Genomic DNA, 72,089 nt, shown 5'->3' with positions numbered 1-72,089 from the left:
ACTTTCACTTCCATGTTTATTGCTTTTCCATGAACAGTAGCTAGGAAATGGAATCCATCTAGATTTATAAGAAAGGACAAATCAATGCTGACAATATGTGGAGTACAGACAATGAAATATTCCTCATTGTAAAAATATGAAGTGTATGTGGAAGATCCTGGAACGATGCTCAGTGAAGGTGGCCAGATCCTTAGAAACAACAGCTTCATGATTTATGTGTGGTTCCCTGAATTCAATATTTTTGTAAATTTTTAGAGGTCAAGAGACTAGAAATAGGCTATTGGTGTCTGAGGATTAAAAAGGATATGATATAGTAAAATTGAGTTAAAATTAAAGCAGAAATCTCAGATAGATGAAGCATGATATTTCAAACATGAAATGGTTCAGGGAAATGGAGACTAAGACATTGGTATAGCATAAACTATATTAAAGTGTGAAGAAAGCAGTAAGATGAAATCTGGTATCTTCAGTGTAAGTAGAAGTAAAAAATGTAGAGGATAAAAATATAGAGGATATAGAATGCATGCAGCACAAAGAAACAAATTAAGAATATTGGGAGTAAAAAATGTACATTATAGAGTAAAAAGAAACAAGACTTAAATGTTTATTTCTAAACCAATAGTCAAAAAATTATGAATGTGTACTAGTTGCCTAGTACACATTTGGGGATGTCTTTATGTTGATGGGCTAATTTCATTTTTGTAATGTAGTGTGGATTTATGGATCTTCTGATACACTATTATTGTCAAAAATAATACATGTAAGGAAAGTGTGAAACACTGATGATATAAAGACTTGAAGTGTAGTTACTGGTATTATCTCGCTGGTCTGGTTCTGGACATGCTCTATGGTTGTGTGTATTATACACTTGCAGAAAGCTGAGTAGAAAGCACAGGGGTGAGTTTTGTATTTTATTTTAATGTAGTAGTCTTTGAACAAAGGTACATATGTGGGAGGACAGTGGATCTCCCAAGGAAACTGACTTCCAGATATAAGAGGAATCATGCACATATGAACCAAGAGAGACTGTGACAGCATGCACAGAGTATGCACACACAAACTCAATCCACATGAAGACCCAGTGTTGACAGAAAGACATAGCCACAGATTCTCATGCTTAAACAAGATTTAAAAACTGGTTTTCATGTCCAAAGGAAAAATTAACTTTCTCTAATGGAGCATTATTATGTTTATAAATCAAATTTTAATGAAGGACACCAGTCTAACAGTTGAAGGCCAACACAAAATGAACTCAATAGTGTTTTTATTTTATTTTTGATTTTTGGATATTTGCTCCCACTGTTTTCTTGATTAATTTTATTGCACATGACTTTGGAATATATACCATGGTTACAGAGCTCCAGTTTATGAGTTTGTGTGTCTCTGTGTGTGTGTGTGTGTCTGTGTTTCATCTTTTTACAATTTTTATCCAATTTTATGTGTTTTATCTTTTTTTTTACTCCACTATCATGCTGTTTTTGTTCCAGGAATTTTAGACAAACAGGGATAGCTTCTCAAGAAAGGAGTAAAAAAATAACTGCACTCCATTCAGAAAGCTGAGAGTGGAGATTCAGAACAAACTAGTGATCCTTTGTTATTTGGGGAGACAGAGCACATACTAGTTTCCCAGCATGAGTATCCCAGACTCGTTCATCGTTAGATCATTACAAGCCTTAGGGGAGCTGCCACGTGCACTTTATGGCATGCTGTAATCTGTTGTTCAGAGACCATACTAGATTCTAGGCTATGGCAAAAGGACTATATTCATGGTCATGAGAAACTTATTAACGATTTTGTATATGACCATCCCATAAGCTTTACTATGCTACTTGATTTGGAAACAGTATGGAAATTATTGTTTCCGGGAGACCCTTTTCCAAATTCCACTATTAACTTGAAATATACCTACATTGAACAGTCTGTGCTCAGACTCCTCAAAGCCCAATCCAGGTTGACAAAGTCGATCTGCACCACAGTCTCAGTCTCAACTTCACATGATTTTTTCCTCTATGACACCTGCAGGGATGCCCTCAAGAAGTGAAATAATTCCTAGTAGAAATTTTTCTGTGCTCATAGTAATTAATAGTGGAAATATTCATTACTAAAAGCACACACACAAGCACACACACATACTCAAACACAAACACACACACACACAAACACACAGAAAGACAGAGAGACAGACAGACACACACACACACACACACAGAGAGAGAGAGAGAGAGAGAGAGAGAGAGAGAGAGAGAGAGGCTAAAAACCCCAGTATTTTATTTTTGTATTGTACAATACCTAAATATTACACATTTTACATATGCTTTTTAGTACTGGATTTTGAATACAAATTAAAGATTTAAAGAAAGACCTGAGACTTTTGAGCATATGGGGAATTTACACAACAGATATCTGAAATTCTTAATGTTTTACAATTCTTATTTTCTAAGCATTATTAAAAAGAGATGGCAGTGGTGGCACACGCCTGTAATCCCATTACTGGGAGGCAGAGGCAGGCAGATTTCTGAGTTCGAGGCCAACCTGGTCTACAGAGTGAGTTCCAGGACAGCCAGGGCTTTACAGAATAACCCTGTCTTGAAAAAAAACCAAATCCAAAAAACCAAAAAAAAAAAAAAAAAAAAAAAAAAAAGAACGAAAGAAAGAAAGAAATTAGATGGCTTCATGCAATATATTCTGATTACTAGTTTGCATTCCTCAATGCATTCATGATCCCAGCTCTACTCTTTTTCTTTATAAGATTATAAAACCGAATCTAAAAATAATAAAAGGAAAAGCAAACAAATAGGAATACACAATCATACTCATATCCCCAGAAAGGGGGGGGGGGGAGAAGGAGAGGGAGAGAGAGAGAGGCAGAGGCAGAGAAAATGAAAGGGGCTAAAACCTACATGTTTTAATTATGTATTTCATTAAACCTTAGAATTATGCATATGAAAAGTGTATTATCCTTAAATACTTTCAGGCTTGGCTTCTGATTATATTTTGTACAATTTAAACAAAGACATGGAACCTAAAGTATGGACACTTGAGCATATGGGATAGTTACTCAACAATGGTATTATCAGAGTTGTTTATTTATTAACTTTTTAAAGTTCTCTATTTTTCTCTATTCTTTGTTTACATTCCAAATGATCTTCCCCTTCCCAGTTCCCCCTCAACATAAGGCCCATAAGCCCTCTTCCCTAAACCCATTCTCCAATCAACCCCTTCCCTTCTCCCAGTCCTTGTATTCACTTACAATGCTGGATCAAGCCTTTTCAGGACCAGGGAACCTTCCTTCCTTCTTCTTGGGAATCATTTGATATGTGAATGGGGCCTTGGGTATTCAGAGCTTCTGGGATAATATCCACTTATCAGTTACTGCAATCCATGTGTGTTCTTTTGTGATTGTATTACTTCACTTAGGATGATATTTTCCAGTTCCAAAAATTTGCCTAAGAATTTCATAAACTCATTGTTTTTATTTGCTCAGCAGTATTCCGTTGTGTAAATATACCACATTTTCTGTATCCATTCTTCCATTGAGGGACATCTGGGTTCTTTCCAGCTTCTGGCTATTATAAATAAGGTTGCTATGAACATAGTCAAGCATGTGTCCTTATTGCATGCTGAAGAATCCTGTGGATATATGCCCAGGAGTGCTATAGCAGGGTCCTATGAAAGTGTCATGCCCAGGTTTCTGAGGAAATGCCATACTTATTTCCAGAGTGGTTATAACAACTTGCATTCCCATCAGCAGTGAAGGAGTGCTCCTCTTTCTCCACATCATCTGCAACACCTGCTGTCTCCTGAGTTTTTAAACTTAGCCATTCTGACTGGTGTGAGGTGAAATCTCAGGGTTGTTTTGATTTGCATTTCCCTAATGACTAATGATGTTGAACATTGCTTAAGGTGTTTCTCAGGAATCTGAAGTTCTTTAGGTGAAAATTCTTTGTTTAGCTCTGTACCCCTTTTTTAAATAGAGTTACTTGGCTCTCTGGAGTCTAACTTCTTGTGTTCTTTGTATATATTGGGCATTAGCCCTCTGTCAAATGTAGGGTTGGTGAAGATGTTTTCCCAATGTATTGGTTGCAGTTTTGTCCTTTTGACAGTGTCCTTTGCCTTATAGAAACTTTATAATTTTATGAGGTCCCATTTGTTAATTCTTGATCTTAGAGCATAAGCTATTAGTGCTCTGTTCAGGAACATATTCCCTGTGCCCATCTCCTCAAGGATCTTCCCCAATTTCTTTTCTATTAGTTTCAGTGTGTCTGGTTTTATGTGGAGGTCCTTGATCTACTTAGTGCAAAGTTGAGCTTAGTGCAAAGAGATAAGAATCAATCAATTTACATTCTTCTGCATGCTGACCTCTAGTTGAGACAACACCATTTGTTGAAAAGGCTATCTTTTTTCCACTGGATGGTTTTACCTCCGTTGTCAAAGATCAAGTGACCAAAGGTGTGTGTGGGTCCTTTCTGGGTCTTCAATCCTATTCCATTGATCGACCTGCCTGTCACTGTACCAATACCATGAAGTTTTTAACACTATTGCTCTGTAGTACTTCTTGAGGTTATATATATATAACATTTAATCCTAAAGCAAAAGAATATACCATTTTCTCAGCACTTCATGGTACCTTCTCCAAAACCGATATTATAATTGGTCACAAGACAGTCATCAACAAATATAAGAAAAGCAAACTAATCCCATGCCTCCTATCAGATCACTATGGAATAAGAGTGGTCTTCAATAGCAACAACAACAACTACAAAAACAAACAAACAAACAAAAAAAAAAAACAGAAAGCCGACATACACATGGGGGCTGAACAATACTCTACTCAATGATACCTTGGCCAAAGAAGAAATAAACAAAGAAATCAGAGATTTTTTAGAATTTAATGAAAATGAAGGCACAACGTATCCAAGTAAATGGGACACAATGAAAGCCATCCTAAGAGGAAAACGCATAGCTCTTCGTGCCTCCAAAAAGAAACTGGAGAAAGCATACACTAGCAGCTTAATGGCAAACCTGAAATCCCTGGAACAAAAAGAAGCTAATTCACCCATGAGGAGAAGAAGACAGGAAAACATCAAACTCAGGGCTGAAATCAATCAAGTTGAAACAAAGAGAACCATGCAAAGAATCCACAAAACAGGAGCTGTTCCTTTGAGAAACTCAAGATAGGAAAACCCTTAGCCAGACTAACCAAAGGGCAAAGAGACAGTATCCAAATTAACAAAATTAGAAATGAAAATGGAGATAAAACAAGAGAAACTGTGAAAATTCTAAAAATCATCAGATCCTACTACAAAAGCCTATATGCAACACAACTGGAAGATTTGGAGAAAATGGACAATTTCCTAGACACATACCCATCTAAATAGTTCCATAACCCCTAAAGAAATAGACAGGGTCATAGAAAGTCTTGCAACCAAAAATGCACAGAACAAGATGGGTTTAGCACATTATTCTATCAGAACTTCAAAGAAGACCTAGTACCAATACTCTTCAAATTATTCCACAAAATAGAAACAGAAGGAATACTACCCAACTCGTTCTACAAAGCCACAATTACACTGATACCAAAACCACACAAAGAACTACAGGCCAATGTCCCTTATGAATATTGATGCAAAAATACTCAATAAAATTCTTGCCAATCTAATCCAAGAACACATCAAAATGGCCATTCACCATGATCAAGGAGGCTTCATCCAAGGAATGCAGGGATGGTTCAATATACTGAAATTCATCAATGCAATCTACGTAAACAAACTCAAAGACAAAAACCACATGGTCATTTCATTAGATGCTGAAAAGCATTTGACAAAATTCAGCATCCTTTCATGCAAAAAGTCTTGGAAAGAACAGGAATTCTAGGCCCATACCTAAACATAGTAAAAGCAATATAGAGCAAATCTGTAGCCAACATCAAACTAAATGGAGAGAAACTTGAAGCAATCACACTAAAATCAGGGACTAGCCAAGGTTGCCCCCTCTCTCCATATCTTTTCAGTATAGTACTTGAAGTTCTACCTAGAGAGCAACTAGACAAGATAAGGAGATCAAAGGGATACAAATTGGAAAGAAACGAGTCAAACTATAATTATTTGCAGATGATAATACAGTATAATTAAGTGACCCAAAAACTCCACCAGAGAACTCCTACAGCTGATAAACAACTTCAGCAAAGTGGCCGAATATAAAATCAACTCAAGCAAATTAGTAGCCTTCCTATACTCAAAGGATAAACAGGCTGAGAAAGAAATTAGAGAAATGTCACCCTTCACAATATCCACAAACAATATAAAGTATCTTGGTGTGAGTCTAACCAAACAAGTGAAAGATCTGTATGGCAAGAATTTCAGGTCTCTGAAGAAGGGAATCGAAGAAGACCTCAGAAAATGGAAAAAATCTTTCATGCTCATGGATTGGCAGGATTAATATGGTAAAAATGTTCATCTTGCCTAAAGCAATATACAGTTTCAAAGCAATCCCCATCAAAATCACAACTCAGTTCTTCATAGAGTTAGAAAGAGCAATTCTCAAATTCATCTGCCATAACAAAAAACTCAAGAGAGCTAAAACTATTTTCAACAACAAATGATCTTTAGGAAGCATATATGTGTGTGTGTGTGTGTGTGTGTGTGTGTGTGTGTGTGTGTGTGTGTGTGTATGTTAAATACAATTGGCCCAATGCTTTATTTAGTTTCGCTATGTCCCTGTTGAGTTTCTGTTTTCCTGATCTGTCCATTGAGGAGAGTAGAGTGTTGAAATCACCCACAATTATTCTATTATTGTGTTAGGTGCAATGTGTGCTTTGAGATTTTGGAAAGTTTATTTTATGAATGAGGGTGCCCTTGATTTTGGTGCATAGATGTTCAGAATGGAGAGTTCTTCTTGGTGGATTTTTGATGACTTTAGGTTGAAAGTCAATTTTATCTGATATTAGAATGGCTACTTCTGCTTGTTTCCTAAGACCATTTGCTTGTAAAATTGTTTTCCAGCCTTTTACTCTGAGGTAGTGTTTTTCTTTGTCCCTGAGGTGTATTTCCTGTAAGCAGCAAAATGTAAGGTCCTGTTTATGAATTCAGTCTGTTAGTCTATGTCTTTTTATTGAGGAATTGAATCCATCGATGTTATGAGATATTAAGGAATAATGATTATTACTTCCTGTCATTTTTAGGTTATTTTTATATTTGAGTGGTTATCTTCTTTTGGGTTTGATGAAAGAAGTTTAATATCTTGCTTTTTCCAGGGTGTAGTTTCCCTCCTTGTAATGGTGTTTTCCACCTGTTATCCTTCATAGGGCTGGGTTTGTCGAAAGATATTGTGTAAATTTGGCTTTGTCATGAACTATCTTGCTTTCTCCATCTATGGTGATTGAGAGTTTTGCTGGGTATAGTAGTCTTGGGTGGCATTTGTGCTCTCTTAGAGTCTGTATGATATCTGTCCAGGGTCTTCTAGCTTTTATGGTCTCTGATGAGAAATCTGGTGTAATTCTATTAGGTCTTCCTTTATGTGTTACTTGGCCTTTTTCTCTTACTTTTCTTAATATTCTTTCTTTGTTTAGTACAAATGGGGTTTTGATTATTATGTGACAGGTGGTATGTCCAGTCTGTTTGGAGTTCTGGATGCTTCCTGTATATTCATGGGCAACTCTCTCTTTAGGTTAGGAAAGTTTTCTTCCATAATTTTGTTGAAGATATTTGCTAGCCTTTTAAGTTGTAAATCTTCACTCTCATCTATATTAATAATCCTTAGGTTTGGTCTTATCATTGTGTCCTGGATTTCCTGGATGTTTTGGGTTACAAGCTTTTTGCTTTTTGCATTTTCTTTCACTATTGAGTCAATGGTTTCTATGGTATCTTCGGCATCTGATATTCTTCTATTTGTAGTATTCTGTTGTTGATATTTGCATCTATGGCTACTGATTTCTTCCCAAAGTTTTCAATCTCCAAAATTGTCTCCCTTTGTGATTTCTTAGTTGTTTCTATGGCTGTCTTTAGATCCTGGATGGTCTTCCTCAGTTCCTTCACATGTTTCTGTGTTTTTTTTTTCCCCTGTATTTCTTTAATAAATTTTTGTGTTTCCTCTTTCACAACTTCTTCCTGTTGACTCAATTTCTCCTGCATTTCTTTAAGTGATTTCTGTGTTCCCTTTTTTATAGGCTTATATCTGTTGATCCATATTCTCCTGAATTTCTTTAAGTGATTTTTGTGTTTCCATTGTAAGGGCTTCTAACTTAGTCATGTTCCCCTCTATTTCTTTAAGCGATTTATTTATGTCCTTTTCATGTTCCTCTAACAGCATCATGACCAGTGGTTTTAAATCCAAATCTTGTTTTTCTGGTGTGTTGTGGTATCCAGGACTTGCTGTTGTTGGATAATTGGGTTCAGAAGCTACCATATTGCCTTGATTTCTGTTAGTAATGTTCCTGCATATTCCTTTTGCCATCTGGTTATCTTTGGTGTTAGTTGGCCCTGCTGTCACTGGCTGGTGCTTGGACATCCTGTGTGCCTGTAAGGGTATTTCCGCACCCCTGAATGTCTGGCTTTCTGCTGGCACAGATTGCTGATGGGATGCCCTACTCTTTGGTGCTGTTGGATCCCTAGTGTACCTTGTCCCAAGCAATGCTATACTTGGATTGTCTATATGTACCTGGTGTTGCCTGTCTGGTCCACCAGGTAGTGAAGATGGTGGATACAGTGAAGACCCCCTCCAAACACTGATCACTCTGTAGGGCAAACCGCCCAGGACAGGACTTGCTGATTGATAACAAATGCTCTGCTGATGCTAGTTCTTGAATATCCCACTTCTACCAAATAGCCTGCTCCTGTTCATTCTTGCGAGAGTATCAGGAAGTAGGATCTTCCCCATGTCAGATGTGGCCCAGATCCACCACATCCATGGAAAGGGGCAGTGGCAATTAACCTGCTCCTGATGGTTCTCTAGAGAGTATCAGGATGTGGGATATTCCCCATGTCATATGTGGCACAGGTCTCTGCCTGAGCTGGCTGCTTGGCCACAGGAGCCAAGATGGTGGGGACCTCAGACCATTGGGCTCTCTTTAACTGCGGGACTTCCTGCCGGTCAGATACTCCCCTCAGGATATGTACCCAGGCAGCTGTGGAACTGCCCAGCTCCCTCATAAGGTGGGAAGCCAGGCAGGCTGTGTCCTCAGCAATCCTTCACTCTGGCGTCCTCTGAGTACCTGGATGAGCTGGCTGATTTGTCACAGGATCCAAGATAGTGGCGACCTCGGACCAGGCCTTGATCTAATAGCTGTCTCCCTGCAGGTCAGAAGCTTCACTGACTGAGCTGGCCACTTTGTCACAGGATCCAAGATGGTGGTGACCTCAGACCAGAGCTCTGTCTAACAGCGGGACCCCCTGCAGGTCAGAGGCTTCCCTGAAGGATTTGTGCCCAGACAGCTGTAGATCTGCCCAACTCCCTTGCGCAGAAGGAACCCAGGCAGGCTGCCTAAAGTTCTCTTTTTTTATTTCTATGGAAAATACATTTGTTCCTGCAATATACTATGAATACTGACTTCCCTTCCCCAACACCACCCAATTTTATCCCAAATTGATTTTGTTTCCTTAATTAGAAAACAAAAAAGAATATTGATATAATAAAAGGAAAACAAAGATAAATAAATAAAAAGTAAAACAAAAATGGAATAGTACAATATGAATAAACAGAAGAAAATCACCAAAAACAAACATAAGTAACCCATGTGGATACAAACTCACATGTTCACAAATTCTCTACAGAACAAAGCAGAGTAACAGCTATGCAATGGACTGTGAGAATTGATGCTGTATCAGTATTGGTCAATGTTCTAAAAAGGCTAGTAACTGTAGAAATATCTACTGAATATCAGAGGAAATAAATATGGGACCAAACACGTATAATCTCAGAACATACATAATTTAACAGGTAGATACAATGTGATTGTAAAAGAGTTTGATAGAAAGTGATTTAGTGATATTTTGACCAACCTAGAGGTATTATACTTGCATGCCTCAGCATTCTGATATAATATTTCTCACAATATAAGAGACTGAAATTTCTGCTGGAACACATGGCCACAGATAGCAACATACCTGAGATCACTTATTACATAAGGCTATGAAGGAGCATTTGTTTGCACAGATACTGATGATTTAGTTTTTATAGGTCAAACTCATATTATATATTATTCCTAACAATTTAAAACAGTTTTGCTCACTCAGGATCCAGTGATATTTTTATCATGCATAACCATCAATTTCTAAATTTATGGTTTTATTGAATAAGAAATGTATCCATGGAGGTAATCACTGGTGAAGAGATTAACAAGGGATGGTGAACTGTAGGTTCATCCTCAGCAGCATCACTTTATAGATCGATGTTTACAAAGATGAGAAAGCCACTATAGGAATGTGAAAAGGAGTCAATAAATGGACACTCAAAATTACCATTTCTGAGCAAGTTTAAAGATTAACCTTTCAGTCATGTCATTCTTCGGGCAGCTTCCTGCTCCTCCATGGTTTCTGACACACTCAGGATGTGGTTATAACACCGTGTCTTGCACAGTAATAGTCCGCAGAGTCATCAGATGTCAGGCTGTTTAGTTGCATGTAGGCTGTGCTGGAGGATGTGTCAACAGTCAGTGTGGCCTTGCCCTTGAACTTCTCATTGTAGTTAGTTTTGCCATTTCTAGGATTAATCTCTCCAATCCATTCAAGGCTCTGTCCAGGCCTCTGCTTTATCCAGTGCATCCAGTAACTTGTGAATGTGTAACCAGAAGCCTGGCAGGACAGCTTCACTGAAGCCCCAGGCCTCACCAGCTCAGCCCCAGACTGCTGCAGTTGGACCTGCGATTGGACACCTGTGTAGAGAAAGGCAGAGTAGATTTCATTGTCACCTCAAGTCCTGTCTCCTTTTCAGATTTGTAACTGCTGAGCCCCTTACCTGCGGTGACTTACAGGAGAAAGAGAATGTCCCAGGTCCATGCCATGGTTAGAGCCAGTGTTTTCATTGACTGTGGAGAGGACACTGATCATAGGTTGTTTTCAGGGTGTGGATGTCCCTGTATTTACTCACATGGACTGTGGTAATTTGCATATTCATGAGCAGGGTACTTCTTAGGTAAGAATCTAGTCTACCTGGAGAAGTCACAGAAAGACTGAAAAGGCACATAGGTCAGGTAGCAGAATGTTCAGGTCCAAGACCTAATACTTGAGGAAGTGTATCCAATATACTATCCCTGAGCCCTGGAAACATGTGGTGACTGTAACTTCAGGGGTTAATCTCTCAATAAATTTTTGCCCTGAATCTGTGGTTCCACTTGTCACAATGTTAACACATGGATTTACAGATAGTGCTTTGTGATGATGATGAAGATGAAGATGATGATGATGATGATGATGATGATTTTGATGGTAAATTCCAAAAATAGCTAACTTTTGATTATTAGATACTTCTGTCAGAAAAATGTAGAAAAATATGTTAAAATTGAAGATTATCACAGGAAATTTTATATAGGTATAATAATGGAAATGATAAAAGTATTCCTAAGTTGATTGAAAGTGGAATTATCAACATTTTCTGATAAAGCTGATGATTTACATGGAAAATATTTCTGATAAAACTAAAGAAATATATAGAAATACATGTTAAAATTGAAGATTATAATGGAAATTATACACATAATATGGTAGGCATAAAAATAATTCTAGACGACTTCCGGCGGCGGCGGCGGCGGCGGCAGCAGTGCAGCAGTGGCTGGTCCAACTGAAGGGCCATCAGCAGTGGAACCAAGGTGACACAGGGTCCAGTTAGGCCCTGCGCCCACGACCACTGACCTTCGCTGACCAGCCGGGCAGCAAGCAGCTGCAATTGTGCGGCGCCTTTCCTGCACAGAAGCCACTTCAGAACTCGGCCTCCCACCAGTCAGGAGAGGTGCATCCATCTTGGCTTCCGACTCCAGGGATCGGACAGACTGAGGTACACAAACATAATCCGAGGCCAACACCGTGGTGGTCTGAGCCTGACGGGCGATGGCCTGCACCCAGGCCCTGGGCTGGTCGGGGGGCCATTGGGGTGCCAACCCAGCCAGGAGGTTTTTTGCCCAGGCCTGAGCGCGCGCCCCCATTTTGCCTACAGGACGACAGAGAGCTCTGGCGGGCAGACCTGTAACAGGTATAGCCTGAGGCTAACAAAGCGGGGGTCTAGGCCCCAAAAGGCACAGGACTGACCCCAAGACCTGGGCGGCTTGGTGGGCCATCTGTGAGTCAACCCGCCCAGGAGGTTGTTAGCACAGCAGACTCTCCCGGCGCTTTCTGGGAGCGCAGGCGTGCACGCCCACCATCCTAGTCACCTGGTGGACCCAAATAACAGTCATAGCCCTAGGGGAACTTTGCTCAGACCTTGGCCTCCCAGGCTTTTGCCTGGACTCAGGGAATGGGCGGCCAGGCTAACCTTGTGTGCGCCAGCCCGGTTGGCGGATCGGCTGCCCAGCGGAGTGAGCGGAACACAGGGGAGGTCACAGCAGCATACACCGTTGGCACTCCCTGGGGGTGCACACAGGCTCTATCTGGTCCACAGACACAATCTGGGGCAAGGCCTCAGGCGGAAGCCCTCAGCTCTACTCTCTCTGCTTCCGGATCCAGATCAGCCTGGGAGGCAGCACCACAGCTCCAAATCCTGCAAGAGGCTAGCTGGGCTTCCGGGCAGCCAGCTGGGAGAAGTCAGTGTGCTCCAGAGCCTTCGGGTACCTGCTTTGGGATCTGAACAGCCGGGGCAGCAGCACCCTGTCTACAAGCAGTGCAGGAGGTAAGCTGTGCACCAGAGGCCAACTCGGAAGGGGCAGCTTGCACTGGTGAGTCCAGCACTGACAAGACAAACTAACACCAGTGAGAACTAGATGGCAAAAGGCAAATGCAGGAACATCACTAACAGAAATCAAGGCAATATGGCAACATCTGAACCCAATTCTCCTCTACCAACATATCCTGGATACCCCATCACACCAGTAAAACAAGATTTGGATTTAAAATCACTGGTCATGATGCTGGTACAGGAACATATGAAGGACATACTTAAAGAAATTCAGGAGAAAATGGATCAAAAGTTAGAAGCCCTTGCAAGGGAAACACAAAAATCATTGAAAGAAATCCAGGAGAATACAAAAGCCAACAAGGAGGAAATGCAAAAAACACTTAAAGAAAGACAGGAGAACTTTGGTCAACAGGCTGAGGTCATGAAAGACGAAACACAAAAATCTCTTAAAGAAATACAGGAGAACTTTGGTCAACAGGCTGAGCTCATGAAAGAGGAAACACAAAAATCTCTTAAAGAATTACAGGAAAGAACAAACAAGCAAGTGAAGGAGCTAAGCAAAACCATCCAGGATATAAAATCAGAAGTAGAAACAACTAAGAAAACTCAAAGGGAGACAACTTTGGAGATAGAAAGCCTTGGGAAGAAATCAGGGGACAGAGATGCAAATATCAACAACAGAATACAAGACATAGAAGAAAGAATCTCAGATGCTGAAGATTCCATAGAAACCATGGATTCAACAGTTAAAGAAACTAAAAAATGCAAAAAGCTTGTAACCCAAAACATCCAGGAAATCCAGAACACAATGAGAAGACCAAACCTAAGGATTATAGGCATAGATGAGAGTGAAGATTTACAACTTAAAGGGCCAGCAAATATCTTCAATAAAATTATGGAAGAAAACTTCCCTAACCTAAAGAGAGAGATGCCCATGAATATACAAGAAGCCTACAGAACTCCAAACAGACTGGACCAGAACAGAAATACTTCCCATCACATAATAATCAAAACACCAAATGTTCTAAACAAAGAAAGAATACTAAAGGCAGTAAGAGAAAAAGGCCAAGTAACATATAAAGGAAGACCTATCAGAATCACAGCAGACTTTTCACCTGAGACTATGAAGGCTAGAAGGTCCTGGGCAGATCTCATGCAGACTCTAAGAGAACACAAATGCAAACCAAAACTACTATATCCAGCAAAACTCTCACCATAGGTGGAGAAACTAAGATATTTCATGACAAAACCAAGTTTACCCAATATCTATCCACAAACCCAGCCCTAAAAAGGATAATAGGAGGACAACACCAATACAAGGAGGGAAACTTCACCCTGGAAAAAGCAAGATAGTAACCTTTCATCAAACCCAAAAGAAGTTAATCAATTAAATTTAAAAAATAACGTCAAAAATGATAGGAAGTAACAATCACTATTCCTTAATATCTCTTAACATCAATGGACTTAATGCCCCAATAAAAAGACACAGACTAACTGACTGGATACGTAAACAGGACCCTACATTTTGCTGCTTACAGGAAACACACCTCAGGGTCAAAGACAAACACTACCTTAGAGTAAAAGGCTGGAAGACAATTTTACAAGCAAATGGGCTCAGGAAACAAGCTGGAGTAGCCATTTTAATATCAAATAAAATTGACTTTCAACCCAAAGTCATCAAAAGAGACCCTGAGGGACACTTCTTGCTGGTCAAAGGAAAAATACAAAAAGAAGAACTGTCAATCCTGAACATCTATGCCCCAAATGCAAGGGCACCCTCTTTCGTAAAAGAAACTTTATTAAAACTGAAAGCACACATTGCACCTAACACAATAATTGTGGGTGACTTCAACACTGCACTTTCCTCAATGGACCGATCAGGAAAACAGAAACTAAACAGGGACACAATGAAACTAATTGAAGCTTTGGACCAATTAGATTTAACAGATATATATAGAACATTCTATCCTAAAACAAAAGAATATACCTTTTTCTCAGCACCTCATGGTACCTTCTCCAAAATCGACCATATAATTGGTCACAAGACAGACCTCAACAAATATAAGAAGATAGAACTAATCCCATGCCTCCTATCTGATCAATAAGAGTAAAAGTGGTCTTCAATAGCAACAGAAACAAGAGAAAACCCACATACACGTGGAAACTGAACAATACTCTACTCAATGATACCTTGGTCAAGGAAGAAATAAAGAAAGAAATTAAAGACTTTTTAGAACACAATGAAAATGAAAACACAACATACCCAAATCTATGGGACACAATGAAAGCAGTGCTAATAGGAAAACTCATAGCCCTGAGTGCCTCCAAAAAGAAAATGGAGAGAGCATACATTACCAGCTTAATGACATACCTGAAAGCCCTAGAACAAAAAGAAGCTATTTCACCCAGGAGGAGTAGAAGGCAGGAAATCATCAAACTCAGGGCCGACATCAATCATGTAGAAACAAAGAGAACCATACAAAAAAATCAACAAAACCAGGAGCTGGTTCTTTGAGAAAATCAACAAGATAGATAAACCCTTAGCCAGACTGACCAAAGGACACAGAGAAAGTATCCAAATTAACAAACTTAGAAATGAAAAGGGAGAGATAACAACAGAAACTGAGGAAATCCAAAAAATCATCAGATCCTACTACAAGAGCCTATACTCAACACAACTGGAGAATCTGGAGGAAATGGACAATTTCCTTGACAGATACCAAATACCAAAATTAAATCAGGACCAACTAGACCATCTAAACAGTCCCATAATGCCTAAAGAAATAGAAGGAGTCATAGAAAGTCTTCCAACCAAAAAAAGCACAGGACCAGATGGCTTCAGTGCAGAATTCTACCAGACCTTCAAAGAAGAGTTAACACCAATACTCTTCAAACTATTCCACAAAATAGAAACAGAAGGAACACTACCCAATTCCTTCTACGAAGCCACAATTACGCTGATACCAAAGCCACACAAAGATCCAACAAAGAAAGAGAACTTCAGACCAATTTCCCTTATGAACATCGATGAAAAAATACTCAATAAAATTCTTGCCAACCGAATCCAAGAACACATCAAAACGATCATCCACCATGATCAAGTAGGCTTTATCCCGGGAATGCAGGGTTGGTTCAATATACGGAAATCCATCAATACAATCCACTACATAAACAAACTCAAAGAACAAAACCACATGGTCATTTCATTGGATGCTGAAAAAGCATTTGACAAAATTCAGCATCATTTCATGCTTAAAGTCTTGGAGAGAACAGGAATTCAAGGCCCATACCTAAACATAGTAAAAGCAATATACAGCAAACCGGTAGCCAGCATCAAACTAAATGGAGAGAAACTTGAAGCAATCCCACTGAAATCAGGGATCAGACAAGGCTGCCCCCTTTCTCCTTATCTTTTCAATGTTGTACTTGACGTACTAGCTCGGGCAATTCGACAACATAAGGAGGTCAAAGGGATACAAATTGGAAAGAAAGAAGTCAAACTATCATTATTTGCAGACGATATGATAGTCTACCTAAGTGACCCAAAAAACTCCACTAGAGAGCTCCTACAGCTGATAAACAACTTCAGCAAAGTGGCAGGTTATAAAATCAACACAAGCAAATCAGTGGCCTTCCTATACTCAAAGGATAAGCAGGCTGAGAAAGAAATTAGGGAAATGACCCCCTTCACAATAGCCTCGAACAGTATAAAGTATCTTGGGGTGACTCTTACCAAACATGTGAAAGATCTGTTTGACAAGAACTTCAAGACTCTGAAGAAGGAAATGGAAGAAGACTTCAAAAAATGGGAAAACCTCCCATGCTCATGGATCGGTAGAATCAATATAGTTAAAATGGCCATTTTGCCTAAAGCACTATACAGATTCAATGCAATACCCATCAAAATCCCAACTCAATTCTTCACAGAGTTAGAAAGAGCAATTATCAAATTCATCTGGAACAACAAAAAACCCAGGATAGATACAACTATTCTCAGCAACAAAAGAAAATCTGGGGGAATCAGTATCCCTGACCTCAAGCAATACTACAGAGCAATGGTGTTAAAAACTGCATGGCATTGGTACAGTGACAGGCAGGAGGATCAATGGAACAGGATTGAAGATCCAGAAATGAACCCACACACCTATGGCCACTTGATCCTCGACAAAGAGGCTGAAAATATCCAATGGAAAAAAGATAGCCTTTTCAACAAATGGTGCTGGTTCAACTGGAGGTCAGCATGCAGAAGAATGCGAATTGATCCATCCTTGTCTCCTTGTACTAAGCTCAAATCCAAATGGATCAAGGACCTCCACATAAAGCCAGACACTCTGAAGTTAATAGAAAAGAAACTGGGGAAGACCCTTGAGGACATCGGTACAGGGAGAAAGTTTCTAAACAGAACACCAATAGCGTATGCTCTAAGAGCAAGAATTGACAAATGGGACCTCATAAAATTACAAAGTTTCTGTAAGGCAAAGGACACCATCAAGAGGACAAATCGGCAACCAAAAAATTGGGAAAAGATCTTCACCAATCCTACATCAGATAGAGGGCTAATATCCAATATATATAAAGAACTCAAGAAGTTAGACTCCAGAAAACCAAACAACCCTATTAAAAAATTGGGTACAGAGTTAAACAAAGAATTCTCACCTGAAGAACTTCGGATGGCAGAGAAGCATCTTAAAAAATGCTCAACTTCATTAGTCATCAGGGAAATGCAAATCAAAACAACCCTAAGATTTCATCTTACACCAGTCAGAATGGCTAAGATTAAAAATTCAGGAGACAACAGGTGTTGGAGAGGGTGTGGAGAAAGAGGAACACTCCTCCACTGCTGGTGGGGTTGCAAATTGGTACAACCACTGGAAAGCAGTCTGGCAGTTCCTCCGAAAACCGGGCACCTCACTTCCAGAAGATCCTGCTATACTACTCCTGGGCATATACCCAGAAGACTCCCCACCACGTACTAAGGATACATGTTCTACTATGTTCATAGCAGCCCTATTTATAATTGCCAGATGCTGGAAAGAACCCAGGTATCCCTCAACAGAAGAGTGGATGCAAAAAATGTGGTATATCTACACAATGGAGTACTATTCAGCCATTAGAAACAATGAATTCATGAAATTCTTAGGCAAATGGATGGAGCTAGAGAATATCATACTAAGTGAGGTAACCCAGACTCAAAAGGTGAATCATGGTATGCACTCACTAATAAGTGGATATTAACCTAGAAAACTGGAATACCCAAAACATAATCCACACATCAAATGAGGTACAAGAAGAAAGGAGGAGTGGCCCCTGGTTCTGGAAAGACTCAGTGAAACAGTATTCAGCAAAACCAGAACGGGGAAGTGGGAAGGGGTGGGTGGGAGGACAGGGGAAGAGAAGGGGGCTTACGGGACTTTCGGGGAGTGGGGGGGCTAGAAAAGGGAAATAATTTGAAATGTAAATAAATTATATCGAATAAAAAAAAAGAAAAAAAATAATTCTAAATTGATTGAAAGTAGAATTATAAACAATTTCAGGTAAAATTGACATTTTCCACATAAATATTCAATTCTAACATAAAATGCTTATATTTCATCTTTTCAATTAATTTTGCAATGTCTTTATGTCTACCATTTTGCTCTTTAATTTTCTATGAAGATTGTCAATTTTAACGGGTTTTTCTATATATCTCCTCTATTTTATCACAAATATTTTCCACGTAAATCTTCAATTTTCTTATAAAATGTTTTTACTTTCTGTTTCAATTAAAGAACACGCTTTTCAAAAATTATAAATAGACCCCAAAAATGAAAGTTCTCTCAGATAAATGCAAGTAATGTTGGCCTTTATTACAGATCATACTTCAAAATTCACTAAAATTAATAAAAAATAAATGTGGTTAAATATTTATAGGACAATGAGTATTACCATACTATTATGATTCACTAGATTATAGATGTAAGCTATTGATGTGTAAACAAAGAATTTTATCACTGAGGCATGGATATATATATCCATATATATATCCATATATATATCCATATATATATATATATGCAGAAATGAATCAGAAATTTATAATGTTTTAGAAAAGGTGTATGCAACTAGATATAACTGTATTAAGACAGTCTCAAAATCACAGACATTAAATGGAGATAATACTTCATGTCCTTTAACCCTATTCTCTGTACTTTATATTCTTTTCCATGATTTATGACAGTTCTTGGTTCTTGCATGAGAGGTTGGTGACATTGAATCACATGTTGCTGAATACTCTGTCAATTGTTCTCAACAGTCTAACCACTCATGAATGTGTGCATCATTCTTTACACATAGCACATATGAGCCTCTGTGACCAAGGCTCAGACAATCTACTGGGTATAAATATAAATATTTATAAGGCAGTTTGACATCATGAGCATTAGCAATATACCCAGGTACTATATCATCTTTAAACATGGGCTTTAACCACACTTACCTGGAATGAAGACTTTCCTAGGACAATTGGCCAAAAAATAATAAATAAAATTATGGTGTTTCCCAGCAATTAACCTCTCACACAGTACTCAAATGACTCTACATCTTACTGTAGAAATGTTCATAATTAATGTTTATTCACAGCATGTTATTCATGATCTTTTAACAGAATATAGAGGAAGGAATCATCCCAGATTTCTAATAAAGCATAAATTAAAAAAGGAAAATTTTGTACATAGAGAAAAGCAAATATTACTCAGTGATAAAACATGAATTTTCTGATCTATAAATATATAGAACTGGAAAAATATACTGAATAAGTCATCCCATGTCCATGTGGCAGGTGCTTCATGTTCTCATTCATACCTAAGATTTCAATATTGTGATTGGTGTATTTAATTGCAAAAGCTGGGAGAGTAGAATTGGATTTTTAGAGTACGAGGAATTTACAAAGATGATATAGTAAAATAGAGATAGAAAGTGAGAGCATTTGGTTTTAAAATTGAACAGATTATAAGCGCCAGAGCACTTGCATAACTCCAAGGAAAGAGTGTCTTCCAGAAATAGTGGAACTGATGCACATATGAATTTACAGAGACTGTGGATGCAGGCACAGAGCCTGAATCAAATCAACCTAGATTAAAAAAAAAAATCGTCATGTTGGGAGAAGGAAATGGAAACAGGATATCAGCCCTAAACAAAAAGAATTGTGGTTGACTCTCACATGTAAAGGAATAATTAGATTTCTGCAGTGGAGTCTCACAGGGGTTGCTAAGAACAGTTAATCATGAAGACATGCTTATCAGTTGATAGCAAATAAATAAATAAATAATATAAAAACAAAACAAAAAACAAAACAAAACAAAAAACCTCAGTTGAATTTTTGCAGACATTTTTTTCTAATATTGCCTTGTTCAACTCCTCTGTCTCATTTATGTTTTGCCCATATTATCATGATTACACAGTTGTGATTCTCTCTCTCTCTCTCTCTCTCTCTCTCTCTCTCTCTCTCTCTCTCTCTTTCTCTCTCTCTCTCTCTAGCTTGCTCTGTTTGTCTTGATTTTTGTTTTTTGTTTTGTTTCTTTTTGTTTTTAATCCCCCTTTAAATTAATTTCTGGTTTTTTCTTATATTCAAAAAAGAAACAAATATGTGTTTTCTTGAATATGGAGGTACTTAGGATCTGGAAATAGTTTGGGGTGGGGAATTCAGTTATTAGAATACATTGCATTGCTTTTTTCCAAGTTACAAAAACCAAATGAAAACAAGTGAACATAAATCGACAAACTGTTTAGCAGAGAATCTTTACTGTGTTTGAGTATGGAGATATCACGTTAATCACTGCAGTGCATATCATTTAGTACACTTAGTAAAGAAAAACATAGAGGACACAGAGTCCACTCCACACTGACCTCATCTCTCTCTATAGGGATTCCTGGCCTTATTGTGCCCCCTGCTGGTCATGAGCTCCCTGGAAAATAGGTTTTTCAAGGCTTACAGGGAAGATGCAGTACCTGGCATAAGAAAAAAAAAATATCCAAGTAACTTCAGGGTTGACAGAGTTCCACTGAATAGAGAAATGTCTCTAGTTTACCTTGGGATAATGATTTATGCATCAGCAATTTTAAGTTGTAACAATATTACTACAATGTCTCTCTTGAAGCTAGGTTCAGCCTTGCTGGCAGTTGGATCCAGTTCTATGAGTTCCCATTTCTAAAAATGTATTGACAGTAGATAAGAAGCTTTTCCTGATATCATCAGAGTACACCTGGTGCAGAACACCAGTATTCAGAGCATAGAATTCTGTTTTCAGAGCACTCTGTGTTCAGAGACTTGTAATGAGAATCCCTCCATAATGAGTCAGGACTGCACACGGGCATTGTACACATGAACTCTTAGCAGCTATAATAAAAACCACAAAACCTGAATAAATCAAGCGAGTCAAAATTAATTCATACAAATGTGTGAAATAGCTGAGTAGCAAATGTGTTTACTTGTAAGTTTAGCCATATAATTCTTATTGCTTGGATCAGCAAAGTAGAATGTGAGGGTTGGATTTCACATATTTTCATCTCAGGTTAACACATCCACCTTGGTGCATGTGTTCTCTGCTTTCCCTACCAAAAATGGGTAACCAGGTTTTTAAAATATTACAATACCATAGAGAGGGACTTCCAAGAACAAACACAAAGTTTTAGATCTATTGGCATTTGATAATTGAAGATAAAAATATACTCTTTTTTTCTTTGGAAGTATTCTAGGTATTGCTTATGTACTACTGAATGGCACATGTATGTGTACATACATAGCACTGATTTGACACACAATATTGAGAGTTAATGAAATAAAAGTAGTCAGAGATTTATTGAAAATTACCAATTGAAGCCAGAAGATTATAACGAGGTAGATTTGATCATTAAATATTTCACACAAAAATAAAAATGTCAAAGAAAAGCAAATTCATTCTAAAGATAAAATCAACAATTTATGTGTGATTAGAATTTACATGTATATGAATATTTCACACTGTGCATATTTCATCTGTAATTTCAATGTATATTTCACTCTTTCAATTCTTTAAATTTTATTAGATATTTTCTTTTATTTCAAATGTTATCCCATTTCATGGTTTCCCATTCAAAACCCACTATCTCATCCACCCTCCCACTGCTCACCAACCCACCCACGCCTGCTTCCCTGTCCTGGCATTCCCCTATACTGGTGAACTGACCAAGGGCATCTCCTCTCATTGATGTCTGACAAGGTCACGCTCCGTTACATATGCAGCTGGAGCCATGGGTCCATCCAGGTGTATACTTCGGTTGGTGGTTTAACCCCAGAAGCTCTGGGGATACTGGTTGGTTCATATTTTTGTTCCTCCTATGGGGCTGCAAGCCCCTAGAGTTCCTTGGATCCTTTCTCTAGCTCCTCCATGGGGGACATTGAGCTCAGTCCAATGGTGGGATGAGAGCATTCCCCCTGTGTTTCTCAGGCAATAGCAAAGCCTCTCAGGAAACAGCTGTATCAGGCACCTGTCAGCTACCACTTATTGACATTCACATTAGTGTCTGGCTTTGGTAGCTGTATATGCGATGTAACACCAGGTGGGGCAGTATCTAGATGACCTTTGCTTCAGGCTCTGCTCCACACTTTGTTTCTGAATCCCCCCATAGGTATTTTGTTTGCTCTTCTAAGAAGTACAAAAGTATCCACACTTTCGTGTTGTCTGTGAATTATGTCTTGGTTATTCCTAGACTCTGGGATCATATCCACTTATCACTGAGTGCATATCATGTGTATTCTTTTGTGATTGGGTTATCTCATGCTGGATGATATTTTCTAGTTCCATCCATATGCCTAGGAATTTCATGAATTCATTGTATTTAATATCTGACTAGTACTCCATTGTGTAAATGTACCATGTTTTCTGTATCCATTCCTCTGTTGAGGGACATCTGGTTTCTTTCTAGCTATTTGCTACTATAAATAAGTCTTCTATGAATATAGTGGGGCATATATAATTATTAAATATTGGAGCTTCTGGGTATATGCTCAGGATATATCCAGAAGAATATTCAGTGGTATAGCATGGTCCTCAGATAGTATTATAACAAGTTTTCTGAGGAACAGACAGATTGATTGACAAAGTAGTTAAACCAGCTTGCAATCCCACCAGCAAAGAAGTGTTCCTTTTTTCCACCTCTTTGCTAGTATCTGCTGTCACCTGAGATCATGATCTTAGCCATTTTGACTGGTATGAGTTGGAATCTCAGGATTGGTTTAATTTGCATTTTCTTGATGAATAAGGATATTGAACATTAAGGTGATTCTCACCTATTAGGTATTTCTCAGTTTAGAATTCCTGGTTTAACATTCTACTCCATTTTTAATAGGGTTATTTGTTTCTCTGCAGTCTAACTTCATGAGTTCTTTGTATATATTGGAAATTAGCGCTCTACCAGATGTAGAGTTTGTAAAAATCTTTACCCATTTCATCAGTTGCTGTTTTGTACTATTAATGATGTCCTTTGCTTTACAGAAGCCTAGTAATTTTATGAGGTCCCATTTGTCAATGCTTGATCTCAGAGCATAAGCTATTAGTGGTCTGTTGAGAAAATTTTCCCCTGTACTAATGTACCTGAGGCTCCTCCCCACTATCTTTTCTATTAGTTTCAGTTTATCTGATTTTAAATGGAGGTCCTTGATCAACTTGGACTTGAGCTTTGTGTAAGAAGAAAAGAATGGATTCATTTGGATTCTTCTGCATTATAACTAGCCACTGAACCAGCACCATTTGTTCAAAAGGCTATATTTTTCCCCTGGATGGTTTTACTTCCATCAAAAGATCAAGTAACCATAGTTGTGTGGGTTCATTTCTGGGTCTTCAATTCTTTTACATTGATCTTCCTGGCTCTCACTGTACCAATACCATATATATTTTCACTATTGCTGAGCAGTACAGCTTGAGGTCCAAGATGCTAATTCTCCAGAAGTTCTTTTATTGTTGAGAATAGTTTTAGGTATCCTAGGTTTTTTGTTATTTGAGATGAATTTGAGAATTGTTCTTTATAGCTCTTTGAAGGGTTGAGTTGGAATTTTGATGAAGATTGCATTGAATCTGCATATTGCTTTTGGCAAGATGGCCAATTTTGTGATATTTATCCTGCCAATGCACTAGCATGGGAGATCTTACCATCTTCTAAGGTCTTCTTCAATTTCTTTCTTCAGAGACTTGAAGTTCTTGTCACACAGAAATTTCACTTGTTTTGTTAGATCACACCAAGATACTTTATATTGTTTGTGACTGTTGTGAAGGGTATCATTTCCCTGATTTCTTTTTCTGCCAGTTTATCCTTTGAGTATAGAAAGTCTTCTGATTTGTTTGAGTTAATTTTATATTCAGCCACTTTGATGAAGTTGTTTAATCAGCTGTACAAATTCTCTGGTGGAGTTTTGGGAGTCACTTAATTAAAGCATCATATCATCTGCAAATAGTGACAGTTTTACCTCGTCCTTTCCAATTTGTATCCCTTTGACCTCCTTTTATTGTCAATTGCTCTAGCTAGAATTTCAAGTACCATATTGAAGAGATAGGGAGAGAAAGGGCAACCTTGCCTGGTCCCTGATTTTAGTGGGATTGCTTCAAGTTTCTCTCCATTTAGTTTGATGTTGGCTACTGGTTTGCTGTGTATTGCTTTTACTATGTTTAGGTATGGGCTTTGAATTCCTGTTCTTTCCAAGACTTTTAATATGAACTGATGCTGAATTTTTTCAAATGCTTTTTCAGTATTTAATAAAATAGCCATGTGCTTTTGTCTTTGAAGTTATTTATGTAGTGGACTTCATTGATGAATTTCCATATAATGAACCATTCCTGCATTCTTGAAATGAAGCCCACTTGACTGTGGTAAATAATCATTTTGATGTGTTCTTGGATTAGGTTGGCAAGAATTATCTTGAGTATTTTTACATGGATATTCATAAGGAAATCTGGTTGGAAGTTGGCATTTTTTGTTGGATCTTTGTGTGGTTTTCCCATCAAAATTGTGACTTCATTGATCACCTTGGGTTATGTTGCTTCTCGTTCTATTTTGTGGAATAGTTTGAAGAGTATTGGTATTAGCTCTTCTTTGAAGATCGGATACAATTCTGCACTATACTGATCTGCTCCTGGGCTTTTCTTTTCTTCTTTCTTTCTTTCTTTCTTTTCTTCTTTCTTTCTTTTCTTCTTTCTTTCTTTCTTTCTTCTTTCTTTCTTTTTTTGTTTGGGAGACTTTTAATTATTGCTTCTACCTCTTTAAGGGTTATGGAACTGTTTAACTGTTTTAGGTGGTATATCTGATCATGGTTTAACTTTGGTATTTGGTATTCATATAGGAAACTCCATTTAATTCAGATTTTCCATTTGTGTTTAGTATAGACTTTTATACTAAGATATGATGATTTTCTGAATTTCCTCAGTTTCTTTTGTTATATCTCCCTTTTCATTTCTGATGTTGTTAATTTGAATACTGTCTTTGTGCGCTCTGGTTAGACTGGCTAAGGGTTTATTTATCTTGTTTATTTTCTCAAAGAACTAGCTCCTGATTTTCTTGGTCTTTTTATAGTTCGTTTTGTTTCTATTCAGTTGATTTCACCTCAGAGTTTTATTATTTCCTGCTTTTGCCTCCTCGTGGGTTTATTTGCTTATTTTTGTTCTAGAGCTTTCAGGTGTGCTGTCAAGCTGCTAGCGTATACTCTTTCTAGTTTCTTTTTGAGGAACTCAGAGCTATTTTATTTCTTCCTACCACAGCTTTCATTGTGTTCCATAAGTTTGAGTATGTTGTAGCTTAATTTTCATTAATGTTTTTAATTTCTTTCGTTAAGGGAGTTATTTATGTCCTTAAAGTCCTCTGTCATCATTATGAGATGAGATTTTAAATCCACATCTTGCTTTGCTAGTGTGTTCAGGTATGCAGGACTTGCTATTGTGGGAGAACTGGTTTCTGATGATGCCAAGTCGCCTTGGTTTCTGTTGGTAAGGTTCTTGTGCTTGGCTTTCACCATCTATGTTATCTATGATGTTAGTTGGTCTTGCTGTCTTTGGCTGGAGTTTGTCCCTGCTTTGGGCCTGTAAGCCTCTGTCAGCACTCCAAGGAGACCAACTCTCTTTTGGCAGGACCCATTATCAGAGGTCTATGGAACAACCCCTCCTGTCATTTGCAGATGGTCGACAGAAGGATCCTGCCCCAACTGCTCCACTTTCCGGCACACAGTGTATTCCTATCTGATTAGACAATCATTGGATTTAAAGTGGAAAGCGCACTTCCAGGCCTGGGAGTGAGAACACTCATGGCAGAATAGCTCTTTCCTGGTGGAACCTGTGCATAGAGGCCAGCCCTCCCATTTTAATCCACCCATATGTATTCTATTTCCCCTTCCTAAGGATATCTATTCCCCTCCAGTAGATTCTTCCTCTTATCTCATCTCTGTGATGCATCCTGCCTATGGAATATATAACAGCTAATTTCCACATTCAAGCAAATATATACATATTCATCTTTTAGGGTCAGAGTTGATCCGCTTTAACTAAGAGTTTTCCTGTGGTTCCATCCACTCACCAGGAAATTTCATGATTTTATATATTTTAACAGATGTGTAATATACTATTGTTTAGATATCTTTTCATTTTCTGCTTTTATTAAAATAGATTTTCTTTTCTATATAATATATCCTATATACTTCCCTGTACCTCTACTACACCCAGTTCTTCCTGTCCACAATCATCTGGACCCAACACCTTCTATCCCTCATTACAAAGAAAGAGGCTGCTAAAAGATAAAAGCACAACTTAAAAAATTAGTATAATGTAAAACAAAAATTATAACATGAAATTTGGACAAGGCAAATCAAGAAAAGGAAAAAGTACCAAGTCAATGACCGAGAATCAGAGACACATTTGTTCATATGCTCAGGATTCCATAAAACTACATGAAAACAAATACTGAAACCCATACTAGATTTTATTCAAAAAGAAAGACCTTGAAAAACAGAGATGTAAATGGAAATCCTCCATCTAATACCAGTTTTAAGATCTGCTGGAAGTCCTAAGTAGAAGTGACTGAAATGCTGTAAGAGCCAGTGTGGAAAACCATAATGGACCCTCACCAACAGCCCGGAGGGCTGGCAGGGTAAAGGTCCTGAGAAAAACAAAGAAGAGCCTCTCCCAGGAACAGCTGGTTACAGGGAAGTTCTGAGATAAACCACAGGATGTTCCAGTCTTCACAAACACCAGATGTCTCCACCAGATGACCCTTATCTTTTCCTGCTGAAACTGCCAAAATGCCTTTGACCCTCCCTTCTTTGTTCTTGCCTTGCAGCAAGCTCCTCCTCTGAAAGCCTAAAACCTGTGAACCCTGGTGCATTAAAGGAGACCTCGACAATTGAACCCTGCCTGGTCTCCTTCTTTCTCTCCCCCCTTTTGACCCTCAGGTAGCACCTCTTTGGAACCCTGAATAACTGGACCTGCTGGACAGGTCAAGCCAGAGGGGAAGGAGGACACCAGGAGACCAAGACCATCTAAATAACCTGAGCAATTGTCATGTGGATGAAAAGAAACTGAAGCAGCAAGCACAGGACTGACATAGGTGAAACCATCAAGGCCTCTCCATATGTATGTGCTAGCTTTCAGTTTAGTACAACACATTTTCATGCAATTATTCCATTGATGACTTCTAGGCTATTTCGAATTTTGGCTAATACCCATAAAGCACCAAGAAATATGATAGAGCAAGTGTCTCTAGTATGATGCAGAATCTTTTGTGTCAAGGCTTGAGAGTGACATAGATAAATATTAACGAGATCTATTCCAGGTTCAAGTTAAACAGCAACAATGATCCCCACAGTGGATGCACACAGTAGGGAGCTTTGTTGAATGAGGTGTCTGAAAATTTCAAAATAACTTTTTCAAAATAAGTTTGAATGATGTCTAATACAAAACTTGCCAAAGGTATTCCTTCCTGCCCCAATGTATTCACTATATGAGATTGCATCCATATTAAGCACAAGGCATTCATATTTTAAGGGGAAAATCATTTCCTACAAGAACATTCAAAATTAGCGTTCTGACTACAGAGATATCTTACTATATCAAACACTGAGATTCCATGATCCATAGGTGTCTATGTGCTGGTTGGTGGTCAACAAATTATCCAAAAGCAAATGCTCTATAGAACAAGAGTGATCTCCAGGTATTCAGTGGGAGACTGTGAGAGATGATGCTGAGTAAACATGCTGAGACTAGGAAGAGAGGAAGAATGGGATGAAAGATCTAAGTATAATTGTGGAACTCATCTCAATTAACATGTACATACATTTAGTTGATTACAAAGTTCTTTGAAGAGGTGTCCAACTGACAGGAATTATATGTACATGACAGTGTATTCTGATACACATACATAACATTCTAAGAGACTGAAGTTTCTGCTAGACAACATACCCAGAGCTTACAGCACATATTCAGGTCACTTAAGACTCTGAAACAAGTGCTTATTTTATTAGCTGTTATTTATGTGGATTTTAATGGTAAAATTCATATTATATTTCATTCCAAGTGACTTCATCCAAAGTTTCAATCTCTTGGAACCCAGAGATATTTTTATTCCTGAGAATTATCACAGTATCTTTTTTATATTGTTTTATTAAGGAAGGAAATGCCAATGGAAGTGTTCTCTGGTGAAAAAAAAAACCTCAAGATACAATGTCCACAATTAGCATCACTATATTCCCAACTATTAAAAACTTGACAAATACCATGTACTACTGTGGAAGAGAGGGAGACAAAGGGGCACTCAGAATGACCAGTTCCAAGCAACTCTTCAGAATAATCTCCATCTTCTCAGTACAGTGACAACTTCCTCCTCTTTTAAGGTTTAGGATGTAGTTACACTTCTGTGTCTATCATAGTATTAGACTGTAAAGTCCTCATGTGTCTAGCTGCTAAGTTGCATGTAGGCTGTGCCAAAGGATTTGCCTGAAGTCTGTGTGGCCCTGCCCTTGAACTTCTTATTGTAGTTAGTATCAATTTGTAGTTAGTCAGGATCAATATGTCCAATCCATTCCAGGCCCAGTCCAAGTTTCTGTCACACAACTCATGTATTTACTGCTAAACATGTAGCCAGATACCTTGCAGGACAACTTCACTGAAGCCTCAGGCCTTAGCAGCTTAGGTGCAGACTACTACTGTAGCTGAACATGGGAGTGGATGCCCGTGGAGAGAAAGGCAGAGAGGATGGCACTGTCTTCTCCTCAGATTTTGAACTGGTGAGTTGCTTACCTGCAGTTACTGACAGAAGGAAGAGAAAGACCCAGCTCCATTCCATGATTAGAGTCAGTGTGTTCAGGGACTGTGGAGAAGACACTGATCATACGTTTTTTCATGGGGTGAACATCCCTGTATTTACTGCCATAAACTCAAGTAATTTGCATATTCATGAGCATATTACATATGGACCTAGTCCAGATGGAGAAGAAAAACAGAAGGTACATGGGTCAAGCAGCAGGATGTTCCTGTTCAAGTCGTAATTCTGTCTGAGAAAATGCATCCCAAACACTTTTTCTGAGCCATGTGCAAATGTTGATCATTTAGCATCAGGAAATAGGCCAAGAATCATAGGGTCAGAGTTAAGGAGGACACAACATCTGTCCCAGAACTGGGAGTAACTAATATCAGCAGAACCCAGAAACTCAGGGACTCCACCAGACCAGTGGCATATGTTCCTTCTGGTTTGTCTGGGTCAGTGAACTGAGCAGACGTTGGGTGCAATCTCCACAGCCAGTCCTATAACACCCAGAGGAAGCTCAACTTCTAGGTGCTCGAACACACCCAGGATCCCAAGATTCCAGGAGCTTGCTCACAACAGGATCTCAAGGTCCGAGAGGCAGTTTGACTTCCAGGATCTCAAACATACCCAGGATCTCAGGATCACAAGTTTCCAGAATCATAGGATCATGGACAGAGCTTTACTCTTAGGAGTTCTAGCACAACAAGGAAGGACAGGCTTCAGTCAGATGTAGTGAGTTTAGGTGGCACTAGAGATAACCAGATGTCAGTAGGCAAGCTTAAGAACTTAAGTAACAGAAACCAAGGTTACAGCACCATCAGAACCTAATCATTCCACCACAGCAAGTCCAGAATACACTGTCATACCCAAAAAGCAAGATTTGGATCTAAAATTACTTCTCATGATGATGACAAAGAACTTTAAGATGGACTTTAAGGAACTCCCTTAAAGAATACAGGAGAACACAGGTAAATAGCTAGAAGCCCTTAAAGAGGATACACAAAACTCCCTTAAAGAATTACAGTAAAACATAATCAAGCAGGCAAAGGAAATGAATTAAATCATCCATGATCTACAAATGGAACAAGAAACAATAAAGAAATCACAAAGTGAGACAAAACTGAGGCTAGAAAATGTAGGAGAAAGATCAGGAGTCATAGATGCAACATCAGCAACAGAATACAAAAGATATAGGGAATCTCAGGTGCAGAAGATACCATAGAAAACATTGAACTGAAGGGAGTTGGGACTTTTCAGAATCCATAGTTGAAGGAACAAGCAGACTAGAGCCAGGGCATGCTGGACAAGCTTGAAGCAAGGTTGTGGTTGAGCCATTCCACAAACAGTCCGGCCATAAAAGATAAGGGCCATACCTGGAAAAACTCCTATGGGTCATACACTATTTGGACTGGAGTCTCCTGTCTCCTGTCCTTGGATGCAGTTTAAAATGACTGTCCTGCTAGCAAAAAATAAACTGCCCTCCAACATTGCTGATGGCCCAATCTGCACGTATGCCAAAAAAACCCACCCTGCGCGCCAGAATCCCCCGCCAATATTTAAATCAACAAATCATGTGTAACCACGCCACCCCCCCCGACAACCCCCCTGACTTTTCCTATATAAACCCCTAACTTTTGAGCCCCAGGGTCGACTCCACTGTCTCCTGTGTGAGATACGTGTCGATCCAGAGCACTGATAATAAACTACCTCTTGCATTTGCATCAAGTTGGTCTCTCCTGTTTCCTTGGGTGTACGCTATCCCGTGAATAGAGTGGGGATCTCCCCAAAAGGAGGTCCTACAGAACCAACAGTCAAAGTAAACACAAAAGCAAAAATCTCCTAATCCAAAATCTCCAGGAAACCCAGGATACAATCAAAAGACCAAACCTAAGGACTATAGGTATAGAAGAGATGTGGCTTCTGATTATTCTTTGAATAATTTAAAGACATGAGACCTAAAATATGGGCACTTAAGCATGTGGGATAGTCACATAACAAAGAAAGTATCATACTTATTTGCTTATTTATTAAATGTTTAAAGTTCTCTTTTGACAGCACCCATGCTGTCATCGTACCAAGTATCAGGCATAGTCCTGGGGGATTGACAGAAAGCACAGACTCTTACTTTTACTTTTTTTTGTATCATATATTTTCTAATGCATTCCTCTTCCTTTTGTTGGCCAGCTTTTCTTGTAAAGAACCCATCTGGAACTTCTCTCTTTCCCAAACTCGATAGGACCTCCATTTGACAGTGCCCAAACTGCCATGGTACCAAATATCAGGTGTAGTCCTGGGGGATTGATAGAAAACACAGACTTGGGTCAATCAGTAACAAGAATGCCAAAGCTTTGCTGAAGGACCAGCAATATATACTAGAGACGAGGAAGAACAAGACGAAAAAAACAATTATAGCCATAAGTTAGGCAACAGGGAGGTCCCTACCACACTGCGTGGGAAAACAGGAATCAAATTAAGCCACAGGATATTTGCAGGATGTCCCCTGTGCAAACAGCTTAGCTGGGGGCATTGAGGTAAGCTCACTGATTCCCAACAGGTCCCCCTTTCTTATTTTATAAAAGGAATAGCATCTGCCTTATGTCACCTTTCCTCTAACTCTCATTATGTGTCTCTTGTAATTTCTGTCAGTCTTAGAGCACCTGTCTTAGGTTGGTGTGGACTGTAAAGGAGATGTCTGTCATAAACTTAACTATTCTAGATATAGGCTGAGCCAAATTTGAGCAGATGGATTATTCTGTGTCAAAGACATGAGCACTTGTTCAGTTACTGTTCTGGACTGGTTTTGTTGTTTGTACATATGGTTTAGAAGGAATAATTTTAATGCAGCAATTCTCCAAGTCAAAAGTCTTAGTGTCATGGACCTAGTCTATTGTTTAATCAGGGACAGATGTAATGTCAAAGTCTCTCTTATGGCAATATAAGGTAATAGGGAGGGTTTTTTTTTATCATTTAGAGGGATAGGAACAAATTTAAAAATTTTAACAACCACAGCTGTATCTTTATAGTCTCAGTAAATTGTCAATATATACAATCTGTTAGAATAATTTAATTTTTTGTATTTTTTCTGTTTATTAGAGACTTTTCATACTACATAAAATAGTGGTGCTAAAACACATGGTTTAGTATGTAAAGAATCATTCTAAAGTACAAGACAGGAAATAAAATACGAAGTTTATCTAATTAACTTATTATTTTTAATAAAATATAAACTATTTTTTAATTAATAACTTGTCTTTTGGAAAACAATTATTAATTTTGTCTAAAAGGCTTATCATGTAATAGGTCAAGTATCAATATTCTGTCATGACCAATTTGATAGCTGATTGTGAAAGACTCCCGAATCCTGGGAAATCCTCACTCAAGTCTTGGGATAGGACAACGTACCAAAAAAATTCATGAGAGACTGTTTGTGATGCAAATACATGAGGTTTAATTCTTGAGTGCACTGGGCTGCTCCAGTGTTCCAAGCAGGGACAGAGGAGTTTGACCCCTTCTAGGGTTTTTTAAAAAAGGAGACCATAAAGAAAAAGGGAGGGGATGCTTAGGCTGTGATCTATGTCAAAAGGAATGGGGAGATCAGCAGCAATTCATGTCTCAGAAGAAGGTTACAGGTTATCTTGGGCAAACACAGTTACTTTGAGTGAGGATGGGGCACTGGTCCTTGAAGCAAGGGGAGTGCACTTTCTTTGAAGCCAGGAGGGAGTGCTTGCCCTTGCAGCTGGAGGGTGTGCTCTTCCTTGCAGCCAGAGGGAGTGCTCTTCCTTGCAGCCAGAGGGAGTGCTCTTCCTTGCAGCTGGAGGGAGTACAGAGGGAGTATATTTGAAACCAACAGGAGTGCTATCTTAAGGTTGACAGTTTTTTTTTAAGTTGCACTGTGTCTAGGCTAATTATTAGTGGTCTCTCAATTGAAACAAGGAACAAATCTTTTATTAGATTTTTAAGACATTTTTTAAAAATGTTTTTATGATTTTAATTAATAATGTTTTATCAGCACTCCAACAGCTTTAGAGTAGGATGTTAAAACTCAGAGATGAAAAAGGGTGACTCTATATTAATGCTTCCTTTGTTAAGGAATGGCTGTGAACACATAACATAAATTGTTGGTAAATGATTACAGTAGGTTTTTTTTAAGTTATTTATCTCTCACCAGTTAATTTGGATCCACCTTGAGAACAGAGGTTTAAGTCCTCCTGTGGTAAGCTTAGAGCAATGTTTTAACCAATAAATGTTTTAAGATTATCAGGATGTAAAGCAAAAAAACAACCTTTTGAATCTACAGTAATTTTGTATGGAGTAGGCAATCCAGATTTTGATGTCTTTATACGTTTTCTATAGTCTTATTAACCTTTTATAGAGCTTATGTTTGAACTGTATTTTGAACCATACCTGTATAGATCTGTCAATAATGTTGTTTTTGCCTTAAAGTACCTAGGTGGGGTTTGTAAGGCAAAAGTAGTGTCTCACAAGCCTCCACTTAATCAGCTCTGAGCTTTGTATTTACTCAAATGTTAATTATTTTTTAACCTGAGCCTATTGTCTAAGGTGAACCTGCCCTGTAGGGCAGAAGTCTGAAACCAGACCCCATTGTATGACTGTCAAATAACAAAAGGAACCTGTAATTTGAGGGTTTCCAGAAATATTTTACTAGTTTCTTTTAGTAGTCTTATTTATAACTTTTGAAACAGTTTAAAAGTAGTCTGTTTGATACCAAATACATTTTTATTGAGATTTCTTTTTCAATCCTGGGGGGTTAAATTCTGTTTTTATCACTCTATCCAATAAAGCTTGTGAAAAAGTAGCAACAGACCTATATTGGCCACAGCTGTTTTCAACTTTTGTTATTTTTGAAATCATCTTAATTATAAAATATGGGTGAGTTAAGAATCAAAAATCTTCGATCAGACTGTGAAATCAATGGTATACTGGCAGTTGTTAACTGTAATTTTTATTTTTTTCTTGTAATATTAGAGAATAACTATAACTTTGGAAAGCAAAATCTAATTCTAAATGATTTATTTTCTTTAAAATCTATGACAAACACATTACTTTATAATATAAAGTTTGTTTGTAAATTCTTATGTTTGAATGTATGACAGTACACCTTATAATACCTCATTAAAGAGATATTGTTTTAAATCTCATTCCTAAAAAGTCTAATTTTGGGGATAAGAATTATATAAAATAGTATGCCAATTTAGAAGTATCTTTAGAGGCCGGTTTTTCCTGAGTTGGTTCATGTCATGTGTTCTTAAGATAACTCTAACCCTGAGTTATCAGTTTTAAACTAAAACTTATCAGTTTTTTGTTATCAATGTAATAATTTTTAATCATGTCTAATAATTTATAAGTCAGTACTCTATAATTAAGACATGTGAAACATATTTATGTCTTTAAGACCAATCAGAAACAAAAATGAAGCGACTGTACAAATCTCATAAATTTAAAGTAAACAATTTTTAGTTGTAATTTTAAGAGAAAAAGCACTTTGTTAATAATACATTTGTAGAGATTTCTCTAAGAGAAATAACTATTAGCCTACTTGTCCTAGAACTTGAGAAGCTGTTGGCCCTTTTAAAAGCAGCTTTTTTCCAGCTGTTTTTGACTCCTAGCTAAATGTAGGGAAGCTTAAATCAGACTCTGTTGTTTAAACTGAGACGGGATCAAGAGATGGGCCACCAGCAGATAAAGTTTTTACCATTTTTTCTTTTTAATATGAAATACAGTACAATAAGCATTTAGGTAATGAGGCAAGGACAGACAAAAATTGACACGTGGACAAATTGGTGCATCAAAGACAAACAATACATAGAGCAGGAAGATCACTTGTAACCTTGTATTAAGAAAATGTCCAGTAGGGTCCATAGAGGAAACAGGATATCTCCATGCTTCCCCTTGTCCTTAGGAGAGTTTTGAAATCTATTTTTTTTTCTTTTTCTCTCTCATGTTTTCAAAATGAATTTTTTGTTGTTTTTGATTTTTTTTGTTCATTTTATTTTATTTTATTTTATTTTATTTCTATTCTTCTTGCCTGAAGCAGTTCTAGACTGTGAACATTTGTCTAATAAAATTTGCCATCCCAAAATTGCTGTCATACGCTAGCTGTGTTGACCTTAATCTCAGTACCCTGTTGCTTAAGCAAATCTATCAGTTGATCTACTATTTGTAAGGTGGAACGTGTCTTCCCCATGGCGTGATCCTGTACTTACTTTGTTTGATGTAGTTCTTACTTTTACTTTTTTTTTGTATCATATATTTCTAATACATTCCTCTTCCTTTTGTTGGCCAGCTTTTCTTGTAAAGATTCCATCTGGAGCTCCTCTCTTTCCTGAACTCAGTGGGACTGCCATTTGACAGTGCCTGCATTGCCATGGTAACAAGTATCAGGCTTAGTCCTGGGGGATTGACAGAAAACACAGACTTGGGTCATTCAGTAAGAAGAATTCCAAAGCCTTGCTGAGGGACCAACAATATATACAAGAGGCCAGGAAGAACAACAGTAAAAAACAATTATAGCCATAGGTTAGGTACCAGGGAGTCCCCTACTACACTGGGCAGGATAAACAGGAATCAAATTAAGCCACAGGATGTTTTTCAGGATGTTCTACAGGATGTTCCCTGTGCAAACAGCACAGCTGGGGGTGTTGAGCTAAATTCACCAATGCCCAACACTCTTTTTTCTATTTCTACTGAAATTCCTTTTGTTCTTACAATATACTCTGAATACTGATTTGCCTTCCTCAATACCTCGCATTTTATCCCAGCTTGATACTGTTTCTTTACTTAATTAGAAAACAAAAAGAACATAAATGTAATAAAAAAGAAAAGCCAAGTTAGATGAAAGAAAAGCAAACAAATGGGAATAGGACAAAACAAACAGAAGAGTAGTCATAAAAAACAAAGCACGAGAAACACATGTGGATGCAGAGACACATGTTCACAAATACTCTACAGAACAAAGCTGAGCAACAGGTATGCAATGGACTATGAGAGTTGATGCTGTATCTGTATAGGTCCATGTTCTAAAAAGGCTAGTGACTGCAGTGATGGCTACTAAGTCTCAGAAGGAAGTAAATATATGATCAATAAATTATGTATAATCCCAGAACCTACATAATTTAACAGGTATATACATTGTGTTAGTAAAGGAGATTGATGAAAAGTGATTTAATAATATTTTCACCAACCTAAAGGTATTATATTTGCATGACTATGCATTCTGATATGTTTCTCACATTCCAAAAGACTGAAATTTATTTCTAGACCGCATGTCAATGGATAGCAGCACACCTGAGATCACCTAGTACTTAAGACTATGAAGCAGGCAGTAGTCATGCATGCCTTTAATCCCAGCACTTGGGAGGCAGAGGCAGGTGGATTTCTGAGTTCAAGGCTAGCCTGGTCTACAGAGTTCCAGGACAGCCAGGGCTACACAGGGAAACTCTGTATCAAAATACAAAACAAAACAAAACAACAAAAAACCAAAGCAAAACAAAACAAACAAACAAACAAACAAACAAACAAACAATGAAGGAGCATTTTTTTTTTTTTGCCCAGATGCTGAGGATTTAGATTTTTAGGTCAAATTCATATTATACATTATTCCCAAAAATTTAAAACAATTCTGCTCCCTCAGGATCCATTGATATTTTTGTCATGCATCATCATACTTTTCCATTTTTATTGTTTTATGGAATAAGAAAAATTTCAGTGGAGGTGGTCACTTGTGAAGATTGGGAAGATATGGAGAACTATAGGTTCATCCTCAGCCAGCATCACTTTATTCATAGATGGGTGTTTAAAAGGATGAAAAAGTCCCTATAGGACTTTAAGGAGGAGGCAATAAATGGAAATTCAAAATTACAATTTCTGACCAACTCTGAAGATGAACGTTTCAGTCATCTCATTGCTGCCCCTCCAGGGTTTCTGACACACTCAGGATGTGGTTATAGCACTGCCTTGCACAGCAATAGATTGCAGAGTCCTCAGATGTCAGGCTGCTGAGTTGCATGTACGCTGTGCTGGAGGATGTGTCTGCAGTCAATGTTGCCTTGCCCTTGAACTTCTCATTGTAGTTAGTACCACCATTGTAAGGTTCCATATATCCAATCCATACATGGGCTTGTCCAGGACTCTGCTTTACCCAGCTTATAGCATAGTCAGTGAAGGTGTAGCCAGAGCCTTGCAGGGATATTAGCAAGACAAAGATAGTGTGAGGACAAGGGAGGAGAATTGGTATTGCAAAATAAATTTTTGATTTTTTTTTAATTAAAAAAAAGAAGTGTCCTTCCGTTTCTCTTTTGATGACTTTAAGTTGAAAGTCAATTTTATCTGATATTAGAAAGCCTATTCCTGTTTCCTAAGACCATTTGTTGTAAAATTGTTTTCCAGCCTTTTACTCTGAGGTAGTGTTTTCCTTTGACACTGAGGTATGTTTCCTGTAAGCAGCAAAATGTAGGGTCTTGTTTATGAATCCAGTCTGTTAATCTATGTCTTTTTATTGAGGAATTGAGTCCATTGATATTAAGAGATATTAAGTAACAGTGATTATTATTTCCTGTTATTTTTGATGTTATTTTTTTACGCTTTCCATCTTTTTTTAATTTTTTTAAATTTTTTTTAATTTTTTTTATTCGATTTAATTTATTTACATTTCAAATGATTTCCCCTTTTCTAGCCCCCCACTCCCTGAAAGTCCCGTAAGCCCCCTTCTCTTCCCCTGTCCTCCCACCCACCCCTTCCCACTTCCCCGTTCTGGTTTTGTCGAATACTGCTTCACTGAGTCTTTCTAGAACCAGGGGCCACTCCTCCTTTCTTCTTGTACCTCATTTGATGTGTGGATTATGTTTTGGGTATTCCAGTTTTCTAGGTTAATATCCACTTATTAGTGAGTGCATACCATGATTCACCTTTTGAGTCTGGGTTACCTCACTTAGTATGATGTTCTCTAGCTCCATCCATTTGCCTAAGAATTTCATGAATTCATTGTTTCTAATGGCTGAATAGTACTCCATTGTGTAGATATACCACATTTTTTGCATCCACTCTTCTGTTGAGGGATACCTGGGTTCTTTCCAGCATCTGGCAATTATAAATAGGGCTGCTATGAACATAGTAGAGCATGTATCCTTATTACATGGTGGGGAATCCTGTGGGTATATGCCCAGGAGTGGTATAGCAGGATCTTCTGGAAGTGAGGTGCCCAGTTTTCGGAGGAAACGCCAGACTGATTTCCAGAGTGGTTGTACCAATTTGCAACCCCACCAGCAGTGGAGGAGTGTTCCTCTTTCTCCACACCCTCTCCAACACCTGCTGTCTCCTGAATTTTTACTCTTAGCCATTCTGACTGGTGTAAGATGAAATCTCAGGGTTGTTTTGATTTGCATTTCCCTAATGACTAATGAAGTTGAGCATTTTTTAAGATGCTTCTCTGCCATCCAAAGTTCTTCAGGTGAGAATTCTTTGTTTAACTCTGTACCCCATTTTTTAATAGGGTTGTTCGGTTTTCTGGAGCCTAACTTCTTGAGTTATTTATATATTTTGGATATTAGCCCTCTATCTGATGTAGGATTGGTGAAGATCTTTTCCCAATTTGTTGGTTGCCGATTTGTCCTCTTGATGGTATCCTTTGCCTTACAGAAACTTTGTAATTTTATGAGGTCCCATTTGTCAATTCTTTATCTTAGAGCATACGCTATTGGTGTTCTGTTCAGAAACTTTCTCCCTGTACTGATGTCCTCAAGGGTTTTCCCCAGTTTCTTTTCTATTAGCTTCAGAGTGTCTGGCTTTATGTGGAGGTCCTTGATCCATTTGGATTTGAGCTTAGTACAAGGAGACAAGGATGGATCAATTCGCATTCTTCTGCATGCTGCCCTCCAGTTGAACCAGTGCCATTTGTTGAAAAGGCTATCTTTTTTTCCATTGGATGTTTTCAGCCTCTTTGTCGAGGATCAAGTGGCCATAGGTGTGTGGGTTCATTTCTGGATCTTCAATCCTGTTCCATTGATCCTCCTGCCTGTCACTGTACCAATACCATGCAGTTTTTAACACTATTGCTCTGTAGTATTGCTTGAGGTCAGGGATACTGATTCCCCCAGATTTTCTTTTGTTGCTGAGAATAGTTTTAGCTATCCTGGGTTTTTTGTTGTTCCAGATGAATTTAATAATTGCTCTTTCTAACTCTGTGAAGAATTGAGTTGGGATTTTGATGGGTATTGCATTGAATCTGTATATTGCTTTTGGCAAAATGGCCATTTTAACTATATTGATGTTATTTTTATATTTGAGTTGTTATCTTCTTTTGGGTTTGATGAAAGAAATTTACTATCTTGCTTTTTCCAGGGTGTAGTTTCCCTCCTTGTATTGGTGTTTTCCACCTATTATCCTTCATAGGGCTGTTTTATGGAAAGATATTTTGTAAATTTGTTTTTTTTTTTTTTTTTTTTTTTGGAAAATCTTGGTTTCTCCATCTATGGTGATTGAGATTTTTGCTGGGTATAGTAGTCTTGGCTGGCATTTGTGTTCTCTTAGAGTCTGTATGAGATCTGTCCAGGATCTTCTAGCTTTCATGGTTTCTGGTGACAAATCTGGTGTAATTCTAATAGGTATTCTTCTATATGTTACTTGGCCTTTTTCTCTTACTTCTCTTAATATTCTGTTTAGTACATTTGGAGCTTTGATTATTATGTGACAGGAGGTATTTCACTTCTGTTCCAGTCTATTTGGAGTTCTGTAGGCTTCTTGTATATTCATGGGCAACTCTTTCTTTAGGTTAGGGAAGTTTTCTCCCATAATTTTGTTGAAGATAATTGCTATCCCTTTAAGTTGTAAATCTTTACTCTCATCTATATCTACAGTCCTTAGGTTTGGTCTTCTCATTGTGTCTTGGATTTCCCGGATGTTTTTGGGTTACAATTTTTTTGGTTTTTGCATTTTCTTTCACTGTTGAGTCAATGGTTTCTGTGGTATCTTCAGCATCTGATATTCTTTCTTCAATCTCTTGTATTCTGTTGTTGATATTTGCATCTATGGCCCCTGATTTCTCCCCAAGGTTTTCTATCTCCAAATTTGTCTCTCTTTGTGATTTCTTAGTTGTTTCTAATGCTGTTTTTAGATCCTGGATGGTTTTGCTCAGTTCCTTCACTTGTTTGTTTGTGTTTTCCTGTATTTCTTTAATAGATTTTAGTGTTTCATCTTTCAAGACTTCTGCCTGTTGACTCAATTTCTCCTGCATTTCTTTAAGTGATTTCTGTGTTTCCTCTTTATAGGCTTCTATTTGTTGAGCCTATCCTCCTGAATTTCTTTAAGTGAGTTTTGTGTTTCCCTTGTAAGGGCTTCTACCTTAGTCATGTTCCCTTGTATTTCTTTAAATGATTTAATTATGTCCTTTTCATGTTCCTCTAACAGCATCATGACCAGTGGTTTTAAATCCAAATCTTGTTTTTCTGGTGTGTTGTGGTATCCAGGACTTGCTGATCTTGGATAATTGGGTTCAGAAGCTGCCATATTGCCTCGATTTCTGTTAGTAATGTTCCTGCATTTTCCTTTTGCCATCTGGTTATCTCTGGTGTTAGTTGGCCCTGCTGTCACTGGCTGGTGCTTGGACCTCCTGTGGGCCTGAAAGGGTATTTCCGCACCCCTGAATGACTGGCTTTCCCCTGGCACAGATTGCTGATGCGGTGCCCTACTCTTGGGTGCTGTTGGATCCCTAGTGTGCCTTGCCCCAAGAAAAGCTATACTCAGATTGTCTCTATGTACCTGGTGTTGCCTGTCTAGTCCACCAGGTAGTGAAGATGGTGGATACAGTGAAGACCCCCTCCAAACACTGATCACTCTGTAGGGCAAACCACCCAGGACAGGGCTTGCTGATTGATAACAAATGCTCTGCTGATACTAGTTCTTGAATGTCCTGCTTCTGCCGAATAGCCTGCTCCTGTTCATTCTTGCGAGAGTATCAGGAAGTAGGATCTTCCCCATGTCAGAAGTGGCCCAGATCCACCACATCCATGGAAAGGGGCAGAGGCAATTAACCTGCTCCTGATGGTTCTCTAGAGAGTATCAGGAAGTGGGATCTTCCCCGTGTCAGATGTGGCACAGGTCTCTGGCTGAGCTGGCTTCTTGGCCAGAGGAGCCAAACTGTTGGGGATCTTAGACCTCTTGGCTCTCTTTAACTACAGGACTCCCTGCTGGTCAGATGCTCCCCTAAGGATACATACCCAGGCAGATGTAGAGCTGCCCAGCTCCCTCATAGTAAGAAGCCAGGCAGGCTGTGCCCTGAGCAATCCTTCCCTCAGGTGTCCTTTGAATACCTGGCTGAGCTGGCTGCTTTGTCACCAGATCCAAGATGGTGGCAACCTCAGACCAGGGCTCTGTATTACCTGCACTCCATGCAGGTCAGATGCCTCCATGGCTGAACTGGCCACTTTATTACATGATCCAAGTTGGTGGCAACCTCAGACCAGAACCCCGTTAACCATGGGACTCCCTGCAGGTCAGATGTTTCCCTGTAGTATATGTGCCCAGACAGCTGTAGAGCTTCCCAGTTCCCATGTGCAGAAGGAACCCAGGCAGGCTGCTTAAAGTTCTCTTTTTTATTTCTATTGAAAATACATTTGTTCCTGCAATATACTATGAATACTGATTTCCCTTCCCCAATATTGCCCAATTTTATCCCAACTTGAAATTATTTCCTTAATTAGAAAACAAAAAAGAATATTAATGTAATAAAAGGAAAGCAAAGACAGAGAAATAAAAAGTAATACAAAAATGGAATAGTACAAAATAAACAAACATAAGAAACACATGTGGATACAAACTCACATGTTCATAAATTCTCTAGAAGACAAAGCTGAGTAACAGGTATGCAATGGACTGTGAGAATTGATGCTGTATCAGTATTGGTCCATGTTCTAAAAAGGCTAGTGACTGTAGAGATCACTACTGAATATCAGAGGAAATAAATATCAGATCAAACACTTACATATAATCTCAGAACATACATAATTTAACAGGTAGATAAAATGTGATTTTAAAAGAGTTTGATAGAAAGTGATTTAGTGATATTTTGACCAACCTAGAGGTATTATATTTGCATGCCTCAGCATTCTGATATAATATTTCTCACAATATAAGAGACTGAAATTTCTGTAGGAACACATGGCCACAGATAACAACATACCTGAGATTACTTATTACTAAAGACTATGAAGGAGCATTTGTTTGCTCAGATGTTTATGATTTGGATTTTATAGGTCAAACTCATATTATATATTATTCCCAACAATGCAAAACAGTTCTGTTCTCTCAGGATGCAGTGATATTTTTATCATACATCACCATCATTTTCTAATTTTATGTTTTTATTGAATAAGAAATGTATCAATGGAGGTGATCACTGGTGATGAGATTAGCAAGGTATGGCGAACTCTAGGTTCATCCTCAGCCAGCATCACTTTATTCATAGATGAATGTTTACAAAGATGAGATAGCCACTATAGGACTGTGACGAGAAGGCCATAAATGGACACTCAAAATTGCAATTTCTGAGCAAGTCTAAAGATTAACCTTTCAGTCCTCTCATTCTTCAGGAAGCTTCTTGCGCCTCCAGGGTTTCTGACACACTCAGGATGTGGTTATAACACTGTGTCTTGCACAGTAATAGACCGCAGAGTCATCAGATGTCAGGCTGTTGAGTTGCATGTAGGCTGTGCTGGAGGATGTGTCAACAGTCAGTGTGGCCTTGCCCTTGAACTTCTCATTGTAGTTAGTTTTGCCATTTCCAGGATTAATCTCTCCAATCCATTCAAGGCTCTGTCCAGGCCTCTGCTTTACCCAGAGCATCCAGTAGCTTGTAAAGGTGTAGCCAGAAGCCTGGCAGGACAGCTTCACTGAAGCCCCAGGGCTCACCAGCTCAGCCCCAGACTGCTGCAGTTGGACCTGCGATTGGACACCTGTGTAGAGAAAGGCAGAGTAGATGTCATTGTCATCTCAAGTCCTGTCTCCTTTTCAGATTTGTAACTTCTGAGCCCCTTACCTGCGGTGACTGACAGAAGGAAGAGAATGTCCCAACTCCATGCCATGGTTAGAGTCAGTGTTTTCAGTGATTGTGGAGAGGACACTGATCATAGGTTGATTTCAGGGTGTGAACATCCCTGTATTTACTCACATGGACTGAGGTAATTTGCATAATCATGAGCAGGGTACTTCTTAGGTAGGAATCTAGTCGACCTGGAGAAGAACTGAAGAGCAAGGACTGAAAAGACACATAGGTCAGGTAGCAGAATGTTCAGGTCCAAGACCTAATACTTGAGGAAGTACATCCAATACACTTTCCCTGAGCCCTGGTCACACATGGTGACTGTAACTTCAGGGGCTAATCTCTCAATATTTTTTTGCCTTGAATCTGTTGTTCCACTTTGGCACAATGTTAACACATGGGTTTACAGATAGTGCTTTGTGATGATGATGATGATGATGATGATTTTGATGGTAGATTACAAAAATGGCTAACTTTTGCATATTAGATACCTCTCAGAAAAATGTAGAAACACATGTTAAAATTGAAGATTATCACAGGAAATTTTATATAGATATAATAATGAAAATCATAAAAGTATTCCTAAGCTGATTGAAAGTGGAATTATCAACATTTTCTGATAAAGTTGAGGATTTACATGGAAAATATTTCTGTTAAAAACTGAAGAAATATATAGAAAAACATGTTAATATTGAAGATTATCATGGAAATTATACAAATAAAATGGTAGGCATAAAAATAATTCTAAGTTGATTGAAAGTATAATTATAAACATTTTCAGGTAAAATTAATATTTACCACATAAATATTCAATTCTATCATAAAATATTTCTATTTCATTTTTCCAATTAATTTAGCAATGTCTTTATGGCTACCATTTTACTCTTTAATTTTCTATTAAAATTGTCAATTTTAACATGTTTTTCTATATATCTCTTCTATTTTATCACAAATATTTTCCACATAAATCTCCAATTTTCTTACAAAATATTTTTACTTTCTGTTTCAATTAAAGAACATGCTTTTCAAAAAATAGAAATAGACACCAAAAAAGTAAGTTGTTTCATATAAATGCAAGTAATATTTGCCTTTATTACAGCTAATACTTCAAAATTCACTAAAATGAATAAAAATAAAGTGGTTAAAAATTTATAGGACAATGAGTATTACCGTACTATTATGATTAACTAGATTATAGATATAAGCTATTGATGTGTAAACAAAGAATTTTATCACTGAGGCATGGATATATATATGAAACCAGAAATGAATAAGAAATTTATAATGTTTTAGAAAAGGTGTATGCAACTAGATATAACTGTATTAATTATACAATCTCAAAATCACAAACATTAAATGGAGATAAGATTTCATGTCTTTTAACCCCATTCTCTGTATTTTATATTCTTTTCCATGATTTATGATGGTCCTGGATTCTTGAGTAAGAGTTTGGTGTCATTGAATCACCTGTTGCTGAATACGCTGTCAATCATTCTCAACAGTGGGACCACTCATGAATGTGTGCATCAATCTTTACACATAGCACATATGAGCCTCTGTGACTAAGGCTCAAACAGTATAGTGGGTATAAATATAAATATTTATAAGGCAGTTTGACATCATGAGAATTCACTGTACACCTAGGTCCTATATCATTTTTAAACATGGGCTTTAACCACACTTACCTGGGATGAAGACTTTCCTTAGACAATTGGCCAAAAACAAATAAATAAAATTATGGTGTTTCCCAGCAATTAACCTCTCACACAGTACTCAAATGACTACATCTTATTATAGAGATGCTCATACATTCGTGTTTATTCACAGCATGTTATTCATGATCTTTTAATAGAATATAGAGGAAGGAATAATCCCATATTCATAATAAAGCATAAATAAAAAGGAAAAATTTGTACATATAGAAAAGTGAATATTACTCAATGATAAAATATGAATTATCTGATCTATAAATATATGGAACTGGAAGAATATAGTGAATAGGACATCCCATGTCCATGAGGCAAGTGCTTCATGTGCTCATTCATACCTAAGATTTCAATATTTTGATTGGTGCATTTAATTGTAGAAGCTGAGAGAACAGAATTGGGCCTTTAGAGTATGAGGAGTTTACAAAGATGATATAGTAAAATAGTGATAAAAATTGAGAGCAATTGGTTTTAAAATTAAGCAGATTATAAGAGCCAGAGCAGTTGCAGGACTCCAAGGAAAGAGTGTCTTCGAGACACAATGGGACTGATGCACATATGAATTCACAGACTGTTGCTACAGGCACAGAGCCTGAATCAAGTCAACCTAGATTAAACAAACAAACAAACAAACAAACAATCCCCATGTTGGGAGAAGGAAATGGACACAGGATCTCAATCCTAACCAAAAAGAATTGTGATTGACTCTCACATTTAAAGGAATAATTAGTTTTCTCCAGTTGAGTCTCACTGGGCATGCTAAGAACTATTAATCATGAAGAGATGCTTAGAAGTTGATAGCAAAAAAAAAAAAAAAAGAAAGAAAGAAAGAAAGAAAGAAAGAAAGAAAGAAAGAAAGAAAGAAAGAAAGAAAGAAAAAAAGAAAAAAAGAAAACTCAGTGGAATTTTTGCATTTTTTCTAATATTGCCTTGTTCAATTCCTTTGTCTCACTTATGTTTTGCCCATATATCATGATTACACATTTGTGATTCTCTCTCTCTCTCTCTCTCTCTCTCTCTCTCTCTCTCTCTCTGTAACTTGGTCTGTGTGTCTTGTTTTTTGTTTTGTTTCTTTTTGTTTTTAACCATGCTTTAAATTAATTTCTTGTTTTTTCTTATATTCAGAAAGAAACAAATGTGTGTAGTTGCAAGAATTTGGAGGTACTTAGGATATGGAAATAGTTTGGGATGGGGAATTAAGTTATCAGAATATATTGCATGGCTTTTTTCCAAGTTACAAAAAACAAATAAAAACAAGTGAACATAAATCGGCAAAATGTTTAGCAAATTATCTTTACTGTGTTTGAGTATGGAGATATCATGTTAATCACTGTAGGGTAGATCAGTTAGTAAACTTAGTAAAGAAAAACACAGAGGACAGGGTCAACTCCATATTGACCTCATCTCTCAATGGGGATTCCTGGCCTTATTGCGACCCCTACTGGTCATGAGCTCCCTTGAAAATAGGTTTTTCAAGGCTTACAGAGAAGTTGCAGTGCCTGGCATAAGAAAAGAAAAAAAAAAAAAACATATCCAAGTAACTTCAGGGTTGACAGAGTTCCACTGAAGAGAGAGATGTCTCTAGTTTACCTGGGGATAATGATTTATGCATCAGCAATTTTAAGCTGTAACAATATTACTACAATGTCTCTCTGGAAGCTAGCTTCAGCCTTGCTGGCAATTGGCTCCTGTTCTAAGAGTTCCCATTTCTAAAAATGTATTGACAGTAGATAAGAGGCTTTTCCTGAATTCATCAGAGTACACTTGAAGCAGAACACCAGTATTCAGCGTATAGAACTCTGTGTTCAGAGTACTCTGTGTTCAGAGACCTGTATTAAGAATCCCTCCATGGTGAGTCGTGACTATACAAGTTCACTGTACACTTGAAATCTTAGCAGCTGTCATTAATAGCACAAAACCTGAATAAATCAAGCGAGTCAAAATTAAAGCAGGCAAATGTGTGAAATAGCTGAGTAGCAAATGTGTTTACTTGTAAGTTTAGCCATATAATTCTCATTGTGTGAATCGGCACGGTAGAATGTGAGGGTTGGATTTCACATATTTTCCTCTCAGGTTAACACATTCACCTTGGTGCATGCGTTCTCTGCTTTCCCCACCAAAAATGGGTAACCACGTTTTGAAAATATTACAATACCAGGGAGAAGGACTTCAAGAACAAACACTGAGTTTTAGATTTATTGGCATTTGATAATTGAAGATAAAAATATACTCTCTTTTTCTTTGGAAGTATTCTAGGTATTGCTTACGTACTAGTGAATGGCACTGTATGTGTATATACATAGCACTGATTGGACACACTATATTGTTAGTTAATGAAATAAAAGTCAGTGATTTGGGAGAGATTTTTTGACAGTCACCAACTGAAGCCAGAAAGTTATAGTGAGGTAGATATGATCATTATATATTTCACACAGTAATAAAAATGTCAAAGAATAAGCAAACTTATTCTAAAGATAAAATCAACAATTTATGTATGATTAGAATTTACATGTAATGAATATTTCACACTGTGCATATTTTACCTGTAATTTCTGTGCATATTTCACTCATTTCTTTAAATTTTTTTGGATATTTTCTTTATTTTTATTTCAAATGTTATCCCTTTTCATGGTTTCCCATTCAAAACCCACTACCCAATCCACCTTCCCACTGCTCACCAACCTACCCACGCCTGCTTTCCTGTCCTGGCATTCCTATACACTAGTGCACTGAGTCTTCACAAGATCAAGGGCATCTCCTCTTATTGATGTCTGACAAGGTCACACTCTGTTACATATGCAGATGGAGCCATGGGTCCATCCTAGTGTATACTTCAGTTGGTGGTTTAACCCCAGAAGATCTGGGGATACTGGTTGGTTCATATTTTTGTTCCTCTGATGGGGATGAAAGCCCCTAGAGTTCCTTGGATCCGTTCTCTGGCTCCTCCATGGGGGGGCATTGAGCTCAGTCCAGTGGTGGGATGAGAGCATCCCCCCCTGTGTTTCTCAGACAATAGCAGAGCCTTTCAGGAAACAGATGTATCAGACACCTGTCTGCTACCACTTGTTGACATCCACATGAGTTTCTGGGTTTGATAACTGTATATGGATATAACACCAAGTGAGGCAGTATCTAGATGACCTTTCCTTCAGGCTCTGCTCCACACTTTGTTTCTGAATCCCCCCATAGGTATTTTCTTTGCTCTTCTAAGAAGGACAAAAGTATCCACACTTCCGTGTTGTCTGTGAATTATTATGCTTTAGTTATTCCTAAATTCTGGGCTCATATCCACTTATCACTAAGTGCATACCATGTGTATTCTTTTGTAATTGGGTTATCTCACACTGGATGATACTTTCTAGTTCCAACCATTTGCCTAAGAATTTCATGAATTCATTGTTTTTAATATCTGACTAGTACTCCATTGTGTAAATGTACCACATTTTCTCTATCCATTCCTCTGTTGAGGATATCTGGGTTCTTTCTAGCTACTGGCTATTATAAATAAGTCTGCTATGAACATAGTGGGACATATATAATTATTAAATGTTGAAGCTTCTGGGTATATGCTCAGGATTTACCCGGAAGAATATTCAGTGGTATAGCATGGTCCTCAGATAGTACTATGACAAATTTCTGAGGAACAGACAGATTGATTTCCAAAATAGTTAGACCAGCTTGCAATCCCACCAGCAATGAAGGAGTATTCCTCTTTTCCACCTCTTTGCTAGTAATTGCTGTCACCTGAGATTTTGATCTTAGCCATTTTGACTGGTATGAGGTGGAATCTCAGGATTGGTCTGATTAGCATTTTCCTGATGACTAAGGATATTGAACATTAAGGTGATTCTCACCTATTAGGTATTTCTCAGTTTAGAATTCCTGGTTTAAAACTCTATTCCATTTTTAACAGGGTTATTTGTTTCTCTGCAGTCTAACTTCATGAGTTCTTTGTATATATTGGATATTAGCCCTCTACCAGATGTAGAGTTTGTAAAAAATCTTTACCCATTTTGTCAGTTGCTATTTTTTCGTATTAATGATGTACTTTCCTTTACAGAAGCTTTGTAATTTTATGAGGTCCCATTTGTCAATGATTGATCTCAGATCATAACCTATTGGTGGTCTGTTGAGAAAATTTTCCCCTGTACCAATGTACCTAAGGCTCCTTCCCACTATCTTTTCTATTAGTTTCAGTTTATCTGATTTTATGTGGAGGTTCTTGATTGACTTGGACTTGAGCTTTGTGTAAGTAGAAAAGAATGGATTCATTTGGATTCTTCTGCATTATAACTAGCCATTGAACCAGCAACATTTGTTCAAAAGGCTATCTTTTTCCCCTGGATGGTTTTACATCCTTTGTCAAAGATCTAGTGACCATAGTTTTGTGGGTTCATTTCTGGGTCTTCAATTCTATTGATCTTCCTGCCTCTCACTGTACCAATACAACATATTTTTTCACTATTGCTGAGCAGTACAGCTTGAGGTCCAACATGTTAATTCTCCAGAAGTTCTTTTAATGTTGAGAATAGTTTTAGGTATCCTAGGTTTTTTTGTTATTTCGGATGAATTTGAGAATTGTTCTCTCTAGCTCTTTGAAAAGTTAATTTGGAATTTTGATGGAGATTGCATTGAATCTGCATATTGCTTTTGGCAAGATGGCCAATTTTGCTATATTTATCCTGCCAATGCACTAGCATGGGAGATCTTTCCATCCCCTAAGGTCTTCTTCAATTTCTTTCTTCAGAGACTTAAAGTTCTTGTCATACAGATCTTTCACTTGTTTGGTTAGAGTCACACCAAGATACTTTATCATGTTGTGACTGTTGTGAAGGATATCATTTCCTTAATTTCTTTTTCAGTCTATTTATCCATTGAGTATAGAAAGCCTTTTGATTTGTTTGAGTTAATTTTATAGCCAGCCACTTTGATGAAGTGCTATATAAACTGTTGGAGTTCTCTGTTGGAGTTTTGGGAGTCACTTAATTAAAGTATCATATCATTTGCAAAGAGTGACAGTTTGACTTTGTCCTTTCCAATTTGTATTTGTTTGACATCCATTTATTGTCCAATTGCTCTAGCTAGAACTTCAAGTACAATATTGAAGTGATAGGTAGAGAAAGCGCTACCTTGCCTGGTCTCTGATTTTAGTGGGATTGCTTCAAGTTTCTCTCCATTTTGTTTGAGGTTGGCTACTGGTTTGGTGTGTATTGCTTTTACTATGTTTAGGTATGGGCTTTGAATTCTTGTTTTGTCCAAGACTTTTTAATATGCTGAACTGATGCTGAAATTTTTCAAAGGCTTTTTCAGCATTTAATAAAATAACCATGTGCTTTTGTCTTTGAAATTGTTCATGTAGTGACTTCATTGATGAATTTCCATATAATGAACCATTCCTGCATGCCAGGAATGAAGCCCACTTGATTGTGGTGAATAATCATTTTGATGTGTTCTTGTATTAGGTTGGCAAGAATTATCTTGAATATTTTTACATGGACATTCTTAAGGAAAACTGGTTGGCAGTTCACATTCTTTGTTGGATCTTTGTGTGGTTTTCCTATTAGCAGAATTGTAGCTTCATAGAAAATGTTGGGTAATGTTACTTCTCATTCTATTTTGTGGAATAGTTTGAAGAGTATTGGTATTAACTCTTTTTTGAAGGCCTGATACAATTCTGCACTACACTGATCTGCTCCTGGACTTTTTTTTTTTTTTTTTTTTTTTTTTTTGGTTGGGAGACATTTAATTATTGCTTCTATCTCTTTAAGGGTTATGGGACTGTTTAGATAGTATATCTGATCATGGTTTAACTTTGGTATTTGGTATTCATATTGGAAACTGTCCATTTAATACAGATTTTCCATTTATGTTGAGTATAAGCTTTTATACTAAGATATGATGATATTCTGAATTTCCTCAGTTTCTTTTGTTATATATCCCTTTTCATTTCTGATGCTATTAATTTTTTATTTGATATATTTTTTATTTACATTTCAAATGATTTCCCCTTTTCTGGCCCCCCCACTCCCCAAAAGTCACATAAGCCCCCTTCCCTCCCTCTGTTCTCCCATCTACCCCTTCCCACTTCCCTGTTCTGGTTTTGCCTTATACTGCTACACTGAGTCTTTCCAGAACCAGGGGCCACTCCTCCATTCTTCTTGCACCTCATTTCATGTGTGGATTAGTTTTTGGGTATTCCAATTTTCTAGGATAATATCCACTTATTAGTGTACATATCATGATTGATCTTTTTGCACTCTGGTTAGACTGGCTAAGGGATTATTTATCTTGTTTATTTTCTCAAAGACTTGCTCCTGATTTTCTTGATCTTTTTACAGTTTGTTTTGCTTGATTTATTTTGATTTTGATTTGATTGATTTTGAAATTTAGTTGATTTCAGCCCAGAGTTTGATTATTTCCTGTTTTTGACTCCTCTTGGGTGTATTAGCTTATTTTTGTTCTAGACCTTTCAGGTGTGCTGTCAATCTGTGAGTGTATACTCTTTCTAGTTTCTTTTTGAGGAACTCATAGCTATGGTATTTCTTCCTACCACTGCATTCACTGTGTCCCATCAATTTGAGTATGTTATGGCTTAAGTTTCATTAATGTTTTTAATTTCTTTCATTAAGGGACATATTTATGTCCTTAAAGTCTTCTATCATCATTATGAGATAAGATTTTAAATACATATCTTGCTTTGCTAGTGTGTTCAGGTACGAAGGACTTGCTGTGGTGGGAGAACTGGTTTCTGATGATGCCAAGTAGCCTTGGTTTCTGTTTGTAAGGTTCTTGTGCTTGCCTTTCACCATCTGTGTGGTCTAAGATGTTAGTTGATCTTGCTGTGTTTGGTTGGAGCTAGTCCCTCCTAAGGGCCTGTAGGTCTCCTTCAACACTCCTGAGAAACCAGCTCTCTTTTGGCAGGACCCATGATCAGAGGTCTATGGAGCAACCCCTCCTGCCAGGTTCAGATGTTGGACAGAATGATCCTGCCCCAACTGCTCCACCTTTCCTGCACACTGTGTCTTCCTAGATGGTTAGACTGTTATTGGATTGAAAGTGGAACGCTCACTTCCAAGCCCAGGAGTGAGAACACTTATGGCAGAATGGCTCTTTCCTGGTGGGACCTGTGCACAGAGGCTAGCCCTTCCATTTTAATCCACCCGTATATATTCTATTTCCACTTTCTAAGGATAGCTATTCCCCTACAGTAGATTCTTCCTCTATATCTTATCTCTGTGATCATAACGATTGTATCCTGCCTATGGATATTTAACAGCTAACAACCACATTCAAGCAAATATATGCATATTCATCTTTTAGGGTCAGAGTTGATCCACATTAACTAAGAGTTTTCCTGTGGTTCCATCCGCTCACCAGGAAATTTCATGATTTTATATATTTTAACAGATGTGTAATATTCTGTTGTTTAGATATCTTTTCCTTTTCTGCTTTTATTAAAATAGATTTTCTTTTTCATATAATATATCCTGTGCATTTCCCCTTACCTCTACTACCCCCAGTTCCTCCTGTCCACAGTCATCTGGACCCAACACCTTTCTAACCCTCATTAAAAATAAAGCAGCTGCTAAAAGATAAAAACAAAACTTAAAGAAATTAGTATAATGTAAAAAAAAAAAACTTATAACATGAAATTTGGACAAGGCAAATCGAGAAAAGGGAAAAGTACAAAGTTAATGGCCGAGAATCAGAGACACATTTGTTTGTGTGCTCAGGATTCATCCATACAACTACATGATAACAAATACTGAAACCCATGCTAGACTTTATGCAAAAAGAGAGACCTTGAAACAAAGAGCTATAAATGGAAATGCTCCATCAAATCCCAATTTTAAGATCCCCAGGAAGTCCTGAGTAGAAGTGACTGAAAGGCTGTAAGAGCCAGAAGGAAAGGAGGACACCAGGAGAACAAGACCATCTAAATAACCTGAGCAATTGTCATGTGGATGAAAAGAAACTGAAGCAACAAGCACAGGACTGACACAGGTGAAAGCATCAAGGCCTCCATATGTATATGCTAGCTTTCAGTTTAGTATGACACATTTTCATGCAATTATTCCATTGATGACTTCTAGACTATTTCCAATATGGGCTAATACCCATAAAGCATCAAGAAACATGATAGAGTAAGCATCTCTAGTATGATGCAGAGTCTTTAGTGTCTAGACTTGAAAGTAGAATAAATAGATATTAAGGAAGATCTATTCCCAGCTTCAAATGAAACAGCCACAATGACCCCCACAGTGGATGCACACAGTAGGGAGCTTTGTTGAATGAGGTGTCTGAGAATTTCAAAGTGACTTTTGCAAAATAAGTTTGAGAGATGTCTAATACAAAACTGGTCAATGGTATTCCTGCCTGCCCCAATGTATTCATTATATGAGATTGCATCCATATTAAGCACAAGGCATTCATATTTTGAGGGGAAAATCATCTCCTACAAGAACATTCAAAATTACTATTCTGGCTGCAGAGATATCTTACTACATCAAACACTGAGATTTCCATGATCCACAGGTGTCTATATGCTTGTTGGTGGTCAACAATTTATCCAAAAGCAAATACTCGATAGAGCAAGAGTCATCTACAGGTATCCAGTGGGAGTCTATGAGAGATGATCCTGAGTTGGCATTCTGAGACTAGAAAGAGAGGAAGAATGGGATGAAAGATCTAAGTTTAATTGTAGAACTCATCAGTATTCAGTTTATCATAATATTTATGGATATGCTTATACAGTATTTTTATTAAAAATAATTAGTTCAAGGAAAATCTATGAAAAAATCTATTTTCTGGTTTGCAGAAAATAGCTGCAGTTTAGTGATTCATATTGTCTCAGTGGTCTGAGTCTGGTCATGCTATATGGCTATGTGAGAAACACACTCGCAGAAAGCCATGAAGAAATTAGATGGGCAAGGTCTGTGTTTTATTTTGAATTAGGTATATTTGAACAGAGGTACTTACATGGATATACAGTGAAGTTCTCAGAAGACATGAGTTATTAATTGAACATTTAAGTGCCAGTCACAGGATAACACACTGTGGTTAATGGTCATAGAGTCCTTATAGTTGCCACAAAAGCATTAGGTATTTCAATTTCTCTAAGTTTTGCACAATAACTCCATAATTAAACTCAGTTCTGAGAAAGAATTTAAACACTGAACAGACTAAAGAGCCAGAGGAGCTGGCTCCATAGGAACTGTCTTCCAGACATAACAGTACTCGTGTACATAACCTACAAAGATTATGACAACATACACAGGTTATGCACATACTCAGTCCACATGGAGTCCCAGTGTTAAGAGAGGGTCATGGCCACAGGTTCTTTCCCTTAACCATGAAGATTTTGAAATTGACACTGACTAGGAGCAACACTGGATTGATTAAACACACGTAAGGGTGGGCACATGTACAGAAATAGAAGGACGGCACAAAGTAAGAAGGCCTTTCCTCAGGGACTGTGGAAGTGGGTCCTAACATGGCACTGTTGTTTGTGTGAACATATGTAGCAGGGGAAGCCTTGTCTTGCATCATTGGGAGGTGATGCCCTTGTTCCTGTGGAGGTCTGATGACCAGTATAAGGCAATTCTAGGATGGTGAAGTAGGAGTGGGTGTGTGTGGGTACACCCTCATGGAAGCATGGGTTGTATGGGATAAGGGGTGGTTTGCTGAGGGGAACCTGGGAAGGCAGATAATATTTGAAATGTAAATAAATAAAAATTTTTAAATAAAATAAAAAAAGTTTCTTTCTCAGGATAGTAGAATCTATTCTCCACAACAAAAGAACTTCCGGGGAATCATCATCGCTGACCTCGAGTTCTACTACTACAGAACAGTAATGGTAAAAACTGTATGGTATTGGGACAATCACAGACAAAAATATCAATGGAATAGAACTGAAGACCCAGAAATGAACCCACACATCTATGGTCACTTGATGTTGACAAAGGATCTAAAAACATCCAGTGAAATAAAGAAAGCATTTTTTACAAATGGTCCTGGATCAAATGGAGGTCAACATATAGAAAAATATAAGTCAACCCATCATTTTCTCCTTGTGCAAATGTCAAGTATAAGTGCATCTATGACATCTACATAGAACCAGATACACCGAATCTTACAGAGGAGAGTGTAGGGCAGAGATTTGAACATATGCACAATGGGTAAAATTTCACGAACATAACACCAATGACTTTTGCTCTAAGAACTTGAATCGACAAATGGGACATCATAAAATTACAAAGCTTCTGTAAGGCAAAGGACACTGTCAATAGGACAAAAGGCAAATAAAAAATTTGGTAAAGATCTTTACCAATCATAAATCCAATAGATAGTTAATATCCAATTTATACAAAGAACCCAAGGACTTAGACTACAGAGAACCAAGTAATACTATTAAAAAATATGGTGCAGAGCTCAACAAAAAAAATCTCAATGGAGGAATACTGAATGGCTAAGAAGCACTTAAAGAAATGTTCAACATCCTTAGTCATCAGGGAAATGCAAATCAAAACTGCTGATATTCTACTTCACACCAGTCAGAATGGCTAAGATAAAAAAAATTCAGGGGACAGCAGATGCTGGTGAGTATGTGGAGAAAGAGGAACACTCCTCCATTGCTGGTGGGATTGCAAGCTGGTAAAACCATTCTGGAAATAAGTTTGGTGGTTCCTCGGAAAATTAGACATATACCATATCTGGGAATATATCCAGAAGATGCTCCAACATGTAATAAGGACACATGCTCCACTATGTTCATAGGAGCCTCATTTATAATAGCCAGAAACTGGAAAAAAGCAAGCTGTCCTTCAACAGAGAAATTGATTCAGAAAATGTGGGGTTTTTTTAACACAATGAAGCATTACACAGCTATTAAAAACAATGAATCCATGAAATTCTTAGGCAAATGGATGGAACTAAAAACTGTCATCCTGAGTAAGTTAACCCTATCACAAAAGAACACACATGTAATGCACTCACTGATAAGCAAATAGTAGCACAAATCTCAGAGAAAACAAGATACAGTTCACAGACCACATGAAGCTCAAGAAGAAGGAATGCCAAAATGTGGGTGCTTTGGTTTCTTTGTGAAAGGGAACATAATACTCTCAGGAGTAATTATGGAGACAAATTGCGGAGCAGAGACTGAAGGAAAGGCCACCCAGAGACTGTCCTATCTTGGGATTCAACCTATAAACAGTCAACTAGTGTGGATGCCAAGAAGTGCTTTCTGAAAGGAACCTGATATGGCTTTCTCCTGCAGGGAGGGGGAGCTCTGTGAGAGCCTTACAGATACAGAGGCAGATGCTAGTAGCCAACCACTTTACTGAGCTCAGATAAACAATGGAGTAATTGGAGGGAGGACTGAAGAAGTTGAAGGGGTTTGCAGCCTCATGGGAGGAACAACAATGTCAGCCAACTAGATCACCCAAGGCTTCTAGGAACTAAGCCATCAACCAAGTGGTACACATGGTTCCAGCTGCATTTGTGGCAAAACAGTGCCTTGCCTGACATTTATGGTAGGAGAATTCTTTGGTCCTATGAAGGATCAATAGATGTCCCAGTGTGAGGAAATCAAGGGGAGGTAGGTGAGAGTGTTTTGAGTGGAGGGCATCTTCATGGGGGAAGGGGGAAGTAGGATGGGTTGGGGTTTTTTGGAGTGTGGAGGAAACCAGTAAAGGGAATAACATTTGAAATGTAAATGAAGAATATATTCAATTAAAAAAAGAGAAAACAAAAGGAAAAAATCATGACATGGATGTTAAAGTACTATAATCACTACTTATTGTTGATGTGAGTGCAATCTAGTGTAGTATACTGACTGTGGAATTCTGTTTGAAAATATCACCAAAAAGAATAAATAATCCTGAGCTATGTCATAACTCTATTCCTCCCAAGCATATAGTGAAATGATTCTTTATTACTGCAGAGACAATTACTCATTTGTGTCTATTGCTGCATAATGCACAACAACTGGAAAAGGGAGTCCATCTAGACTTATAACAAAAGACAAATTAATGCTGACAGTATGTGGAGTACAGATCATAAAATATTACCCAGTGTAAAAACATGAATTATGAAGTGCATACATATGTGAAAGACCTTAGGAAAAATGCTCAGTGAGATTTCCCAGGTCCTTAGAAACAAATGCTTCAGATTTTCTTTTATATGTGACCCCATGATTTGAATATTTTTATATATGTTGAGGCCAGGAGGCTGGAAATGTGCTATTGGGCTCTGAGGAATATAAAGGATAAGATATAGTAAAATTGAGATAAAATGAAAGCAGAAATCTCAGATAGACGAGGTATGATATTTAAAACATGAAATCGTGGTGGTAAATGGAGATTAAGACATTGGTGTAGCATAAACCATATGAAAGTGTGAAGAGAGAGTTAAGATGAAGTCTAGAATGTTCAGTGTAAGTAAAAATAAAAAAAATATATATACAGGATATAGAATGCATGAAGCACAAGGAAGCAAATCAAGGATATTGGGAGTAAAATGTGCATTATAGAGTATAAAAAACAAGACTTAATGTTTATTTCTAAACTAATAGTCAAAAAATAATCAACAGTTCATAGTTGCCTATACACATTTGGCAATTTCATTATGCTTATTGGATTAATTTTATCTTCATAATATAGTGTGGATTTATGGATATTCTAAATATATTTTTAAATGAAAGTTAATACCTATAAGGAAAGTGTGTGAAAAATTTGATATACAGACTTGAAATTTAGTTTTTAGTATTATCTCGGTGGACTGTTTCTGTTCATGCTCTATGGTTATATGCGTTATACACCTTCAGAAAGCTGAGTAGAAAGCAGAGGGGTAAGCTTTTGGTTTTATTTTAATGTAGAAAACTTTGAACAGAGAAACCTGCATGGGAAAACAGTGCATTTTGCAAGGAAACTGACTTCCAGGCATCAGAGGACCCATGCACATGTAAACCTACAGAGACTGTGACAGCATTCACAGGGTATGCACACACACACACACACACACACACACACACATTCCATAAAAATGGAGACCCAGAGTTGATAGAAGGACATGGCCACAGGTTCTCTCCCTTAATCAAGAGGTTTGAGAAATTGACATTCATGTCCAAAGAAAAATTAGCTTTCTCCAGTGGATCATTATTTGGTTTATTAACCAAATTTAATGATGGATGCATGTCTAACAGTAGAAGGCCAACACAAAAAGAATTCAACAGTTTTTGTGGATATTTGCTCCCATTGTTTAATGCATTAATTTTATTGCATGTGTCTTTGGAATATATATCATGGTTACAGAGTTGCATTTGTAAGAGTTTGTGTGTGTGTGTGTGTGTGTGTGTGTGTTTCATCTTTTTTACAATGCTATCTATTTTTATATTTTATCTTTTGTTATTATAATTTTTTAAAAAAATTATTGGCTATTTTCTTTATTTGTATTTCAAATGCTACTATTTTCCTGGTTTCCCCTCTGAAAACACACTATCCTATCCTCTTTGTACCTGCTCACCAACACACCCATACATGCTTCCGTGTCATGGTATTCCCCTATACTTGGGCATCGAGTCTTTCCAGGACCAAGAGCTTCTTCTCATTTAAGGTCCAACAGGGCCATCCTCTGCTACATATGCAGCAGGGGTCTTTGGTCCCTCCTTTGGTTGAAATTTTAGTCCCTGGGTGCTCTGGAGTACTGTTTGGTGCATGTTGTTGTTCTTCCTATGGGGCTGCAAGTTCCTTCAGCTCCATTGGTCCTTTCTCTAGCTCCTCCTTTAGGGATCTTGTGTTGTGACCAATGTTTGTCTGAGAGCATCCACTTCTGTCTTTTTAGGGTACTGGCAGAGCCTCTCAGGAGACAGCTATATCAGGCTCCTTTCAGCAAGTATTCGATGTCATCCACAATAGTTTATGATTTTGGTGACTCTATATGGGATAGATCCCCAAGTGGGACAGTCTCTGAATGGTCTTTCTTTCAGTCTCTTCTCCACACTTTGTCTCTCCCATGGGTATTTTGTCTCCCTTCAGAGAAGTACCAAAGTATCCATATTTTGGTCTTCCTTCTTTTAAAGATTCATTTGGCCTGAGAATTGTATCTTGGATACTACTGAGCTTCTGGGCTAATATCCACTTATCAGTGAGTGCACACTATGTGATTTCTTTTGTGTTTGGGTTACTTCACTCAGGATAATATTTTCTAGTCCCATCCACTTACCTAAGAATTTCATGAATTCATTTTTTTAATAGCTGGGTAGAGTTCCATTGTGTAAATTAACCACATTTTCTGTATTCATTGTTCTGTTAAGGGATATCTTTGCTCTTTCCAGCTTCTGCTATTATAAATAAGTCTACTATAAACATAATGAAGCATGTGTCCTTATTATATGTTGGAGAATCTTCTGGGTATATGCCCAGGAGTGGTATATTAGGGCCCTCATGTAGTACTATGTCCATTTTCTGAAGAACTGACAAACTTATTTCCTCACTGGTTTTACCACCTTGCAATCTCACCAGCAATAGTGGATTGATCCACTTTCTCCACATCCTCATTAGTATCTGTACTCACCTGAATATTGATCTTAGCCATTCTGACTGGTGTGAGTTGCAATCTAAGTGTCGTTTTGATTTGCATTTCTGTGATGACTAAGGATGCTGAATATTTCTTTCAATGATTCTCAGCCATTTGGTATTCCTCAGTTGAAAATCCTTTGCTTAGCTTTGTACCATATTTTTAATAGGGTTATTTGTTTCTCTGGCATCAAACTTCTTGAGTTCTTTGTATATATTGAATATTACCCCTCTATCAAATTAGGATTGGTAAAGATCCTTTCCCAATTACTTGGTTGCTGTTTTGTCCTATTGACAATGTTCTTTTTCTTACAGAAACTTTGCAATTTTATCAGGTCACATTTCCCAATTCTTAATCTTGGAGCATAAGCTAATGGTGTTCGATTCAGAAAATTTTCTCCTGTACCCATGTGCTCAATGCTCTTCCCCATTCTCTTTTCTTATTAGTTCCAATGTATATGGTTTTATGTGGAGGTCCTTCATACAACTGGACCTTCATACAACTTTCCAGCTTCTGCTATTATAAATAAGTCTACTATAAACATAATGAAGCATGTGTCCTTATTATATGTTGGAGAATCTTCTGGGTATATGCCCAGGAGTGGTATATTAGGGCCCTCATGTAGTACTATGTCCATTTTCTGAAGAACTTTGTACAAGGAGATAAGAATAGATCAATTTGAATTCTTCTGCCTGCTTACCACGAGTTGAACCAGCACCATTTGTTGAAAATGCTATTTTTCCTAATGGATGATTTTAGCTCCTTTGTCAAAGTTCAAGTGATCATAGGTGTGTGGGTTCATTTCTGGGACTTCATTTCTATTCCATTGATCTACCTGAATGTCACTGTACCAATACCATGCAACGTTTATCACTATTGCTCTGTAGTACAGCCTGAGGTCTGGGGTGCTGATTCCACCACATGTTCTTTCATTATTGAGAATAGTTTTCAGTATCCTGGATATTTTGTCATTACATATGACTTTGAGAATTGCTCTAACTCTGGGAAGAAATGATTTGGCATTTTGATTGGAATTGAATTGAATCTGTAGTTTGCTTTCAGCAAAATGTCCATTTTTACTCTATTTAACCTGCCAATCCACAATCATGGTAGATGTTTCCATCTTCTGATGTCTTCTTCAATTTCTTTTTTTCATAGACTTTAAGTTCTAGTCATAGAGATTTTTCACTTTTTTTTTTGTTTGAGTCATACCAAGATACATATTATTGTTTGTGACTCTTGTGAAGAGTTTCATTTCCATAATTTCTTTCTCTGCCTGTTTACTCTTTTGGTATAGGAAAGCTACTAATTTGAGTTAATTTTATATCCAACCACTCTGTGCTTTATCTTTCTATCCAAAAATGAAAGGCTGAGTATTTGGGTGAGTGGGAAAGTTCAGGCAGAAGTTTGGAAAGAATAGCAGTGACCGTAATAACTTATGAATTTTAATATTCTCTATTACTTTTATTTTCTATACTCTATTCATTGCCACCCTCCAGGTCTATCCTCCCACCGTTCCTGATCCCATTTCAACTCTCACCCGTTTTCAAGAGGATGCTCCCCTCCCCACGCAAAAGGCCTCCCCTCCATGGCACTTCCAGTATCATGAGTGTTAGGAACATCTTCTTGTATTGAGGCCACACCAGGAAGTCCTCTACCATATACATGTCAGGGGTCTCAAACCAGCACATACATGCTGCCTGGCTGGTGGCTCGGTGTCTGAGAGATATCAGGACTCTGGGTTTCTATATAAAGGAAGACAACGAAATATAAATCTTTCAATTGTTTAACAGAGAATCTTCACTGTGTTTGAGCATGGAAACATTACATGTCAATCACAATAGGTACATGGAGGTTAAGAAAGGAAACCACAGAGGATACAGAGTTGCTCCCTACACCCAATACTCTTTCTGCTGCAGATTCTTGGCCCCATTCTGCCCCCTGCTTGTCAGTAACTCTCCTGCACGTGGATTTCTGATCATTAACACTAAAGTTGCCCAGTCTGATATCAGCAATAACATATCCCTGCAATGAGTGTGCTTGCAGGGCTCAGATGCAGGGAGAAATGGATCTTGATAATGTGGAGATGATGATTGATGTCTCAGCCTCTTAATTTAAGTTGTTTCTACATTTTCATCAATACTGCTCTCAAAATAATCTGCTTTTCTAGTGGCAGTGGGATCTAGCTCTTACAGTTGTGATTTGTAATAAAATATTAATCAGAGAGACTGGGGCCTATTTGAGGCTTAATGAGGCTCTACCTAGGCAAGAGCAACTGAGAACAGAAGAACCACAATGAGTCATGGGCATTACCTCGTTATCCATGTATGAATTCCTGGGACACTGATATACAGGAGTAAGCAAAAGAGGAGGAATCACTGTGGTACTCACAGCAAAGTTAACAATTCAAAAAGTTTATTTTAAGAAGGACATGGAAATCAAGCACATGTATTATGCAACAGAATCTCTTTCTAAACCTGCATGCACATGCAGTTAATGGGATGAAGGGAGAGAGAAAAATAACATTGACAGTGATTCTAACTGGTGGAAATATGTGAGCTTAAAAATCTTTATCTATCTCTATAAATCTTTCCAATCCATGATCCTCTTGTTCCTGTGCAGGCTATGTTATTTAAGCTTAACAGAATTTGATATTTTAACTAATGAAGGATATGTTGAGAATGATGTCCCAGGTGTTAGAGAAACCAACAGCACTATGTAGAAATATGTGTTCATGTGTATTTAAATATTTGAAGATCTACTAATATTAAGACAAAACTACATAGTACATAAATTCCATTGTGTTCTAACTTCTGGATCACAAAGTGCATGTTCCTAATATTGCAGAATAGAAGAAGGTGGACCAATTGAATGCATGTCCTGTCTTTGAAAACTTATCACATTATATGTGATGTTCTGTGACATGTCAGTCCACAGGGCAGAATCAATGATTTCTGATTATAGAGAAACTGATATCTCTAATATGCAGTTGTATAGATTGTTTTATCTTAGTCTTTCAGAATTGGTGATGTGATGGGTAGTATCTATAATGCTGTTCTTCTTACTACAATGTACTGAATGTTGATGGGTCTCACAGGGATCAATGCACAGGAGTGCCTGCCTACTTAAGTCGTATGGATTTATATAAACATGGTACTCTTATAATATAATACCTTTACCAATTTACAGAGTACTTAGAAGTCAATAGATAATATGAACTTATTCTCCTAAGATAAACAAATGTGAGGATCATAATACTTGCATATCTGGTGGAATGTTTGTGCAGGAGCTTTCTTGAAGAAATGGACATATTTATGTATACCGTTTTTTTATTTCACCCTTTCATGTGCATTATTTTCCCTTCTCCTCTGGTTGGGCCCTCTTTACATTGATGAAAAACCTCTAGTAATTCCTTTTTCCTGTCTATATTTGAGGTTTCTGAATACCACTTAAGGTATTGGATACCATTTTCACTATTCCAGGTCATACTAATAAGATTGTATATGGAAACTGGTTCACATCTTCTTACTCTGATGATTCCTTCACAGACTGATACATCACTGTTTCCTTGGTGGGCAGGAATATCCATTTTAGAGTTGTTTTAGGAAATCTCTGGAATTCTTAGTCTGTACCTTACCTCTGAAGTCACTTACCAACAAATTCTACAGCTGGTTCATCTGCAACAATCTCCTGAGACATCATCTGGAATTCCTAAACACTGAGGATCACTATCACATGCATTATTCCAAAGCCTATAAAAGATGAACTTATATCATTGTAGATAGTATTCTGTAACAGTCATGTAATTACAGGCAGGATATTGGGAATGTAGAAGTCTATGAGTTTGAAATCAATGATCAATGCATATCACTGCAACTTGCCACCCCCTGAAACTCATAAAAGAAATTGGGATGATTAAAAATATTTTTGAGAGCATATTTTTCTTTTCTTTTATTACATATTTGCTTTATTCACATTTCAAATGGGACCACCTTTCATCATTACTCCTCAGAAAAACACCTTATCGCATCTGCCCCCTGCTTACCAACACTCCTCCCATGTAGTGACTGGTGCACAGAGCTATCACAGGACTAAAGGCATCTCCTCGCATTGAAGACTGAAAAGCTCATCCTCTGCTACATATGTAGCTGGAGCCATGACCTCCTCCATCTGAACTATTTAGTTGGTGATTTAGTCCCTGAAAGTTCTGGGGGTACTGGTTGGTACATATTATTGTTCCTCCTACGGGGCTTCAAACTTCTTAAGCTCCTTGGGTCCTTTAACTAGTTCCTCCATTGAGGACCCTATGCTCAGTTGATTGGTTGGCTGTGATCCATGGGTATTTTTATCCCTTTATAAGTAGGATCAAAGTATCCACACTTTGGTCTTCCTTCTTCTTGAGCTTCATGTGGTCTATAATTGTATCTTGGGTATTCCGAACTTAAGGACTAATATCCAATCCTCAGCAAGTGCATACCATGTCTGTTCTTTTGTGATTGGGTTACCTCACTCAGGATGATATTTTCTAGTTCCATCCATTTGCTTAAGAATTTCATTAATTCTTCTTTTTAATAGCTGAATAGTATTCCATTGTGTAAATGTACCACATTTTCTGTTTCTATATCTCTGTTGAGGGATATCTGGGTTTTTCTACCTTCTGTCTTTTAGAAGTGAGGCTGCTATGAACATAGTGGAGCATGTGCCCTTATTACCAGTTGGAGCATCTTCTGAATATATGCCCAGATGTGGTATATGTTTCTGCATTTACCAATTCTGACTGGTGTGAGGTGGAATCTCAGTGTCGTTTTGATTTGCATTTCCCTCATAATTAAAGGTGTTGAACATTTGTTTAAGTGTTTTTCAGCTGTCTGGTGTTCCTCAGTTAAGAATTCTTTGTTTTCTACTGAACCCCATTTTTACTTGGTTATTTAATTCTCTGGAGTCTAACTTCTTGAGTTATTTGTATATATTGGATATTAATTCTCTATTGGATTAGGATTGGTAAAGATATTTTCCCAATCTTTTGCTTTATGTTTTGTCCTATTGACAATGTCCTTTGACTTATAAAAGCTTTGCAATTTTATGAGGTCTCATTTGTCAATTCTTGATCTTAGAGCATAAGCTTTGGTGTTATGTTCAGGAAATTTCCCCCAGTGTCCATGTGTTCCATGATCTTACCCATATTCTCTTCTATTAGATTCAGTGTATCTGGTTTAATGTGGAGGTCCTTGATCCATTTGGACTTGAGCTTTGTTTAAAGAGATAAGAGTGGATCAATTTGCATTCCTCTACATGTTGACTGTCAGTTGAACCAGCACCATTGTTGGAAAGAACACAAAAGCTAACCCAGGCTAATATATCCACCAAAACTTTCAATGATCATAGATGGAGAAACCAAGATATTCCATAAAACACAAATTTACACAATATCTTCCCAGAAATCCAGCCCATCAAAGGATAATAAATGCCAAACACCAACAAAAGGAAGGAAACAATATACAAGAAAAAGAAGAAAATAATCTTCTTTTAACAGTCCAAAAAGAATACAGCCACATAAACATAACTCCAACTCTAATAGCAAAAAATAACAGGAAGCAGAAATCACTTTTCCTTAATATCTCTTAATATCATTCAATTCAGTTCCCCAGTAAAAAGATGTAGACTAAAAGACAGGATATGTAAACAGGGCCCAAAATTTTGCTGCATATGGGAAACTGACCTCAGAATCAAAGACAGATACTACCTCAGAGTAAAAGGCTAGAAAACAATTTTCCAACAAATGGTACCAAGAAACAATCTGTAGTAGCCATTATAATATCAAAAAGATCACTTTCTACCTAAAGTCATGAAAAAAGATAAGTAAGGACACTTCATACTCATCAAAAGAAAAATCTACTAATATGTACTCTCAATTATGAACATCTATGCTCCAAATGCAATGGCATCCACATTCATAAAAGAAACTTTACAAAAGCTCAGAGGAAATATTGCACATTGCTCACAATAATAGTGGGAGACTGATGCCCTACTCTCATCAATGAACATATAATGTAAACAGAAACTAAAAAGAAACATGGTGACAGGTACAGAGGTTATGAACCAAAGGGATTTAACATGTATCTATAGAACATTTTACCCTAAAACAAAAGAATATACCTTCTTCTCAGCACTTCACATTACCTTCTCCAAAACTGACCATATAATCAGTCACAAAACAGACCTCAACAGATGTAAAAAGATTGAAATAACCCCATGCACCTTATCAGATCACTACAGATTAAGGGTGGTCTTCAATAACTACAAAAACAGCAGAAAGCCCAAATACACACAGAAAATGAACAACATTCTACTCAATGATAACTTGGTCAAGGAAGAAATAAAGAAAAAAATTAAAGACTTTTTATAATTTCATGAAAATGTAGGTAAATATACCGAAATGTATGGGACACAATGAAAGCAATGCTAAGAGAAAAAAAAATCATAGTTCTGAGTGCCTCCACAAAGAATGTGCAAACAGTATACACTAGCAGCTTGACAGTACATCTGAAGGCTCTAGAAGAAAAAGAAGTAAGTACATCAAGAGAAGTAGACGGCAGGAAATGACCAAACACAGGTTGATAAAAATCAACCATATAGAAACAGAAAGAGCTATACAAAGAATCACCCAAACCAAGAGCTGGTTCTTTTAAAAAAACAACAAACAGCTGAACCATTAGCCAAATTAAACAAAGGGCACAGAGACAGTTTCCAAATCAACAAAATCATAAGTAAAAGGGGAGACATTTGTAATGTAAACAAAGAATATAGAAAATAAAAATAATTAAAAAAAGGGGGAGACATAACAACAGATACTGAGGAAATGCAAAAGATCATTAGATCCTATACAAAAGCCTATACTCAAAAAAATCAGAAAAAAAATCTACATGAAGTGGACAATTTTCAAGATAGATTCCAGTTACCAAAGTCAAATCATGATTAGATAAATAATCTAAACAATCCCATAACCCCTAAAGAACTAGAAACAGTCATTAATAGACGCACAACCAACCAACCAACCAAAAAAAAAAAAAAAAAAAAAAAAAAAAAAAAAAAAAGCCCAGGACCAGATGGGTTTACTGCAGAGTTCTATCAGACTTTCAAATAAGACATAATACCAATACTCTCCAACCTATTCCACAAAATAGAAACAGAAGGAACACTACCCAGTTCATTCTATGAAGCCACAATTATGAAGATACCTACACCACACAAAGACACAAAAAGGAAGGGGACCTTTATAACAATTTCCCTCGTGGATATTGACACAAAAAATCAATAAAATTCTTGCCAACAGAATACAAAATCACATCAAAATGATCATCCTCCATGATCAAGTAACCTTCATCCCAGGAATGTGGATATGATTTATTATACAGAAATCCATCAATGTAATCCACTACATAAACAATCTCAAAGAAAAAAAACACATTAGATACTGAGAAATCATTTGACAAAATCTAACACATCTTCATGATAAAAGTCTTAGAAAGATCAGGAATTCAAGGCCAATGTATAAACATAATAATCGCAATATAGAACCAACCAGTAGCCACATCCAATAAACTGAAAGAAACTTGAAGCAATCCCACTGAAACCAGGGACGAGACAAGGCTGTTGACAGTCTGCCTACCTGTTCAATATAGTACTTGAAGTCCTAACCAAAGCAATTAGACAACAAAAGGAGGTCAGAGGGATACAAAAATAGAACGGAAGATGTCAAAGTATCACTATTTTCAGATAAGATAGTATACTTAAGTCATCCCAAAAATTCCATCAGAGAACATGTACACCTGATAAACAACTTCAGCAAAGTGGCTGGATATAAAATGTACTCAAACAAATCAGTAGCCTTCCTATGTTCATAAGATAAAGAGAGACAGAGAAAGAAATTAGGAAAATGGCACCCTTCACAATAGTTACAATTATTATAAAATATCTTGGTGTGACTCTAATCAAGCAAGTGAAAGATCTGTATGTCAAGAACTTCAAGTCTCTGAAAAAAGAAATTAAAGAATATCAAAGAAGATGGAAAGATTTTCAGTGATCATGGATTGGCAGGATTCATATAGTAAAAATGTGCATCTTGCCTAAAGCAATATACAGATTCAGTGCAATCCCCATCAAACTTTACTCAATTCTTCAAAGAGTTAGAAAGAGCAATTTCCAAATTTATGTGGAATAATGTAAAACCCAGGATATAAAAAACTATTTTCAACAATAAAAGATCCTCTGTCAGAATCACCATCCCTAACTATACTACAGAGCAATTGTGATAAAACTGTATTGGTACAATGATAGTCAAGTAGATCAATGGAATAGAATTGAAGATCCTGAAATGATACACACACCTATGGTCACTTGATGACTGACAAAGCAGCTAAAACCATCTAGTAGAAAAAAAAAAAACAGTATTTTCAACACATGGTGCTGGTTCACCTGCAGTCAACTGTAGAAGAATACAAATCGATCCATTCTAATCTCCCTGTATAAAGCTCAACTCCAAGTGGATCAAGGACTCCATATAAATCACGATACACTGAATCTAATAGTAGAGAGAGTAGAGTGGGGAAGGGTCTAGAGCACATGGGTACAGGGGAAAATTTCCTTAATAGAATACTTATACCTTATACTCTAAGATCAATAATTGACAAATGGTACATCATAAAATGACAAAGCTTCTGTAAGGCAAAGGACACTGTCAATAGAATAGAATGGAAACAAACAGATTGGGAAACTATCTTTACCAACCCTAATCCGATAGAGGGCTAATATCAAATATATACAAAGAACTGAAGAAGTTAGACTCCAGAGAAAAAATAACCCTACTAAAAATGGAGTACAGAGCTAAACAAAGTATTCTCAACTAAGGAATTCTGATTGCTGACAAACACCTAAACAAATGTTTGACATAATTAATCATGTGGGAAATGCAAGTCAAAACAACCCTGAGATTCTCCCTCAGACCAGTCAAAATGGCTATAATAAAAAACCCAAGGGACAGAAGATATTGGAAGGATGTGGAAAATGAGGAACACTCCTCCATTGCTATTGGGATTGCAAGCTGGAAAACCACTCTGGAAATCAGTTTTCTAGTTTCTCAGAAAATTGGACAGGACTACCGGATGAACCAGCTATATCACCAAAACACCAAATGCTCCAACATTTAAAAAGGATACATGCACCACTATGTTATAGTAGCAGAAGCTGTGCAAACCCAGATGTCTCTCAACAGAGGAATGGATGCAGATACTGTTGTACAAGAGAAGTATAGCAGGGTCCTCCGGAAGTGTCATGTCCAGTTTTCTGAGGAACCACCAGACTGATTTACAAAATGGTTGTACCATCTTACAACCCCACCAGCAGTGGAGGAGTGTTCCTTTTTCTCCACATCCTCGCCAACACCTGCTGTCTCCTGAGTTTTTGACCTTAGCCATTCTGACTGGTGTAAGGTGAAATCTCAGGGTTGTTTTGATTTGCATTTCCCTAATGACTAATGATGTTGAGCACCTCTTAAGGTGCCTCTCGGCCATTCAAATTTCTTCAGGTGAAAATTCTTTGTTTAGATCTGTACCCCATTTTTAATAGGGTTATTTTGTTCCCTGGGTACTAACTTCTTGAGTTCTTTGTATGTATTTTATATTAGCCCTCTATCAGCTGTACGGTTGGTGAATATCCTTTCCCAATTTGTTGGTTGCCATTTTGTTCTTTTAACAGTCCTTTGCCTTACAGAAACTTTGTAATTTTATGAGGTCCCATTTGTCAATTCTTGATCTTAGGGCATAAGCTATTGGTGTTCTGTTCAGGAACTTTTCCTCTGTACCCATGTCCCCAAGGGTTTTCCCCAGTTTCCTTTCTATTAGTTTTAGTGTGTCTGGTTTTACATGGGGGTCCTTGATCCACTTGGAGTGGAGTTTAGTACATGGAGATAAGAATGGGTTAATTCGCATTCTTCTGCATGCTGACCTCCAATTGAACCAGCACCATTTGTTGAAAAGGCTATCTTTTTTCCACTGGATGTTTTCACCTACTTTGTCGAAGATCAAGTGACCATAGGTTTGTGGATTCATTTCTGGGTCTTCAAGTCTATTCCATTGGTCCACTTGTCTGTCACTGTGTCAATACCATGCAGTTTTTAACACTATTGCTCTGTAGTATTGCTTGATGTCAGGGATACTGATTCCTCCAGAATTTCTTTTGTTGTTGAGAATAGTTTTAGCTATCCTGGGTTTTTTGTTATTCCAGATGAATTTGAGAATTGCTTTTTCTAGTCCTGTGAAGAACTGAGTTGGGATTTTGATGGGGATTGCGTTGAATCTGTAGATTGCTTTTGGCAAGACGGCCATTTTAACTATATTAATCCTGCCAATCCACAAGCATGGCAGATTTTTCCATTTTCTGAGGTCTTCTAATTCCTTCTACAGAGACCTGAAATTCTTGTCATATAGATCTTTCACTTGTTTGGTTAGAGTCACACCAAGATACTTTATATTGTTTGTGGCTATTTTGAAAGGTGTCATTTTCCTAACTTCTTTCTCAGCCTGCTTATCCTTTGAGTATAGGAAGGCAACTGATTTGCTTGAGTTGATTTTATAACCTGCCACTTTGTTGAAGTTGTTTATCAGCTGTAGGAGTTCTCTGGTTGAGATTTTCAGGTCACTTAAGTAGACTATCATGTCATCTGCAAATAGTGATAATTTGACTTCTTCTTTTCCAATTGTATCCCCTTGACCTCCTTATGCTGTCTAATTGCTCTAGCTAGGACTTCAAGAACTATATTGAAAAGATAAGGAGAGAGAGGACAGCCTTGTCTAGTCCCTGATTTGAGTGGGATTGCTTCAAGTTTCTCTCCGTTTAGTTTGATGATGGCTACCGGTTTGCTGTATATTGCTTTAACGATGTTTAGGTATGGGCCTTGAATTTCTGTTCTTTCCAAGAGTTTTAGCATGAAAGGATGCTGAATTTTGTCAAATGCTTTTTCTGCATCTAATGAGATGATCAGATTGTTTTTCTCTTTGAGTTTGTTTATGTAGTGAATTGCATTGATGGATTTCCTTATATTGAACCATCCTTGCATCCCTGGGATGAAGCCTACTTGATCATGGTGGATGATCGTTTTGATGTGGTCTTGAATTCGGTTGGCAAGAATTTTATTAAGTATTTTTGCATCAATATTCATCAGGGAAATTGGCCTGAAGTTCTCTTTCTTTGTTGGATCTTTTTGTGGTTTTGGTATTAGCATAATTGTGGCTTCATAGAACGAGTTGGGTAGAGTTCCTTCTGATTCTATTTTGTGGAATAGTTTGAAGCGTATTGGTGTTAGGTCTTCTATGAAGGTCTGATAGAATTCTGCACTGAAGCCATCAGGTCCCATGCTTTTTTTGGTTGGGAGACTTTCTATGACCCTTTTTAATTCTTCAGGTGTATGGGACTTTTTAGATGATCTATTTGATTCTGATTTAGTTTTGGTGTCTGATATCTGTCTAGGAAGCTGTCCATTTCCTCCAGATTTTCCACTTGTGTTGAGTATAGGCTTTTGTAGTAGGATCTAATGATTTTTGAATTTCCTCAGTTTCTGTTTTATGTCTCCTTTTTCATTTCTAAGTTTGTTAATCTGTATACTGTCTCTGTGCCCTTAGGTCTGGCTAAGGGTTTATCTATCTTGTTGATTTCCTCAAAGAACCAGCTTCTGGTTTTGTTGATTCTTTGTATGGTTCTCTTTGTTTCTACTTGATTGATATCAGCCCTGAGTTTGATGATTTCCTGCCTTCTACTCCTCCTGGATGAAATAGCTTTGTTTTGTTCCAGGACTTTCAGGTGTGTCGTTAAGCTGTTAGTGTATTCACTCTCCATTTTCTTTTTGGAGGCACTCAGGGCTATGAGTTTTCCTCTTAGCACTGCTTTCATTCTGTCCCATAGATTTGGGTATGTTCTGTCTTCATTTTCATTAAATTCTAAAAAGTTTTTAATTTCTTTCTTTATTTCTTCCTTGACCAAGGTAACATTGAGTAGAATATTGTTCAGTTTCCACGTGTATGTGGGTTTTCTGTTGTTTTTTTTTTTTTTGCTATTGAAGACCACTTTTGCTCCATAGTGATCTGATAAGAGGTATGGGATTATTTCAATCTTCTTATATTTGTTGAGGTCTGTCTTGTGACCAATTATATGCTCGATTTTGGAGAAGGTATCATGAGGTGCTGAGAAAAAGGTATATTGTTTTGCTTTAGAATGAAATGTTATATATATATATATATATATATATATATATATATATATATATATATATATATATATATATATATATATATGTTAAATATAATTGGTCCAAAGCTTCAATTAGTTTCCCTGTGTCCCTGTTTAGTTTCTGTTTTCCTGATCGGTCCATTGAGGAAAGTGCACTGTTGAAGTCACTCACAATTATTGTGTTAGGTGCAATGTGTGCTTTGAGTTTTAGTAAAGTTTCTTTTAAAAATGAGGGTGCCCTTGCATTTGGAGCATAGATGTTCAGGATTGAGAGTTCTTCTTGCTGTATTTTTCCTTTGACCAGCAAGAAGTGTCCCTCTGAGTTTCTTTTGATGACTTTGTGTTGAAAGTAAATTTTATCTGAT

At 37.5% G+C, this 72,089-nt stretch overlaps 1 gene segment (V, D, J or C); it reads right to left on the bottom strand.

Annotated features, from left to right (window-relative positions):
* Positions 1-42,732: 42,732 nt before the first annotated feature.
* Positions 42,733-43,272, bottom strand: LOC127686831 (Ig heavy chain V region 23-like). The segment is given in 2 exon segments: positions 42,733-43,076; positions 43,160-43,272. Coding segments are annotated over 2 exon segments (375 nt in total).
* Positions 43,273-72,089: the final 28,817 nt, after the last annotated feature.

This window comes from Apodemus sylvaticus, chromosome 6 (assembly GCF_947179515.1).
Source record: "Apodemus sylvaticus chromosome 6, mApoSyl1.1, whole genome shotgun sequence".
NCBI classification, from domain to species: domain Eukaryota; kingdom Metazoa; phylum Chordata; class Mammalia; order Rodentia; family Muridae; genus Apodemus; species Apodemus sylvaticus.
The sequence above is the reverse complement of the archived record's forward strand: the minus strand, read 5'-3'. Positions and strand labels throughout refer to the sequence as shown.